Source organism: Coregonus lavaretus, assembly GCF_964263955.1.
Source record: "Coregonus lavaretus genome assembly, contig: HAP1_SCAFFOLD_4048, whole genome shotgun sequence".
NCBI classification, from domain to species: Eukaryota; Metazoa; Chordata; class Actinopteri; order Salmoniformes; family Salmonidae; genus Coregonus; species Coregonus lavaretus.
The window spans coordinates 1-54,641 of NW_028158868.1; the positions used below are offsets into that span (position 1 = coordinate 1).

Consider the following 54,641-nt stretch of genomic DNA (forward strand, 5'->3'; position numbering starts at 1 on the left):
AAGCATTTAAAGTTAATTGGGTTCTCACGCACAAAATGCGTATCATCCAATGAAAAGCGTTGATTTACTTGCATGTGACCGAACGCTAAATTGTAGCTGTTCCCATCAGATAACATGGTACAAGTTAGTCCTATGCTAACTTCAACAGGTTGCACGGATTATATCCTGGCACAAGTTCATCAGCCAATTCAAATCATTGAATTAGTTGGATGTGTTCCAGCACTTTTTCATGGATGTCCAACACCATGTTCTGATTATCAAAGCAACTATCATCAAAGTGTATTTGACTGACTGGTCAAATTGCTCTCTGTGTAAAGTGCCTAGTCGACGTAATTGCCGCAAATGTGGCAAGGGTTTGAATCTCACATTAGTTATTGCCTAATAATCATAACGCATAGGCTATATTACATGGACGTGTACACCTAAATGTAGGGCTACAACAGATTATAGGCTATGCATTATTATAATCATCCACTTCATCAAACACGTTTTGAATCGAGCATCAAGGAACGGCAGTGAAGTTTTTTTTCCTCTACAAAGAAGCTTGCTACGAGGGGTTAAAGTGCACTATCAATTGTGAGTCAACCGCTTTAGCAGTGGTGCCACCAAGAAGTGATGACAATGATCGCCTACATGACTGCTATTTGACAAATCCATAAGGCTATTCTTTATTTTATTTTTTAAAGTATGATAAACTTGCATGTTGTAAGGACCTCATTTATATTTTTACAATAAAAGCACATGGATGTGTGTGAAACTAATAAACAAAAACATGTGATTTTGTCAAATGAGAAAATGTCTAACGTAGTAGTAGCCTTACTTAATTGTAACCCATAAGTATTGATATTGATATAGAAATGGCTGCGTTGGGCCTTTAATGACATCATCAGGTCCTCACAGCCCCGGGAGGTACACATCTGTCATGAGCTGGAGAGAGAGAGAGATTTAGGAGGAGGAGAAAATGAGTGTGAAGTCTCTTTCTCTTGAGAACCCTAATTTCTACCCCACAGTAGGTTAAAGGAATGAATACCCTTAGATGATACTGCTATGTTTTCATATCAGTCCTTCTGTGATCATCTGCCAGATCAGATACCACTTTTCCTTCTCCTTTCTTATCAACAAAAGTGAGAGAACTGTGTAACTCAAGACGCACATAGACACACACACACACACACACACACACACACACACACACACACACACACACATGGAGAGAGACAGGTGGGTCTAATGTAGAGCAGATCCTGTGGTCTGTGGGGGGAACACACTGCCTGGCCACCTGCAGCATGGCCTGCCGCCTCCAGTGGCGCACACTAACTCACCGCCCTGCCTGGCGTATGGTGATGATGTCACAGCTGGCCTGGGGTCAGGTTGTGTGGTGCTGTTGGGAGGCCCGGACCGTGAATGACATCAGCGCTGTAAGTCCGGCCTAAGCAAGCAAGTGAGCGAGGAGCGGAGCAGTGTGTGTGTATTTCCCATCCTGTCTCTGTGCTGGCCATGTCCTCTTCTCCTGGCTTTGTTGTGGGCCCCATTGTTTGGCTTCTGAGGTTTCCCTAGACTCCCTCCGGCCCACACACACACTCGTACACACACACTTGTACACACAAACGCATCTCCCCAAGTGTTTGGTTACAGTGTGATGCACAGGCTAAACATGTACGTTGAGTGTAAGCCCCCAGGCAAGGGAACAGCTCTCAGCTAGAGAATGGCACCATACCACTCATAGGCACCTGTTTGTGTTCCGAGCTCACCTCTACATGGGAAGGGAACCACTAGAATCTCTATTGACCATACATGGGAAATCAATGGAGACCATATCACTCTGTCATATAGGCCTAGTTTTTCATATGAGTGTTTCAGAGAGTGGCCAGTAGAGGTCAGTGTGGAGTAGAGGTGTATGGATGTATGATGGGTGGAAGAGGGGGAACTGCATTTCCTCTGGCCCACAGTTACACCCTTTGTTTTGTTTAATTGAAGATGCAACAGTTAATTGAGCTTGCGTGATATTTCATAGTTACATCATAGACAAGGACTTGATCTCACATTACTGGAATGATAATCACAGCACTCTATCCAACAGCAGGGAGAGGGAGCCTGCCTCCCCACACCATCCCTCTTTCTCTCCTTCGATCTTCCTTCCCCTCTTTCTCTCCCACACACGGGTGGATGCTGGAGTCCCAGTGATCTCTTCCAGATGGTTTACCTCACCGAGCCACTCTGACCCTCCCTCATTCTCTTCCTCTCATTTCACTTTCTGTCTCTCTCCCCTTTTCTCTTCTGTCTCCCACTCTCACTCATCCACACACACTCCCTCTCTTCTCTCCCCTCACTGTCTTAAGGAGATACTTCCTTGGCACAGCAGACTTCCTCGATCTAATCCTTTAAAACAAAGGTTTATTCTGTGGACACTGAGCCTCCTTCCCCCTCCATGTCAGGATTAGAGGCAGTGTGTGTGACTGACTGACTGTGTGTGTGTTTATACAGTTGAAGTCGGAAGTTTACATACACTTAGGTTGGAGTAATTAAAACTTGTTTTTCACCACTCCACAAATGTCTTTTTAAGAAACTATAGATTTGGCAAGTCGGTTAGGACATCTACTTTGTGCATGACACAAGTAATTTTTCCAACAATTGTTTGCAGACAGATTATTTCACTTATAATTCACTGTATCACAATTCCAGTGGGTCAGAAGTTTACATACACTAAGTTGACAGTGTCTTTAAACAGCTTGGAAAATTCCAGAAAATGATGTCATGGTCTTAGAAGCTTCTGATAGGCTAATTGACATTATTTGAGTCAATTGGAGGTGTACCTGGGGATGTATTTCAAGGCCTACCTTCAAACTCAGTGCCTCTTTGCTTGACATCTTGGAAAAATCAAAAGAAATCAGCCAAGACCTCAGAAAAAGAATTGTAGACCTCCACAAGTCTGGTTCATCCTTGGGAGCAATTTCCAAACGCCTGAAGGTACCACGTTAATCTGTACAAACAATAGTACGCAAGTATAAACACCATGGGACCACGCAGCTGTCATACCGCTCAGGAAGGAGACGCGTTCTGTCTCCTAGAGATGAACGTACTTTGGTGCGAAAAGTGCAAATCAATCCCAGAACAACAGCAAAGGACCTTGTGAAGATGCTGGAGGAAACGGGTACAAAAGTATCTATATCCACAGTAAAACGAATCCTATATCGACATAACCTGAAAGGCCGCTCAGCAAGGAAGAAGCCATTGCTCCAAAACGGCCATAAAAAAGCCAGACTACGGTTTGCAACTGCACATGGGGACAAAGATCGTACTTTTTGGAGAAATGTCCTCTGGTCTGATGAAACAAAAATAGAACAGTTTGGCCATAATGACCATCATTATGTTTGGAGGAGAAATGGACAATGACCCCAAGCATACTTCAAAAGTTGTGGCAAAATGGCTTTAGGACAACAAAGTCAAGGTATTGGAGTGCCCATCACAAAGCCCTGACCTCAAGCCTATAGAAGATTTGTGGGCAGAACTGAAAAAGCGTGTGCGAGCAAGGAGGCCTACAAACCTGACTAAGTTACACCAGCTCTGTCAGGAGGAATGGGCCAAAATTCACCCAACTTATTGTGGGAAGCTTGTGGAAGGCTACCCAAAACGTTTGAACCAAGTTAAACAATTTAAAGGCAATGCTACCAAATACTAATTGAGCGTATGTAAACTTCTGACCCACTGGGAATGTGATGAAAGAAGTAAAAGCTGAAATAAGTCATTCTCTCTACTATTATTCTGACATTTCACATTCTTAAAATAAAGTGGTGATCCTAACTGACCTAAACCAGGGAATTTTTACTAGGATTAAATGTCAGGAATTTTGAAAAACTGAGTTTAAATGTATTCGGCTAAGGTGTATGTAAACTTCCGACTTCAACTGTACATGCATAAGTGTGTGTCTTTGCATACTTGCGTGTTTGTGTGTTTTAAAGTGTGTGTCTTCACCTAGTGCTAACTGTGCAGCCTAGGCATCCCTGTGACAGTGTGTGTGTGTGTGTGTGTGTGTGTGTGTCCCAGTGCGTGTCTCTGTGTCAAATCCCAAAATCAAATCAAATACAACAGGTGTAGACTTGACCGTGAAATGCTTACTTATGAGCCCTTTCCCAACAATGCAGAGTTAAAAAGTAAGGAAAACTAGCAACAAAGAAAAGTTTAATAGTAACACAATAAAACAACAACGAGACTATATACAAGGAGTACCGGTACCGAGTGTGTGTGTGTGTGTATGTGTGTGTCTCTCTTTCTCTCTCTGTGTGTGTGACCTCACAGGGCTGGTGTGCAGGCTGAGCTGAGGCTAGCAGGCGTCTTTTCCAGCCCGGCTGATTAGCCATTAGCCGGTGGCTGGCTCACTCTGGCCTCTCTAATTCCCCTCAGTAAGGGAATCCCTGTGCAGCTCTCCCACCCCAGCCCTTCAAAGCAATCACACGGGGGGAAAACCACGACCACACAGGCAGGCACCATCCCAGCCCTCATTTTGGGCTTACTGACCTCAGGCAGCGGAATTATTTTGTCAAACTTCCTCCGGGCTGTCTCATGCTTTCTAACCCGCTGTCATCCTATTTGTAACTGAGACTCGGACGTACACTGAGTGTACAAAACATTACGAACACCTGCTCTTTCCATGACATAGACTGACCAGGTGTAAGCTATGATCCCTTATTGATGTCACTTGTTAAATCCACTTCAATCAGTGTAGATGAAGGGGAGGAGACAGGTTAAAGAAGGATTTTTAAGCCTTGAGACAATTGAGACATGTATTGTGTATGTGTGCCATTCAGAGGGTGAATGGGCAAGACAAAATATTTAAGTGCCTTTGAACGGGGTATGGTAATAGGTGCCAGGCGCACCGGTTTGTGTCAAGAACTGCAACGCTGCTGGGTTTTTCACGCCCTACAGTATCCCATGTGTATCAAGAATAGTCCAGCACCCAAAGGACATCCAGCCAACTTGACACAACTGTGGGAAGCATTGGAGTCAACATGGGCCAGCATCCCTGTGGAACGCTTTCGACACCTTGTAGAGTCCATGCCCTGACAAATTAAGGCTGTTCTGAGGGCAAAAAGGGGGGATGTTAATATTAATATTAGGAAGGTGTTCTTAATGTTTTGTACACTCCGTGTATGTCTGAAGCAGTTCTCTCGTCTCTGGTCCTGTGTGACAACAAACAGATACACAGACAGCAGCAGTGACAGTGTTATCATTTTCTACACTTATGTAACATGTAGAGCTTGTGGTTTTGCATTTGTGGTCTTACCTGTGTTTTCCCATTATTAATGCAATGGCTTAGCAGATGGTTTGCTTCTTCATTTTGAACGTTTTACACTGGTAACTAAAGTAAAGCCTTTTAAATGACCATGGTAAGGATCACAGGTTTCTGGATTACAATCTAATTATGATAAATGTACTATATTACGTATTGGATCACAAAAAAATTAAAATGTTACATTACCATGTAGTTTACCAATACAATGGGTCTGATGGTGATGTGGATATACTCGGAATACATATCCCAAATGAAATAAATGATCTCACTCCAATACATTTTTATAGAAAGTTAGCAAAAATAGATAAAATCTTGCTACCATGGAAAGGTAAATACCTGTCTATTTGTGGAAAAATCACCCTGATTAACTCTTTAGTATTATCCCAGTTTACCTATTTTCTAATGGTCTTGCCTAGCGAACAGTTTTTAAATTATATGAGAAACAAATATTCCATTTTATTTGGAACGGCAAGCCAGACAAAATTAAACGGGCCTATTTATATTGTGACTATGAATTCGGAGGACAGAAATGATTAAATATTAAAGCATTAGACCTATCACTAAAAGCTTCAGTCATACAAAAGTTATACTTAAATCGGAACTGGTTCTCTATCAAATTAGTAAGATTGTCTTACCCCATGTTCAAGAATGGCCTATTTCCCTTTATTCAGATTACAACCTCTCACTTTCAGTTATTTGAAAAGGAAATCATCTCCCACATATCACTATTTATAAAACAAGCCATAGAAAGTTGGTTGCAATTTCAATTTAATCCTCCAGAAACGACAGAACAAATAATGCAACAAATATTGTGGTTAAACTCAAATATACTAATTGATAAAAAACAATAATTCTTTGAAAAAATGTTTTTAAAAGGTATAATCTTCGTAAATGATATCATCGGTAGGACTGGTGGAGTTATGTCACACATGCAGCTAACAAAAACATATGGAAATGTCTGCTCTACCCAAAATTACAACCAAATAATTGCATCATTACCGCAAAAATGGAAGAGGAAAGTGGAAGGGGGAAAAAGTAAGGAACTTGTCTGTCGGCCCTGTATTAAAGAACATAATTGGTTAAAGAAAATTGTGATAAATAAAAAAGTATACCAGTTTCATTTAAGGACCAAAGGATTGACAGCCGTCCCATATTGATTGCAAAATAGTTGGGAAGAGATTTTTTACGTACCGATTCCATGGCATAGTGTTTATGAACTGATACGCAAAACGACGCCGGATTCAAAACTTATAATTTTTCCATTTAAATTATTATACAACATTCTTGCTACCAATAGAATGTTACTTATATGGGGGATACAATCTTCCCAGCTCTGCAGATTTTGCTGCAAGGAGACAGAATCATTAGATCATTTGTTTTGGTACTGTCCATTTGTAGCTTGTTTTTGGACAAAGGTCCAGGAATGGCTGAAGGATTGCAATATTTACCTGGAGCTAACCCTGCAGATAGCACTACTGGGTGATCTGAAAAGTCATAGTCAATCGATCAATAATATAATAATACTTTTAGCAAAAATGTTTATTTTCAATGTACAATCTGTAGAAACAATGAGAATAGAAGGGTTCAGAACTTTTGTGAAACATCACAGTACAGTTGAAAAATATATGGCAAATAGAAATCCAATATGGATGGTGTTAAGAGATAGATGGGAGGTGTTGAATGGAGCTAAAGGAAGGGACTAATAACAACTAACAACAACAAGATAACAAATGTAAAGCATACTGTGTCCATAATAAGTATATAGGTTATAGGTTGAGAGCTTTTGTGAAAGAGTACAGTTAGAAATATATGGCATATAGAAGCAAACCGGATGGGCATCATGAAAATGATCGGAGAGGTTGAGGGTAGAGGAAGTTCAGGAGTAAAAACAAGCAAGGTAGAATTATTGTAAATGTCCATAAGGTGTATATATAGTATGTATAAGTATAGTATGTATAAGCTGGAAGTAGAGGCCTAAGCGTTGTTGTTCACTAGTTTACTCAAATTAGGGAAGGGGTGGTGGGGTTGGAAAGTAATAAAGGGAAATATATATTTAAGAATAATAATAATAATAATAATAATAATAATAATAATAATAATAATAATAATAATAATAATAAACACAAACAAGGATCACAGGTTGAAAATGCTTTGTACCTGTCCTTCGTCTACCTGCCTGTCCCTGTGTTGATCTGACTGTGTCTGTGTGTGTCTCACCCTGCAGGGCGCCCTGAGCAGCGAGCGTGACTACGAGAGCGTGGTGCTGATGAAGATGAGACAGGCAGCAGAGAGACAGAGGCTTATAGAGGAGATGCAGAGAGAGGATGAAGAGGATGCAGCCTAGTACCAGGCCCAGGCCGGGATTCAATCCAAGGTGTGTTGTCTATAAGCCCACAGTGCTTGACATTTAAAGGTAATTTCCATTTGAGTCGACAGCATTGCGAACGTCTGGGGAAATTGCCTTGAAAAGGCGCCTTGTCCGTAGTGCAGTGCACAGCGCTTTAACAAGCCTTTGAATGAATCCTGGCCCCAGTCCAGCTCTGCCCAGCCACAACCCAACTCTACTACACACCTGATGTTTTAGTTTCATAAAGCACATCTCATAGTTTTTAATAAATTATCTGTTGAATAAACATCTCATTTACAGAATTTGTTTTTTCTCGTTGTGTCATTCACTGAATTATTACCAGTATGGCTCTGTTGGTAGAGCATGGTGCTTGCACTGCCAGGATTGTGGGTTCGATTCGCAGGGCCACCCATATGGAAAATGTATGCACGCATGACTGTAAGTCGCTTTGGATAAAAGCGTCTGCTAAATGGCATATATTATATTATATGTTGCCAGCTACTACTGTAATGTAATCTCAACCAGTGTACTTTTTCATCCAAACCACTTCTAAGACGAACAGGGGAACAAGAGAAGTTTATACTATGAAGGGATGTTCTCGTAATGTATTGCAAAAGAACCCAAAGAGATGGGCCATCCAACACTACTAGACCAGATCTAAATGCTGCAATCATGTAATTTTCATCTGTCAGTATCACTCTCTTTTTAACTGTGAAAAGTTTTTTCATTACCATATCTTTGCAGCCAAGAGATTGAGTCATTTCCCTTGAATGCAATTTGAAGTCGTTCATTTTTGTTGTGTCTGTGAAATTAGTTGAGTCTTCCAACAGTCCAAACCACGACAATGTGATCAGAACATGGGAAAGTCATGGCTGTTCCGTGTTTAACCGGCAATTATCCTGGGATTGGAGTGGTAGGACTGTAGGCAGGTTTTATGGGAATTCTTGTGGGCTCACGTGATGAAAAGGGAATATACTCTAGAGGCCCTTTATAGTAGCGGTGGTTATGATGTTTGTTCCTTGGATTTTCTATATCTAAGGCTTTGCACCAATTTACAGAGGCCCCATGTACAGTACTGTTCAACTTCAAGGCTGTAAACTGTACTGTTGTATTTAGTATTCACCCTTATGTTTCCTTTGTCACATCATGTTTAGGGGTTGTGCTATAGTAAATACTATTAAGTGCCTCGAAAGTACCTGAACACTGAAGAGGTCATTGAATGACTGGTTGGCCAACCTAAGGCAGTGAAACCAACTTCAGTCCCTAAAATCAATAACGTGTCATTTCTGTACATCATTGGCATTCATGAACGATATGCTCATACAGTATCATGACCATTGCACTGAGTTGCTCTCTTCCCTGATTGTTGCAGTTCCAATTTCAGATGAGTTTCCCAATAGAGGCTGTTAAATGGAGGAAGAGGTCTCTTGATGTGACAGGCTACTGCTGGGAGCTCTGGTCAGGACATGTCACACTGAGCCAGACTGTAGTCACTCTGATGGGGAAACAGGGTTTTGTAACAGTCTCCTCTCTCTGTCGAACATCCAAAAGCAAAATAGATGTATTTTATTGTCCTTCGGGGGACTATGGTGTAATGGTGTCTCAATTTGTGGGGCTGTGGCGTTTCCTCCTGTCATCGTGTTATTTAGGAGCCGGGCGGTCGGTCCATCCCAGTGATCCATCTTCCCGGCACTCCCGGCCTGCCGCAGCTCTCTTACATAACAACCAGCTGTGGTGTGGCACGGTGTGGTGTGAGCCATCTGGTCCCTACGCTGCTCTGTTCCCCCTCCTCTCCTACTGCAATATACACTCATCAGATGGTTCTGTTTATGCATTTGACGGTCTGCCTTTCATATCCCGCCTTTCATATCCCGGAGAGAAAAAAAGACAAAACATTCAGAGTCCAGAGTCCAAATTACAACAGAGGAAATACAATTACAGTTCCCCTTCCAGAAACACATCCTGACCGTGCCCTGTGCCAGTAGATTGTGCTGCGTGCAAATTAAATGGGAAGACATGGCGTCCCAACAAAGTCCATCCAATCAACAGGAGAAGCCCCCGGCGGCATCTTCACAGCATCCTCTCCTCCTCCTCTTCCTCAGATTCTCTGTCTGTGTGGAAGCTGGCAGCTCCTCAGACGCCAGTGGAACCTGGAACAGCCACAGTCGGGCCCGCATGGAAAAATTAGGCACCCTTTTGATATTTGGGTGTAAATGGTGGCCAAATCACGGCAGAGGCAGCAGGTCTGGTGAAGGCTCAGTGGTCTGGGGTTAGCCTCAGACATGTGCTGGCAGCCCAGGAGCTGCAAATGAGCCTCTAATGAAACCACCCAGCAGCAGCAGAAGGGCTGGCTCACACTGTCTCCACCAGGCCTCGGACAGGCCTCCTGCAGCGCTCGTCACACTCACAGGACCCAACCTGACTCTAACCTCGCCTTGTGTACTGAGCTTTGACTGGCCCACTTTGAGTCTCAGAAACCACCTAAACGCTGCAGACACGCCATATTTCTCCTGGGCCTGAGGCAAGAAGGCACTTTTCTGATGGCTCATTTACAGAGCTTTCTTTTCTTAGGAAAGAGTATCTCATTTATCCAACAAATGTAATGCTAACCATAGTATACTGACAGATGGCAGACAGGGAGATCAGACTTCAAACCTGTCCTTTTAGTATACTGTACCTCCTCGAGAGTTGAGACGTACCTCGGAACAAATCAGATACAAATGACATCAAATAATAGTCACCTTTATTATAATTTCCTCACATGCATCTCATTAATTTATATCACCAATGACAAGAAAACTACATCAATAGCTCTAATCTAATGGAATAGATTGTGTGCCCTGTTGGAGTCAGGATAAATGAATGTTTGTATGCTGGTAAAAGTAAAAGGTAAATATTTGCTTGGCCTAAAGGCAAAGTAAAATAAACTTTGAAACTGATTCATCTCACACTTGACATTCAGATTCAGTTACAGATAGTTACAAGTTGCAATGACATGAACTATACTCTACACTCAGGGAAAATTAATCTTGGACATTTGAGCTGAAATTCTTTCTGGAATGTACTTTTCTTGAGATTGTCCTCTATTTCTCAGAAGTCTGTAAACCCATTGGTATGATAGATTATGAACAAGCCACTACTCACATATCTATTTGGTATCTGCTCCAAAACATTGGAGTGAGTTTGAACGGGAGTACAAATGATTTTTGACAAGTAGCGCCATTATACAAATGCACTAATTTTAAGGTCTTGAGAATAGCTCCTTATCTAAAATTCTGTACTTTGCTCCCCTAGAAGGTAGAAAGGACCATTACATTACTGAGAGAACAGTAGCAGAATTAATGTATAGAATCCTCCGCCTTGATTTGTAATGTAATATGTATAGTATAGGTTTTGTCTCTGTGGCCCCTCATTGGACGGAGGACACTACCATCACTACCTTGTGCCCGTGGCCCAGGAGGGGACACTCTTAGTGTGTTGAACCCCAGTCAGGTAACTCAGTCTGTCTCCTTGTGCATGCACCACACCAGCGTCTGTCCCACGCCCGTCATCGTCACCACACGGAAGCCAATCTTCTCCAGCTTGTCCAACACCAACCGCGGAGAGTCGTCCACATGGTACTCCGAGCTGCAAGAGGCACAAAGCTTTGTTTTTCACAAATGTAAAACTCATTGTTAACTCTGTCTGGAGTGCTAACACGCAGGAGGACTCAGCTCAATGAGCCAGGATTGTGTTTTTGTGATTATTCCCTCAACACCTTGGTTCATTTCCCAAAAGCACTTGTGGCAGATCTGCAACGACAACACTTCCCTGTTCTGTGTTCCATCAGCTCTGCTGGTCTCTTCTCAAACTACAGAACAGCAGTCTCCCTTCTGCTCTGGTACAATTTTACTTTCACACCATTGTTCCATGGCTCTGTGATTGACTCAAATGTTTGTCATGATCTTGGGCTATGAAAGTAAGAGCCATTTCCTGACAGTAAGGATGGAGTCACCAGTGACATACTGAACACTCACAAATTGTTCCCCAGCATGGTGGTTTTCCTGGCGCCCAGGTAGTTCATTATGACTGGGTCAGAGTATTCATCTCCTACCATGGTTGGCCCAGTCTCCTGAAAAAGAACACTACATTATTGCCACTATGTCTCTTTTTTACAGCATTCAGTGTGGCAGACATACTAAAGAGAGATGTCCTTGTTGGCCTGAGGATCACTTTCTATCCTAGCTCACCTGCATCAGCCTCAATACATTTTCATATTTCGTTCATTAATTAGATATTTGTGACCATGGCCGTAACTACATATGAGGACACCGAGGTCCAGACCTCTGTAATTTCCCCCCCCAAAAAATAAGAATACAAAAATATTTTGTAAACGATAAAGAAAATAAATTACGGGTCAACAATTAAATATTGCTCCCAATGTTAATAAAAGCGCAGAATGCTTATATTCATTATCTGACTAAGTTCTAATCGCGCCAGCCTCTGCGAACGAGTGGAATCATGAACAGTGGGTAGTTCGTTATGTTCGCCTGCGTCTTCCGGATTTGCCTTCTGGATTTGCCTTTTTGGGAGCACATTCACCACTCTCAAACGGTTAACTCCGCCCTCTCGCGGCACAAACTACCCCAGCTCTGAGGCGGCTCAAGTAGGCAACTAGAGACGATGCTGACAGTGTGTTTGCGAGATGCTGGACAAAAGGCCATTTTAAAACCGTCCTGCCGACTGCGGTGCCTACAGACATCCCAGCAAACAAAACAAAAAACGACTCTCGGAGAATGAGTGCACAACTGTCAGTCAGGTGGCTATCTGCCGGCAGAGACTTCTGTTGCCGTAACGTTGAAAGACTCCGGCCAGCTAGAAGGATGAAGTAAGAAGCTAACGTTAAACGGAGTCTACCTCAGCAGGAGCAAAAAATACGCTACTATGTTCTCATAATAACTTTGCTTTACAGAGAGTAGGCTATGGAGACTGTAAGTCGCTTTGGATAAACGTCTGCTAAATGGCATATATTATGCTATTATATTATTACAGTGATGTGGCGCTCAGTGGTGAGGCTGAGGCAGGCTGCAATGCATGCAGGAGAAGGCAGAGGAGACAGAGAGAGATGTTAGTATGTGGCTCCCCATGTGGGGTCCCCTGAGAAAATCTGTAAAAAAAAAGATGTTTGAACATCTCCATGGCCTATCTTCCCTATAGGCCTACATTAAAATGCAAACAATACAATTCTAAAAATGTCATACGTTTTTGGTGTGAATAATGTATCATATTTCCCCCCTTTCAGAGGTATAACATTATAATTGTATAGCTAAAATCGATTGAGGTGAATTAACTTAAGGCAGCCAAGGTGATAATGGCTGGGGTAATTTTTGCTTGCTTTTGCTGTTCTCCAAATAGCATTTTTAACAGTTTTTTTTCCAACTCAAACCCTGTTAAGGCCCTGTCTGCGACAGCCGAAAGTCTGACACTATAGTGGTTTTCTAACAGCAAGGTTCATACTTGGCAGTGTCAACATAGCTGCTATTGTTTATACAAGTTTTTCATCATAAATGTAGAAATAAACTTTTCTATACCCCCATACCACACACTCACAAACTGAAAACAATGAATTGGTTATAGAGAGGTCTTAAATATCACTTTCCTTTGTATCCCCCTGTAGCTTTAGAATTGTGCAAAGAGTGTTGACAAATAGTGCCTCCCACAATGCAGGTGATGGCTGCAAGGTGCAGTTGGTGAGAAGCAGTCCCGTGTAGCTCAGTTGGTAGAGCATGGCGCTTGCAACGCCAGGGTTGTGGGTCACCAACATTTCTGTTCCCGCTATACACGTCTGGCTCCCAAGGGGGACCAGAATGAAAGAAAAAAAATGAAAATGTATGCACTCACTACTGTAAGTCGCTCTGGATAAGAGCGTCTGCTAAATTACGTAAAATTTCAAATGTAAAGCAAGTGCAGCGACTTTATCAAAAACGAAATGACCTTTGATCAAATTATTTTTATAAAGTTCATGCTGTCGACGACGTGTAGTCGCTAGTAGGACAATTTTGAAAACCTGCAATACACTTTGAAAGGCGTGACTTAACAAGAGTGATCCACTCCAACTACTTGACGAGTGATCCACTCGAAAGGGCCCACAGACACAGGGCATTCTCATGCCGTTGCCTCTTTAAAAACTTGCAAGAAATACAAAACACTGATGCATTCTGTCCATGTCTTTCTTATAATAAACTTGTGCAAATTAATTACATTTCAATACATGTTTGAATATTGTTGAATACAGTTTTAATGTCTGGATTCTCCGCATCGCAGATTTTATAGGGCCCAAATGCATGGCAGGCCATCCACAATCTCAAAAACAATGGACCCAATATGCACATAAATAGGCCTATATATCTGACTGAACAGTGAACATGTGTTTTTCATTTGGGGCACAGTATTTAAAAAAACACCATAAACCAGAAGCGACCTGCTATGCCCTGTAGTTTGTAGGCTATTTGTTTTGCTTCCACGTTTGTAAATGTTACAATGTTGCATAACAGGACATAGGTTGACATGTGATAAGCGACAAATGTCCAAATCGGCTACATTGTTGCAGAGCCATAGCCTGCCATTACAAAACATTTCGAGTCTAACATTGCGTGCGTCAACTACAAGCATGCATACTGTATGACATGACGAGGAGAGGAATACTAACCAGCCGGATCTGAGTACTAACGAGCACATAGGGCATCGTGGATCTCAACCTTTTAACGGGTAGTCACCCGGGAATGGATGATTAGACGGTTACTTCAGAGACGCGACAGTCCCCTTTCCAAGTTGCGCTCGCACTGACAGCGAATGCGGAAACCCCCATCGCAACGGACCAATCACAGCTCTCACTCGCAGCAGCTGTCAACAAAGCTGGTGTATGCACAGTGTGCGCGCTTGTCCAAAATTGAAGCGAAATAAAGTGTTAAAGCTATTCATTTAGACACGCAATGAAACCTATTTTACATGACAAACTGGATTGAATGTGAACATGCTTTATATTAAAAGCATATCTGATGTCATATTTAAGGCTTTTTGTTAGACCTATTAAATCAGGGGCAATCATAAATGTAGCAGCACTATTTATTTAAAGATATAGGTTTGTTTACATTTCATGGAGATGTTATCAGGGAAGTGAACTCTGGTCATCTTGCAATCAGAATGGCATGTTCATGTTTTTTCTCAGTTCGTTATGTGGCTTTGAAACGGTACATTATGTCCACTGTGGTTTCAGCCAAAACATGGATGTGTAGCAATCTTAGAGGTTTCATATATGAAGAGCTTCTTTAGGCAACAAGTAAGTTGGCTCGCATAACTAAAATAAAAACCTTGTCTGTCAAATTTCTAAGCGGTTGACCGAGTTCTTTTGTTTTTCTGATGTGTCTCCTGATTTTTTTGCTTTGTGATATTGGGAAACATGAACTTTCACCTTTCCATAGTCAAACTCATTACCTTTATCTATAGCCTACTCCAAAGATATATTTAGCTCCTTTCAGTATCCTCACTGTATTGATGAATGATGACAGTATTTACAGGTCCTAAATATTAGTCTATTATATTGTCTTTTTAGTTTTTATACATCAACGTGCTACTATACAATCCTAATCAACATGTTACTACACAGCCTACACTGTGATTTTGTCTGCATGCAGTACTCAACCATATTTTTACTGTCTAGAACTCTAATTTCCTTTTCTGAGATTTATTATTTTTTCTTTCAGAGCAGCAAAATCTCATTTGGATTAGTCTTGTAAGGCTGTGGGGGAAATGAAAGACAACCTATAGCCAAACAACAATGGATTGATAAAATATGCAATATGAATGTAATGTCCTTTTGATGTCAAAGAGGACTTGACAGACAATTGGTTTGGCTTTGCATGTCATGCTCAGTAGGGCTGGTAATTTATAGTGTGGTCACAGCTTGATATTGCTCTGATGGGAAGAGATTAAAGGGTGTGAACCAGATTTAAATGGGGTTTTGGCTGTTGTTATTGTGAAAAACAAATTAGAAAGATGTGACATGTTGTTTTGCGATTTTATACATTTCTTGGAACTCAATTTTAACAGCATGTGTCACGTATGATATATCACTGACAAATTATAACCGTGCTGTTAAATAATATGACTGCCTCAAACTTAATTGATGTCTTTATCAAATAATGTTTTCTACACTGTATTACACAGTGCATACTAACCCTAACCCAAGCTGATAACTACAGGCTACTCATTCCCATTGACACAGGTGGGAGGTTTGGTGAGAAGATTGCCACCTGCTGGCTTTGTAGACCAATGCCACCAGTAAGCTTATTCTTACCCACTCATCTGCGCAAGTGGTAGAGTTGATTTAATCACGCAGCAATGTACACACAACTATTCAGAAATGTATAGAATAGAATAATAGAATGAATGAGTTTGCAATGAAAGAACATTCAAGATGATACATGTTTCTGTGAAAGTTTCAAATTAGTAATAGTGTTAATAAGGAAAGGTGGTTTCCCAGAAAGTTTATTTTTCGTCTTTTTATCGCCCCCTGAAGAGCAGAGGAGACTTGATTCGCGAAGGAAAACAGGAAACCTGTTGGGCTGTCGCTGTTGTAGTCCAAAAACAAATGAAAGACTCATCCTGCCAAAAAAAACACTCTCTTAGAATGTGTTCCTGGGGCCCTCTGAACATCCTGTGGTTCTCTGAGGGACTTCCTGATCTAGCTCTTCTGCTGTGCATTATTAGAGCCCTGGGTCACCTTTACTGTGACCTGGAGGGACAGCAGGGCTCATCCTTAGAGCAGCCTACCCAGCCATAGGAAGCAGTTTACTGCTTTGACTAGGGTCTCTCCTTCACCTTCTCACCACTGAGAAGCAGTGATGAGTGAATATATATGATTTACTGTCTGAAGAGTACTTCCCCACAGACAGCAGTAAGAAGAGAACACATACTGCCACATGATGGGGAAATGTGAGGCTGCCCTTGGCCCCACAGTGCTTCAGCAATAGGGAATTTCATTTATCAAAACAGCAGTAGCTCAGTCCATCTTTATGAATACCATAAACTCACACACACATTCTCACTCACTCACTCACTCACACACACTCAATTATGTTTCTTTGCTGAATGCAGAGGAAACCCATATTTCACAACTTTTTGGCTTGCTACGTCCTGCCACCTACAGTGCCAGTTTCTAAATGTGTGTCTACTCTATGGTTGCAAAAGACACATTTATGTTTCCTGCCACAAAAATCTAAAATACACATGCTTGTCCTTTGCAGAAGTGTGATTTATACATAAGACATTGCAATGACAATCGGTCGATAGTCGGCCGCCTGACGTTTCTAGTGTGCGGTTTTTATTCGTTTTTGGATAATGGCATTGTATTTATCTTTACACTGTTATTGCTATGTAAAACGATTGTAATAAATGCTTATTAGAATGCTCTTTCAAATTCCTGCTTTGCCTTGAACCATATGACACCACCAAATGGAAAGTCACAAGGATTGGATATAGGAAGCACTTTCTATAGTTTCCTAACCTACCCTTAGTATGGACCGAACCCAAATTAATGATTCTACATCTGCATTGCTTGCTGTTTGGGGTTTTAGGCTGGGTTTATGTATAGCACTTTGTGATGTCTGCTCATGTAAAAAGGGCTTTATAAATACATTTTATTTTATTTGTTGTTTCTTTCAGAAGCTATCACTGTTCATTGTTCACCAGTCTATGAGACATGGAGGAATAGTACTATTTTGGATGAGTTTAACAGTTCTCTTTATTTGATTGGCTTCACCCTGACATCTCACAAGATGTACCTTTGGACAGAGGGAGAACTTTTCACATGATACTTATGAGGCCCCAGTATCCCACTGAGCAATGCATGAAGCAAATGGCTGAGGGATTTATTTGCTGTGTGGATCAGTGCGTGGGGACCAGAGATGAAGGTATCATACTAGACCTAGCTGCAAAAGGGATCTGTTTAAATCATGGAAGTATTTTGTGGGCTGGATGAATTATATGAGACAGCTAAGGACATGGAAGATGTACACTAAGTGCTTACAGAAAGAGAAATCAAATAGTCAGCAATAAGCATCCAGCTGCAAGATAAGAGATTCAGTTCTGAGAGAACATAAGCAGGCAAACCTCCAGTTGCATAGGGATAGATCATGGTGTAGCCAAAGCTACAGTCTTTCCTTAAACTCCACATGACATTAGCGTCAGCTCGATTCAGTGTTTGTCATAATTCATAACTAAAAGCAAGTTTATTGTAGCTGGAATAGAAATGAACTGTTACTTGATGGCATGGGAAAATCAATTTATTGAGACATGCATCTGCTTGCTTCGCAAAGCCTCAGAGAGTGAGTGTCCAACAGCTTTAAATCGAACCACACTGAAGTGGAGAGATGAGAAAGAGAAAAGAGTGGTGAACTCTATACTTTACAGTGACAGCATTGCATTGGGTCTTTAATAAAAGCAGACCAATAACCAATGTATGTGTGTATCAGTGTGTGTGCCTGTGTATGTGGTTCCCCTCAGGCCTGCGCCACAATCCCTGTGCTGTCCGGTGGTTCCTCCTACCTGGCATGTGGAGCGGCTCTGAGAGGAGATTCATCCTTGACCTAATTTCTGCTCAGTAATTTTCCTAATTATGCTCAACAGCTTACATAAAGTAGCCCTCTGCCATAAATATTACCCAGCAGCCATAGTAACACCCTTGGGGACCTCATGGGTCTATTCCTGTCTCCTACAGACCACTGTGCTCGCTCTCCTGTGGCTGTACAATGTATCTGACCTGGTTTTGGTGTACTATCCATAGACTGAGATTTGTTTTACACTGGACGACGAAATAATGACATCCTCCTTCATTGCAATACTGTTATGGTATTGGGAATAATGGCTGGCCTATAGCTTTCTGGAAAACGGGCAGTTTATAGTATAATTCTCCTCCTTCAGTATCTGTTTCCTCAGTATTCTGGGCCTGTGTCTGACCTCGGGTCTGGTCTGCATTCAGCAAGATTCATTATCAACAGTCTGCTGGCCCGAGGTGGTTCTGGAAGCTTCTGAGAGCACAGAGCACTGCTCTGATCCTCTTTGTTATTTAAACACAACAGTCCTGGCTGCCACTTCCTACTAATTCATTTTTCTTTTTCATCTCCCCTCAAAAGTACAGAATGAGGGAGTTGTTTCGCAGAAGGCAATCATAAAACAGAAAGAAAACATTTTAAAACAAGACAGATTTTGACATAATAGTTTGAAAGAGGGGGGAAATGAAACAAAAACTAGGTAAAGTAATTATATACAAGTAAACATTTCCTTTTTCTTTATTGCCTTAAAAATGCAGGAAAAATTCAGTTAACCTCTACGGGATCGGTGTCCCGTATACGGGACGGTTAAGCTAATGTGCGCTAACCTGATTAGCATGACTGTTGTAAGTAACAGCAAACTTTCCAGGACATAGACATGTCTTATATGGGCAGAAAGCTTAACTTCTTGTTAATCTAACTGCACTGTCCAATTTACAGTAGCTATTAGAGTGAAAAAATACCATGCTCTTGTTTGAGGATAGTGCACAACAACAAAACACTTATCACGGCAACTGGTTTGATACATTCACCTCTGAAGGTAAATAACGTACTTACATTCAGTAATCTTGCTCTGATTTGTCATCCTGAGGGTCCCAGAGATAAAATGTAGCATAGTTTTGTTTGATAAAATCCATTTTTATATTCAAATGTAAGAACTGGGTTCTACAGTTTGAACCCTTGCTGTCTCTGGCTCCACACCCACCCCGCCCGGCGATCTAGATGTGTGAAAGTTAGTGTATGAGCTAATGATCCATCATGTATGACATTCCTGGGAGTGTGTAAACTTACATTCTGTATTAAATCAAATCAAATTGTATTTGCCACATGCACCGAATAGAACAGGTGTAAACCTTACAGTGAAATGCTTACTTACAAGCCCTTAACCAACAATGCAGTTTGTGATGAAAAAATTAAAAAACTGTTAAGTAAAAACAAAATATTTGCAAATAATTAAAGAGCAGCAGTAAAATAAAATCACAGAGGGAGGCTATATACAGGGGGTACCGGTACAGAGTCAATGTGCAGGGGCACAGGTTAGTCAAGGTAATTGAGGTAATATGTACATGTGGGTAGAGTTAAAGTGACTATGCAAAGATAATAATCAGAGTAGCAGCAGCGTAAAAGAGGGGGTGGGGTGGTGGGGGGGGGCAAAGCAAATAATCCGGGTAGCCATGATTAGCTGTTCAGGAGTCTTATGGCTTGGGGTAGAAGCTGTTAAGAAGCCTTTTGGACCTAGACATGGCCTTCCTCTGACACTGCCTGGTATAGAGGTCCTGGATGGCAGAAAGTTTGGCCCCAGTGATGTACTGGGCCGTACGCACTACCCTCTGTAGTGCCTTGCGGTCGGAGGCCGAGCAGTTGTCATACCAGGCGGTGATGCAACCAGTCAGGATGCTCTCGATGGTGCAGCTGTAGAACTTTTTGAGGATCTGAGGACCCATGCCAAATCTTTTCAGTCTCCTGAGGGGGAATAGACTTTGTCGTGACCTCTTCACAACTGTCTTGGTGTGTTTTTGGACTATGATAGTTTGTTGGTGATGTGGACACCAAGGAACTTGAAGCTCTCAACCTGTTCCACTACAGCCCCGTCGATGAGAATGGGGGCGTGTTCAGTCCTCTTTTTTTTCCTGTAGTCCACAATCATCTCCTTTGTCTTGATCACGTTGAGGGAGAGGTTGTTATCCTGGCACCACACGGCCAGGTCTCTGACCTCCTCCCTATAGGCTGTCTCATCGTTGTCGGTGATCAGGCCTAACACTGTTGTGTCGTCGGCAAACTTAATGATGGTGTTGGAGTCGTGCCTGGTCATGCAGTCATGGGTGAACATGGAGTACAGGAGGGGACTGAGCGCGCATCCCTGAGAGGCCCCCGTGTTGAGGATCTGAGTGGCAGATGTGTTGTTACCTACCCTTACCACCTGGGGGCGGCCCGTCAGGAAGTCCAGGATCCAGTTGCAGAGGGAGGTGTTTAGTCCCAGGGTCCTTAGCTTAGTGATGAGCTTAGCATATCATTTTTGTATGTTCTCAATAGTTATGTACTTGAAAATGTATCAATTGACCAATTATGACATTTGGGCAGACTTGATACAAAATAGTCCAGGATTGCAATGTTTCAAAGGATCAATCTGCAACTTTGCACACACACTGCTAAATTGCGCCTAAACTCCATTATTATATTGTGGCCTTTCTCTTGCATTTCAAAGATGATGGAACAAAAAATAATTAGGAAACGCATGTTTTTTTGTTTGTATTACAGTGAGGGAAAAAAGTATTTGATCCCCTGCTGATTTTGTACGTTTGCCCACTGACAAAGAAATTATCAGTCTATAATTTTAATGGTAGGTTTATTTGAACAGTGAGAGACAGAATAACAACAAAAAAATCCAGAAAAACGCATGTCAAAATTCTTAGAAATTCATTTGCATTTTAATGAGGGAAATAAGTATTTGACCCCCTCTCAATCAGAAAGATTTCTGGTTCCCAGGTGTCTTTTATACAGGTAACGAGCTTAAAGGGAGTGCTCCTAATCTCAGCTTGTTACTTTTATAAAAGACACCTGTCCACAGAAGCAATCAATCAATCAGATTCCAAACTCTCCACCATGGCCAAGACCAAAGAGCTCTCCAAGGATGTCAGGGACAAGATTGTAGACCTACACAAGGCTGGAATGGGCTACAAGACCATCGCCAAGCAGCTTGGTGAGAAGGTGACAACAGTTGGTGCGATTATTCGCAAATGGAAGAAACACAAAAGACTGTCAATCTCCCTCGGCCTGGGGCTCCATGCAAGATCTCACCTCGTGGAGTTGCAATGATCATGAGAACAGTGAGGAATCAGCCCAGAACTACACGGGAGGATCTTGTCAATGATCTCAAGGCAGCTGTGACCATAGTCACCAAGAAAACAATTGGTAACACACTACGCCGTGAAGGACTGAAATCCTGCAGCGCCCGCAAGGTCCCCCTGCTCAAGAAAGCACATATATAGGGCCGTCTGAAGTTTGCCAATGAACATCTGAATGATTCAGAGGAGAACTGGGTGAAAGTGTTGTGGTCAGATGAGACCAAAATGGAGCTCTTTGGCATCAACTCAACTCGCCGTGTTTGGAGGAGGAGGAATGCTGCCTATGACCCAAGATCACCATCCCCACGTCAAACATGGAGGTGGAAACATTATGCTTTGGGGGTGTTTTTCTGCTAAGGGGACAGGACAACTTCACCGCATCAAAGGGACGATGGACGGGGCCATGTACCGTCAAATCTTGGGTGAGAACCTCCTTCCCTCAGCCAGGGCATTGAAAATGGGTCGTGGATGGGTATTCCAGCATGACAATGACCCAAACGGCCAAGGCCAAGGCAACAAAGAAGTGGCTCAAGAAGAAGCACATTAAGGTCCTGGAGTGGCCTAGCCATAGAAAATCTGTGGAGGGAGCTGAAGGTTTGAGTTGCCAAACGTCAGCCTCGAAACCTTAATGACTTGGAGAAGATCTGCAAAGAGGAGTGGGACAAAATCCCTCCTGAGATGTGTGCAAACCTGGTGGCCAACTACAAGAAACGTCTGACCTCTGTGATTGCCAACAAGGGTTTTGCCACCAAGTACTAAGTCATGTTTTGCAGAGGGGTCAAATACTTATTTCCCTCATTAAAATGCAAATCAATTTAAAACATTTTTGACATGCGTTTTTCTGGATTGTTTTGTTGTTATTCTGTCTCTCACTGTTCAAATAAACCTACCATTAAAATTATAGACTGATCATGTCTTTGTCAGTGGGCAAACATACAAAATCAGCAGGGGATCAAATACTTTTTTACCAGATCTAATGTGTTATGTTCTCCTACATTAATTTCACATTTCCACAAACTTCAAAGTGTTTCCTTTCAAATGGTATCAAGAATATGCATATCCTTGCTTCAGGTCCTGAGCTACAGGCAGTTAGATTTGGGTATGTCATTTTAGGCGAAAATTTAAAAAAAGGGTCCAATCCTTAAGAGGTTAAAGGCTTTATGAGGAGCAGTTGGTTTCATTGAAGGCTAGGAAGTGGACTATACAGTATGTCCTCCACATCTGTGAGGATTGAGGATTGTGAATGGGTTTTAGTATAGGGCAATTCCATGGTTACGGAATTATGTTGAGACTTTTCACTTTCAAATATATACCAAACAAAAAACATTCATTTCGAAGTTTAACAAACTATATGCACAAGGACTAATTTTAACAATTTCCACTGAACATTTTACAAAAACACATTTACAGGAAGAACTATACAGATACAATGTTTGGTAACAGAATTAAACTGAGGGAGATTTTACCATTTTACCAGGAGATTTTTCCAGAAAATGTGTTTTTTAATTTACTGTGTAAATTGTTCAAATTACTCATTGTGCATAGAGTTGTATAGTTTGTTAAACTTTGAAATCAATGTTCTTTGTTTGGCATACATTTAAAAATGAAAAATCAGAGTCTTGGTGTAATTCCCTCACCGTGGAGTTGCCCTATAATACATTTAACAAGCTGATTAGACTGTATTATCTCTTCAACGCCTCAGCATACACAAAAGGAGATAAAAAACAAGTGCCACAAGTGGTTGAAGTCTTTATTCCAAGTTATTTAGCCACCACAGGATATTGGCAAAAGAGCATCTCAGAGAAAGCCTTTGATTCAGGAAATACCTGGGAGCACATGATCGTTTGACAAGTGTGTGTGGATAGTGGGAAACGTCCAGGTCTCTGAGCCCCTTGGTGAAGTTCTGACCTTACAGTGGGGAAAAAAAGTATTTAGTCAGCCACCAATTGTGCAAGTTCTCCCACTTAAAAAGATGAGAGAGGCCTGTAATTTTCATCATAGCTACACGTCAACTATGACAGACAAATTGAGAAAAAAAATCCAGAAAATCACATTGTAGGATTTTTTATGAATTTATTTGCAAATTATGGTGGAAAATAAGTATTTGGTCACCTACAAACAAGCAAGATTTCTGGCTCTCACAGACCTGTAACTACTTCTTTAAGAGGCTCCTCTGTCCTCCACTCGTTACCTGTATTAATGGCACCTGTTTGAACTTGTTATCAGTATAAAAGACACCTGTCCACAACCTCAAACAGTCACACTCCAAACTCCACTATGGCCAAGACCAAAGAGCTGTCAAAGGACACCAGAAACAAAATTGTAGACCTGCACCAGGCTGGGAAGACTGAATCTGCAATAGGTAAGCAGCTTGGTTTGAAGAAATCAACTGTGGGAGCAATTATTAGGAAATGGAAGACAAACAAGACCACTGATAATCTCCCTCGATCTGGGGCTCCACGCAAGATCTCACCCCGTGGGGTCAAAATGATCACAAGAACGGTGAGCAAAAATCCCAGAACCACACGGGGGGACCTAGTGAATGACCTGCAGAGAGCTGGGACAAAAGTAACAAAGCCTACCATCAGTAACACACTACGCCGCCAGGGACTCAAATCCTGCAGTGCAAGACGTGTCCCCCTGCTTAAGCCAGTACATGTCCAGGCCCGTCTGAAGTTTTCTAGAGTGCATTTGGATGATCCAGAAGAGGATTGGGAGAATGTCATATGGTCAGATGAAACCAAAATAGAACTTTTTGGTAAAAACTCAACTCGTCGTGTTTGGAGGACAAAGAATGCTGAGTTGCATCCAAAGAACACCATACCTACTGTGAAGCATGGGGGTGGAAACATCATGCTTTGGGGCTGTTTTTCTGCAAAGGGACCAGGACGACTGATCCGTGTAAAGGAAAGAATGAATGGGGCCATGTATCGTGAGATTTTGAGTGAAAACCTCCTTCCATCAGCAAGGGCATTGAAGATGAAACGTGGCTGGGTCTTTCAGCATGACAATGATCCCAAACACACCGCCCGGGCAACGAAGGAGTGGCTTCGTAAGAAGCATTTCAAGGTCCTGGAGTCTCCAGATCTCAACCCCATAGAACATCTTTGGAGGGAGTTGAAAGTCCGTGTTGCCCAGCGACAGCCCCAAAACATCACTGCTCTAGAGGAGATCTGCATGGAGGAATGGGCCAAAATACCAGCAACAGAGTGTGAAAACCTTGTGAAGACTTACAGAAAACGTTTGACCTGTGTCATTGCCAACAAAGGGTATACAGTGGGGAAAAAAAGTATTTAGTCAGCCACCAATTTTGCAAGTTCTCCCACTTAAAAAGATGAGAGAGGCCTGTAATTTTCATCATTGGTACACATCAACTATGACAGACAAATTGAGAAAAATTTTCTCCAGAAAATCACATTGTCGGATTTTTTATGAATTTATTTGCAAATTATGGTGGAAAATAAGTATTTGGCCACCTACAAACAAGCAAGATTTCTGGCTCTCACAGACCTGTAACTTCTTCTTTAAGAGGCTCCTCTGTCCTCCACTCGTTACCTGTATTAATGGCACCTGTTTGAACTTGTTATCAGTATAAAAGACACCTGTCCACAACCTCAAACAGTCACACTCCAAACTCCACTATGGACAAGACCAAAGAGCTGTCAAAGGACACCAGAAACAAAATTGTAGACCTGCACCAGGCTGGGAAGTTTGAATTTGCAATAGGTAAGCAGCTTGGTTTGAAGAAATCAACTGTGGGAGCAATTATTAGGAAATGGAAGACATACAAGACCACTGATAATCTCCCTCGATCTGGGGCTCCACGCAAGATCTCACCCCGTGGGGTCAAAATGATCACAAGAATGGTGAGCAAAAATCCCAGAACCACACGGGGGGACCTAGTGAATGACCTGCAGAGAGCTGGGACCAAAGTAACAAAGCCTACCATCAGTAACACACTACGCCGCCAGGGACTCAAATCCTGCAGTGCCAGACGTGTCCCCCTGCTTAAGCCAGTACATGTCCAGGCCCGTCTGAAGTTTGCTAGAGTGCATTTGGATGATCCAGAAGAGGATTGGGAGAATGTCATATGGTCAGATGAAACCAAAATAGAACTTTTTGGTAAAAACTCAACTCGTCGTGTTTGGAGGACAAAGAATGCTGAGTTGCATCCAAAGAACACCATACCTACTGTGAAGCATGGGGGTGGAAACATCATGCTTTGGGGCTGTTTTTCTGCAAAGGGACCAGGACGACTGATCCGTGTAAAGGAAAGAATGAATGGGGCCATGTATCGTGAGATTTTGAGTGAAAACCTCCTTCCATCAGCAAGGGCATTGAAGATGAAACGTGGCTGGGTCTTTCAGCATGACAATGATCCCAAACACACCGCCCGGGCAACGAAGGAGTGGCTTCGTAAGAAGCATTTCAAGGTCCTGGAGTCTTCAGATCTCAACCCCATAGAAAATCTTTGGAGGGAGTTGAAAGTCCGTGTTGCCCAGCGATAGCCCCAAAACATCACTGCTCTAGAGGAGATCTGCATGGAGGAATGGGCCAAAATACCAGCAACAGTGTGTGAAAACCTTGTGAAGACTTACAGAAAACGTTTGACCTGTGTCATTGCCAACAAAGGGTATATAACAAAGTATTGAGAAACTTTTGTTATTGACCAAATACTTATTTTCCACCATAATTTGCAAATAAATTCATTAAAAATCCTACAATGTGATTTTCTGGATTTTTTTTTCTCATTTTGTCTGTCATAGTTGACGTGCACCTATGATGAAAATTACAGGCCTCTCTCATCTTTTTAAGTGGGAGAACTTACACAATTGGTGGCTGACTAAATACTTTTTTTCCCCACTGTATAACAAAGTATTGAGAAACTTTTGTTATTGACCAAATACTTATTTTCCACCATAATTTGCAAATAAATTCATTAAAAATCCTACAATGTGATTTCCTGGATTTTTTTTCCTCATTTTGTCTGTCATAGTTGACGTGCACCTATGATGAAAATTACAGGCCTCTCTCATCTTTTTAAGTGGGAGAACTTGCACAATTGGTGGCTGACTAAATACTTTTTTCCCCCACTGTATAGCGCTCTAGTTTAGCTTCTCCTCCATCAAGGAGCAGATGAGACAGAGGGACAGAGGATGAAGCAGGAAAACCTGGACCCATGCATAATGCCATGAGTGCTGATTCCCATAAAGCACTGGGGTTGACATCATGTTTTTTATTATGGTGCAGCATGCAGTTGTTGTTTATGAACAAGCCTGCAGAGTTCATCTGTTCAGTGTATCGTCTCTGGATATGAAATGGACACTCTTAAAAAACAACAACAATCTGCAGAAAACCCCAAAGGGACAGCTTGATTTTGTTAAATATATAACAACAACAAGACAGCAAAATAGTTGTCCAGACACACAGCCTTCCACAGCACAGGATGCAGGGAGAGGTACCCTGTTTTACAGTGAAAATATGGCTGGCTGGCCACCATGTCCAACACTTCAAGTTATGTGAGGTGTTTTTGCATTACACCATTTTGGACAACAGCTGGAGCAGCTTCGCTCCAACAGAGCGTGAGAAGAGGAACAGTAGTTTGAACAGAGGACAGAATCAAGAGGGGATACAGGCAAATGTTATTTGTCACATACACGTGTTTAGCAGATGTTATTGCGGGTGTAGCGAAATGCTTGTGCTTCTAGCTCCGACAGTGCAGTAATATCTAACAAGTAATATCTAACAATTTCACAACATATACCCAATACACACAAATCTAGTAAGGAAGGTTATTTAAGATTATATACATATAATCAGGTCTGGTCTGGTGATGTCACCCGACCAAATGTTGTCATACTCTAGTTACTAATGTCTGTGATAAAGTCTTGCTTCCCCTTGTGAGAGCCATGGAAGTGTTTGTGATTTATTAAGACTGATAAACCAAGAACTGATTTGCCAGCTACAGAGGCTGACATAAAATGGTTATTCTCAATATAGCCTGCCTTTATTTTCCTTTAATAAATCATTGCAATCTGGAGCCCATTGAAATAAATGGCCTCTGGTTCATCTCCACTTAACAAAGACACCACTCAGTCTAAGAGTGACCAAATGGAAAAACAGTGGTGGTTGGTGAACACAGATAGCTGTGGCCCTGCACTGTGTGACACATCAGATCACAGAGAGAAGCCCTGTTTATACCTGGTTCTAACATGCATCCTCTGTCCTGTTCCTGTCCCCATTTTTGTAGACAATTCAAAGACGCATTGTGATCTGATCGCCTCTGGAAGTAGTCAGACACGCATTGTGTCTGGATGACTTACATTTTAGGCATTTAGCAGACACTCTTATCCTGAGCAACTTACAGTTAGTGCATACATTTTTTTTTCATACTGGCCCCCCATGGGAATCGAACCCACAACCCTGGCGTTGCAAGTGCCATGCTCTACCAACTGAGCTACACGGGACTTACAAGTGTAGATGGAGCTAGACAGTGAAACCATTTAAATCATCATTATCCCACCCTGTAAAATCAGTGACAAATGGCACCATTCACTTATGCCATCAATATGTGTCTTCAAATAAATAGATAAATATTATTTGGAAAATATAGCAGTGAAATAATTTACTTAAAGGGAGGGATCATTAAATCTGGTCACAATGCGGACACAGTGGGCGGATAAGAGACACGTTTTAATACCATGTGTAAACACATTGCGGTAAATGTGGGCACAATCAGAATGTGGACAAGATCAGGACAATATTAGCGGCAGGTATAAACAGGGCTAGAGAGAGAGGCTCACAACAGTAGACTGTATTATGAGGTGAAAAAAAGGCTTGAAGGGTTGCAGCCTTACTGTAGCTTCAACTCTCCATTTAGAGGCATAGAGGATAAGATGAGAGTTAATTGTCTGACAATGATGTCATTGGACTACTGGCTTTGATGAAGTCCATATGTCTGGGGGGTTCCGATGGAGTAAGTTCTCTCTGGTACCTTTCAAATGAGGAACAATATGTTCTACCCCTTCTATGGAGAAAGCCCAAAGAACGTGACCACAGCACTGCTGGAGAGTACTGACCATTACCATGACCTCTGACCTCTCAGCATGATACATGTCTTTATGAGATTAGGCTAGAATGTGCAGGAGGTACTGTAAATAGCTATAACTCCTGAATGGGATTTATTGTAGAATTTCAGAGACATGTGAGATGTTTAGATTGCACTACTACAGTGTGTAGAAAAGAGGTTCCATTCTGCATTGCACAATACAGTATAGGCTGGGATCTGTCAACAATTCTGATTCATTACGTTTTTGTGGTAGGTAGATATGATTTATTGTTTCAATTTTATTGTTGTGAAAACACTTCTGCGAACTGACCATTAACACGTTGGAATACTCTGGAAGTACATAACTCATGAGTTAGTACTGTAACTCATTTCACTTCCAGGAAAATGTGTATTTCCTATGTGGTTTCTATGTCGTTTTACAAGTTGATTCATGCTGTTGAGGCCAGAGTCACATTCCTCACTGTGTTGGGAGGGCTGCACTGTCCCAACTGGTCCAAGACCAATACTTCACAGACACTTATCTAGCTCATAATTTGCTGCCATTTTACAAGTTCTAAGTGAGGTGCAAGGTCATGGAAAACACACACACAAACACACACACACACACACATACACGTATTGTAATACGTGTGTAGGGACTGGGGAGGTTGAGTAACGAGGGCCACAATACATTGCCTCCATTTCTTGTCTCTGCCTTTCCTCCTCTTTCATCCTCTTCTCTCCTCGGAGGTATCACCTTCCATCTCGCTCATAGGAGAGAAACCACATGCATAAAACTCCTCTTGTTGCGTCAGACAGCAATGCATTCCATTGTGTCATCATTCAAATGCTGGTTGTCGTTGCTCCATTTCAAGTATTCACACTCCCTCTCAACCTTTATAACAGGAACCAAAGGGCGATTAAATAACTCCACCAAGCCTAGAGCCAGAGATTATTTTTCTGACCATGTGGTCTGGTCTATCTGCTATCCTGACCAGCAACAACTGTGGGCCCACGTTTTAAGGCTATAGGGCCTGAAGTTGTTCCTGATCAGATCATATGGTGAGGTAAAACTCCTGTCCCTGCTGAGTATTCCAGGAAAGAGGAGTTTGGAGAGAGCTGTTATGTAGTTGACTCAACGCCATAGCGGGCCCCCTCCTCTCCATTCCTTATTTTTTTACATTTTAGTCATTTAGCAGACGCTCTTATCCAGAGCAACTTACAGTTAGTGAGTGCATACATTATTATTCTTCATACCCCCCGTGGGAATCGAACCCACAACACTGGCGTTGCAAACGCCATGCTCTACCAACTGAACTACATCCCTGCCGGCCATTCCCTCCCCTGGACGAATTGTGCACCGCCCCATGGGTCTCCCGGTCGTGGCCGGCTACGACAGAGCCTGGACTCGAACCAGGATCTCTAGTGGCACAGCTAGCACTGCGATGCAGTGCCTTAGACCACTGCGCCACTCATCCCTCGCTTCCTCCATCCACTCATCACAGAACACATGCACCAGCCTGGGGTGAGCGGCTGCTTCTGATTCTGAGTAATGGCCATCCAAACTGGGCCACAGCCTAATGAATAATTTCCTCCAACATACTGTGAGAAAATTACTTTCAGAGTTTGGGGTAGGGGATTGATTCAGTGTGGAGCGCTCTCATCTTTTCGCCTCTCCTCTCCTCTCCTCTCCTTGCCTTGCCTTCTGTGAGGATGAGCCAATCCGCCAATCATGTGGTGAGATGCAGTACAGAGCCAGCAAAGCAGAGAAGGTCGTATAATGTATTTTCTTGTGCTGTGTTATTCCTTTGATGCCACAAACTTGTTAAATATGATACTCAAGAACCAAATGAGCATGTGAGTGTGGAAATCAGATGTGAATGTAATTATTATTTTTTCTCTAATGGTGTGCCCCCCTCTTTTACACGCCTGGGGCTACAGAGGATCACTCAGCCCAGGTTACCCTCCTTACCCCCCCAACAAACACACATGCACCCTCCACACACACACCTCCCCCCACCCTCCACACACACAGCAGCAGCCTGCTCTCTGTCATCTCCCCCTGGGCTCCTCGACCTCCCTGCTTCTCAAGCTGTGTGACTTGGCAGCTCTCTCTCTCTCTCCACAGCACAGTACACAGCACCCGGGAGGTCACTGTGTGTGTGTGTGTGTGTGTGAGAGAGAAAGAAAGAAAGAAAGAAAGAAAGAAAGAAAGAAAGAAAGAAAGAAAGAAAGAAAGAAAGAAAGAAAGAAAGAAAGAAAGAAAGAGATGGAGTAAAGGAGAACGAGAAAGAAAGAGGGGGAGAGAGATATGGTGGGGTTACACACTACAGCACAGCTCCATGACACAGGTGGCCTTATACTGTATATTAGTGTGTAACTAGACTCTAACTCCCAGCACTGGGGGAATATTCCTGAACACTCTGAGTCCCTCCTCAGATTCTCATTGATGCTGTAATTGTCCCTGTTCCCCTGTTGTCCATGTTAACTCCCCTCCACAGCCATGTATGGCTTCCCCACACACAGTCCCCTCACAGGGGCCTTGTCCTCTGCTCCTCTGGGCTGTTTGGCTTGGCAGCCTGCCCTGATCTGTGCAGACTCATGTCCCAGTCATCACGGTACATTTTTAGGACTATTTTCATGCATGTTGTATGTTGATGCCCTGGAACCCCTCATTTACAATCCCCAGCCCACTCTTCTAACTCAGTCTCAATGTGGTCCATGGCAGGCAGCTGGGCCTAAGGATGAGGCAATAGTGAAACTGAATCCCACAACAAGAGCTTTGCTTAATCCTGCTGTCCTGTTGCTTACCCCAGCCTGGACCTGGACCCCACTGCTCCAATCGGAGAGTCAGTGTCATGGTCCACCAGGAAAATGGGCCTGTAATGGGCCTGCAGTTATCGCTCTTCTCCGCACGTGAACAAAAAACCAACAGATGACTTAACCCTATCAAGTCACAAACACAGATGAATGTATCTGTTTTAGTAGAAAAAATACAATATTTTCCTCTACATTTGTTTGACTTTATCAAAATAATAGTATTTTTGACTAAAAGCTTTAAAGCAAGTATAGGGCTATATTCAAGGCTTTTTGGAATCCAATCCAAACACAAGAGCAGACCAGCAAAATCTCCTGGAATTTGCAATGCAATTGTTGGCTTAACTGCCAGCTACTCAAGAGCACTGCATAATTCTTCTGCTTTTCGAGCATTCCTACATTACCAATATGAAGATCTGCCAACGTCGAGTGTGCTTTAAGTTTTTTTTTCTTTTCCCCCTGCAAGTGAGTTTTCCTCCAATGCCCTATGCCACAATAACTTGCCTAGTCAATTAGTGGTTTTGGCAGCGAACCTTCCTTGTATTCAGTCTGGCCACCTCCAATAATACATGTCCTCAGCACACATGGATTCCCATCAATAACAGGGCCATTTCCTCAATCTGTGTGCACCATTTCCCATGGGGACTGGCACAGCTGACAGATAGCTCTCCTTATTCCAACTTTGTTGTAAACAAGGGTCTGTATGTTGCCCAATCCCAGCCCTGCCTAGTGCCGAGGGTATACCATTTCTGGACGCAGACACATCTGAGGATTGTTCTCTCTCTCTCTCTCTCTCTCTCTCTCTCTCTCTCTCTCTCTCTCTCTCTGACATGTTGAACCCAGCTCATTCTCTGGCCAACACACATGCAGTTATCATAAATCTCTGTGTTTTTCTTTGATTGATTGTCCTCTTTCCCATATTCCACTACTTTTCACTCTCAGATCTCTCTTTATACAGGAATCAGTCCTTGTGAAGAGCATTTCTCATGTCATCCAGTTGGAAATGTCTCCAGAACTAACAGAGAGGAGGCCATCAGTCTAGATAATGAGATGGTAGAGCACCTTCCACTCTGAATGAGCCTTTGTTTCTAGAATGTTTGGATTGGTCACCGTTATGGATTATGTAACTGTCTCCCGTATTCCCTAAACTGGGCCCTAAACTGCCATCTACTCATGTCTCTTCTCCTCTTGGCCTCCTCCTCTTCTCTCTCTTGTAGGGGCCCAAAACTGTACTTTGGTCGTTCCACCAATTTGGTGCCTTTTGAGAAGTGTAACTTGGTTCCAAAAAACATTTGATTTCACCTAATTACATTTTTTTGTCATTAAGAGCACAGGTTCAGCTTCATAAAAAACATCTCAAGAGGTTAAAAAATATATACTATAGTGCCTATTAAGTTCCAAATAAAGTAACAGGGTTGACCGTAACAGGGTTGACGATTTCATCTTAAATCAACTATAAATCCTCTTTTGAGGACAGAGGACTGGAAGCTTATTGTGTGCAAGTCCCCTGTAGCTCAGTTGGAAGAGCATGGCGCTTGCAACGTCAGGGTTGTGGGTTCGTTTCCCACGGGGGGCCAGTATGAAAATGTATGCACTCATTCTGGATAAGAGCGTCTGCTAAATTACTAAAATGTAAATGCAACAGGCAGTGGCAATTAAAGCTTCACAAAAAGAATTTAAATTGTAAAAAAATGTCTAGCCTGTCTATCTATGGGTAATAGGGTTGAGGTGTTTGGCTTGGCCCACTTGGTTTTACACCACAAAACATCAGAAAATGGCCAAAAAGAGTAGAACCAGCTCACCTGCTTTTACTATGATTTGAATACTAGATGTTCAATGTTTCTTTCGAAAAAAAAAATATTTTAAAAGGAATAGTTTCACCATATTAAAATGAGAGTTTAGTTCATGTAACAGGGTTAACCTTAAAATGAAGGACAGATGTAAATGAATCACTAATCACATGAAATAAATAATAATCTTCAGAAATGACTTTGTCAAAGCATCAAAATAACTACAGGTTAAGTAGGTTAAAATCTTCCTAGAAGTCAGAGGGTGCAGGGAGCGACATGTCAAAATGCTGAATTTTGGGACTTTAACAAGTCTTTATTCATAGAAAAAAATCTGATTTATCGAATTCTCCATGTGGTCTATATTAAAAGGCACTTCCAGTGGTGGAAAAAGTACTCAATTGTCATACTTGAGTAAAAGTAAAGACACCTTAATAGAAAATGACTCAAGTAAAAGTGAATGTCACCCAGTAAAATACTACTTGAGTAAATGTCTAAAAGTATTTGGTTTTAAATATACTTAAGTATCAAAAGCAAATGTAATTGCTAAAATATACTTAAGTATCAAAGGTAAAAGTAAAAGTATAAATAATTTCTTATTCCTTATATCAAGCCAACCAGACGGCACAATTTTCTTGTTTTTTTTTAAATTTATGGACAGCCAAGGGCACACTCCAACACTCAGACATCATTTACAAATAAATAATTTGTCTTTAGTGAGTCCGCCAGACCAGAGGCAGTGGGGCTGACCAGGGATGTTCTCTTGATAAGTGTGTGAATTGGACCATTTCCTTGTGCTGCTAAGCATTCAAAATGTAACCAGTACTTTTGGGTGTCAGGGAAAATGTATGGAGTAAAAAGTACATTATTTTCTTTAGGAATGTAGTAAAATAAAAGTTGTCCAAAATATAAATAGTAAAGTAAAGTACAGATACTCAAAAAAACTATTTAAGTAGTACTTTAAAGTATTTTTACTTAAGTACTTTACACCACTGGGCACTTCATTTAACACAACAGGCTTTTAAAATTCAGTATGGGTGCACAATTATACTTAAAATATCAAAGGCAAAAGGCATACTTTTCATTGAACGACCTACCTGTCGTTATTACCATATATCTCCTCTTCTTCCCTCCTACCTCTCTCCTTCTCTTGTTTCTCGCTATATCTCTCTCCCTCTATCTCCCTCTCTCCCTCTCTATCTCTCTCCTCTCTCTGTGGCCAGGGACAGCAGCTGGCTGCACTTTGTTAAGCGACCGTGAGTGTGGACGGGTGACATCACTGGGGGAGATATCTTTGAACAAGATCTACAGGCGAAACATTACGGGCTTAATGCCCACATTACTATGGACATGGGATCATGATGCAATCAGGGTCACTCAGAGGCCTTTTGGCTCTTTTATCTACCTCTTATTTTCCATTATCCTCAGTTATTATCTAATCCCCCTAACTATGTTCCCTGCAGTCCAGATCTTGGAGTTCTACCGCAATTCTGGACATGGAGCAACAATCGGGGTGTTGGGTGACTTTTTGTGTGTGTGCATGCACACAAGTGCGTGTACGCTTCGTGAATGTGTGTGAATAGGTTGGTGCACGGCTCCAATGCAACTTTTACTCTCTAAATTACTATAATCTTTATTATCTTTGGCTCAGAGCCATTAGGATGTTTTCCATTGGCATGTTTTCCCCTCATTTTGTTTACATTTAGAAACTTCACTTCTAATTGACAAAGATTGGGATAGGAACACTCTCCTCCTGTACACCCTGTTCACCCACGACTGCATGGCCACGCACGACTCCAGCAAGTTTGCTGACGACACGACGGTGGTAGGCCTGATCACCGGCAACAATGAGACAGCCTACAGGGAGAAGGTCAGTGATATGGCAGTGTGGTGCCGGGACAACAACCTCTCCCTCAACGTCTGTAAGACCGAGGAGCTGATCATGGACTACAGGAAAGGGGGATACATGACCCCATCCACATCGACAGGGAGAAAGTGGAGTGGGTCGAGAGCTGTCCAAATCACTAAGGACTTCAAATGGTCCACTCACATGCGCACAGTCGTGAAGAAGGCGCAATAGCGCCTCTTCCCCCTCAGGAAGTTGAAAAGGTTTGGCATGGGCCCTCAAATCCTCAAAAAGTTCTACAGCTGCACCATTGAGAGCATCTTGACTGGCTGCATCATCGTTAAAGACTCCAGCCACCCAAGCCATAGACTGTTCCCTCTGCTTCCACATGGCAAGCGGTACCGGTGCATCAAGTCTTACACCAACAGGCTCCTGAACAGTTTCTGTCCCCAAGCCATAAGACTGATAAATAGATAACAGAATGGCTACACGGACCATCTGAGATTTATTTTATTTTATTTTTGCACTGTCTCTATGCACTCTCACAAAACTCTACACACTGACACTCCAACACACACATAACATGCACACACATTTAATACTGACGCTACACACACACACACACTCACATACAATCATAATTGACGCTGCTGCTACTCTGTTTATCGTATATTCTGATGCCTAGTCACCTTACCCCTATACATATCTAACCCTACCACTCCAGTGTCCCAGCACATTGTAAATATGGTACAGGAACTGACCCTGTATATAGCTTCTTACTTTCTCGTGTTGTTCTTATTTATTATTTTTATTTATTGTGTGTTTTTGTTCTACCTTATGTTATTTTTAGTGCTACATTGATCACTGCATTTTTGGGTTTGGAGCTTGCAAGAAAGGCATTTCACTGTACTTGTGTATGTGACATTAAAAACGTGAAACTGTGGCCTCCCGAGTAGCGCAGCGGTCTAAGGCACTGCATCGCAGTGTTGCGGCGTCACTACAGCCTGGAGTTCGATCCCAACCGGCCGTGATCGGTAGTCCCATAGGGCGGCGCACAATTGGCCCAGCGTCGTCCGAGTTAGGGGAGGGTTTGGCCATTGGGGCTTTACTTGGCTCATCACGCTCTAGCGACTCCTTGTGGGGGGCCGGCGCCTACAGGCTGACTTCGGTCGTCAGTTGAACGGTGTTTCCTTCGACACATTGGTGCAGCTGGCTTCTAGGTTAAGAAGCGCGACTTGGCGTTTCATGTTTCGGCGGACTCATGACTCAAACTTCGCCTCTCCCAAGCCCATTGGGGAGTTGCAGCAATGAGACAAGATTGTAGTCACGAAGTTGGGGAGAAAAAAGTGGGTAAATAAATAATTATGAATAAATTAGAAACTGTAGACATCTTGATCTCACTCCAGATACAAGTGTTTTGGATAACTGTAGATTGGATACATAACATATCGCCAGTACCCACCAAGAGCTAGATGGTTCCATTTTCTTATATAGTCACAGAGATTCCTCTTTGTTAAAGTATCCTCCACATGCTATATGTATTACTGTGCGAATGACCTTAAAACCCAGGTACAGTTTGCCTTCTGTGAAACCACTGCATATATTCCCCAGTCCTTCACATCCATATTGACCACTCAAGGTCAGTTTTACCACACGTTAACCTTGCCAGATCAGGCATGGCGCAAAGTACGAAAGCTGATGACTGGTCATATACAGTTCCTTCAGAAAGTATTCATACCCCTTGACTTATTCCACATTTTATTGTGTTACAGCCTGAATTCAAAATGGAGTACAGTAAATATATGTTTTTCTCTCTCATGCATCTACACACAATACCCATTAATGACAAAGTGAAAACATGTTTTTAGAAATGTTGGCACATTTATTGAAAATTAAATACAAAAAGTTCTCATTTACATACAGTACCAGTCAAAAGTTTGGACACACCTACTCATTCGAGGGTTTTTCTTTATTTTTACTATTTTCTACATTGTAGAATAATAGTGAAGACATCAAAACTATGAAATAACACATATGGAATCATGTAGTAACCAAAAAAGGGTTAAACAAATCAAAATATATTTTATATTTGATATTCTTCAAAGTAGCCACCCTTTGCCTTGATGACAGCTTTGAACACTCTTGGCATTCTCTCAACCTGCTTAACCTGGAATGCTTTTCCAACAGTCTTGAAGGAGTTCCCACATATGCTGAGCAATTGTTGGTTGCTTTTCCTTCACTCTGCGGTCCATCTCATACCAAACCATCTCAACTGTGTTAAGGTCGGGTTATTGTGGAGACCAGGTCATCTGACGCAGCACTCCACCACTCTCCTTCTTGGTCAAATAGCCCTTACACAGCCTGGAGGTGTGTTGAGTCATTGTCCTGTTAAAAAACAAATGATAGTCCCACTAAGCGCAAACCAGATGGGATGGCGTATCGCTGTAGAATGCTGTGGTAGCCATGCTGGTTAAGTGTGCCTTGAATTCTAAGTAAATCACAGACAGTGTCACCAGCAAAGCACCCCCACACCATCACACCTCCTCCTCCATGCTTCATGGTGGGAACCACACATGCGGAGATCATCCGTTCACCCACATCGCGTCTCACAAAGACACGGCGGTTGGAACCAAAAATCTCAAATTTGGACTCATCAGACCAAAGGACAGATTTCCACCGGTCTAATGTCCATTGCTCGTGTTTCTTGGCTCAAGCAAGTCTCTTTTTCCCTTTATTCAGATTACAACCTCTCACTTTCAGTTATTTGAAAAGGAAATAATCTCCCAAATATCACAATTTCTAAAACAAGCCATAGAAAGTTGGTTGCAATTTCAATTTAATCCTCCAGAAACGACAGAACAAATAATGCAACAAATATTGTGGTTAAACTCAAATATACTAATTGACAAAACACCTTTTTTATTTGACAAAATGTTTAAAAAAGGTATAATCTTCGTAAATGATATCATCGGTAGGACTGGTGGAGTTATGTCGCACATGCAGCTAACAAAAACATATGGAAATGTCTGCACTACCCAAAATTACAACCAAATAATTGCAGCCTTACCGCAAAAATGGAAGAGGAAAGTGGAAGAGATAGAAAGTAAGGAACTTGTCTGTCGGCCTTGCATTAAAGAACATAATTGGTTAAAGAAAACTGTGATAAATAAAAAAGTATACCAGTTTAATTTAAGGACCAAAGGATTGACAGCCGTCCCATATAGATTGCAAAATAGTTGGGAAGAGATTTTTGACGTACCGATCCCATGGCATAGTGTTTATGAACTATGATACGCAAAACGACACCGGATTCAAAACTTAGAATCTTTCAATTTAGATTATTATATAAAATTCTTGCTACCAATAGAATGTTATTTATATGGGGGATACAATCTTCCCAGCTCTGCAGATTTTGCTGCCAAGCGATAGAATCATTAGATCATTTGTTTTGGTACTGTCCATTTGTAGCTTGTTTTTGGACACAGGTCCAGGAATGGCTAAAGGATTGCAATATTTACCCGGAGCTAACCTTGCAGATAGCATTACTGGGTGATCTGAAAAGTCATGGTCAATCGATCAATAATATAATAATACTTTTAGCAAAAAAAAATATTTTCAATTTACAATCTGTAGAAACAATGAGAATAGAAAGGTTCAGAACTTTTGTAAAACATCACAGTACAGTTGAAAAATATATGGCAAATAGAAATCCTATATGGATGGTGTTAAGAGATAGATGGGTGGTGTTGAATAGAGTTGAAGGATGGGACTAATAACAACTAACAACGACTAATAACAAGATAACTAATAATGTAAGCATACTGTGTCCATAATAAGTATAGGTTGTAGGTTGGGAGCTTTTGTGAAAGAGCACAGTTAGAAATACAGTGGGGAAAAAAAGTATTTAGTCAGCCACCAATTGTGCAAGTTCTCCCACTTAAAAAGATGAGAGAGGCCTGTAATTTAAATCATAGGTACACGTCAACTATGACAGACAAAATGAGAATTTTTTTTCCAGAAAATCACATTGTAGGATTTTTAATGAATTTATTTGCAAATTATGGTGGAAAATAAGTATTTGGTCACCTGCAAACAAGCAAGATTTCTGGCTCTCACAGACCTGTAACTTCTTCTTTAAGAGGCTCCTCTGTCCTCCACTCGTTACCTGTATTAATGGCACCTGTTTGAACTTGTTATCAGTATAAAAGACACCTGCCCACAACCTCAAACAGTCATTTGGATGATCCAGAAGAGGATTGGGAGAATGTCATATGGTCAGATGAAACCAAAATATAACTTTTTGGTAAAAACTCAACTCGTCGTGTTTGGAGGACAAAGAATGCTGAGTTGCATCCAAAGAAAACCATACCTACTGTGAAGCATGGGGGTGGAAACATCATGCTTTGGGGCTGTTTTTCTGCAAAGGGACCAGGACGACTGATCCGTGTAAAGGAAAGAATGAATGGGGCCATGTATCGTGAGATTTTGAGTGAAAACCTCCTTCCATCAGCAAGGGCATTGAAGATGAAACGTGGCTGGGTCTTTCAGCATGACAATGATCCCAAACACACCGCCCGGGCAACGAAGGAGTGGCTTCGTAAGAAGCATTTCAAGGTCCTGGAGTGGCCTAGCCAGTCTCCAGATCTCAACCCCATAAAAAATCTTTGGAGGGAGTTGAAAGTCTGTGTTGCCCAGCGACAGCCCCAAAACATCACTGCTCTAGAGGAGATCTGCATGGAGGAATGGGCCAAAATACCAGCAACAGTGTGTGAAAACCTTGTGAAGACTTACAGAAAACGTTTGACCTGTGTCATTGCCAACAAAGGGTATATAAAAAAGTATTGAGAAACTTTTGTTATTGACCAAATACTTATTTTCCACCATAATTTGCAAATAAATTAATTAAATATCCTACAATGTGATTTTCTGGATTTTTTTTCTCATTTTGTCTGTCACAGTTGACGTGTACCTATGATGAAAATTACAGGCCTCTCTCATCTTTTTAAGTGGGAGAACTTGCACAATTGGTGGCTGACTAAATACTTTTTTCCCCCACTGTATATGGCATATAGAAGCAAACCGGATGGACATCATGAAAATGATCGGAAAGATTGAGAGTAGAAGAAGTTCAGGAGAAAAAACAAACAAAATACAATTATTGTAAAATTGACTGTGTCCATAAAATGTACAGTGGGGAAAAAAGTATTTAGTCAGCCACCAATTGTGCAATTTCTCCCACTTAAAAAGATGAGAGAGGCCTGTAATTTTCATCATAGGTACACGTCAACTATGACAGACAAAATTGAGAAAAAAAATTCTCCAGAAAATCACATTGTAGGATTTTTTATGAATTTATTTGCAAATTATGGTGGAAAATAAGTATTTGGTCACCTACAAACAAGCAAGATTTCTGGCTCTCACAGACCTGTAACTTCTTCTTTAAGAGGCTCCTCTGTCCTCCACTCGTTACCTGTATTAATGGCACCTGTTTGAACTTGTTATCAGTATAAAAGACACCTGTCCACAACCTCAAACAGTCACACTCCAAACTCCACTATGGACAAGACCAAAGAGCTGTCAAAGGACACCAGAAACAAAATTGTAGACCTGCACCAGGCTGGGAAGACTGAATCTGCAATAGGTAAGCAGCTTGGTTTGAAGAAATCAACTGTGGGAGCAATTATTAGGAAATGGAAGACATACAAGACCACTGATAATCTCCCTCGATCTGGGGCTCCACGCAAGATCTCACCCCGTGGGGTCAAAATGATCACAAGAACGGTGAGCAAAAATCCTAGAACCACACGGGGGGACCTAGTGAATGACCTGCAGAGAGCTGGGACCAAAGTAACAAAGCCTACCATCAGTAACACACTACGCCGCAAGGGACTCAAATCCTGCAGTGCAAGATGTGTCCCCCTGCTTAAGCCAGTACATGTCCAGGCCCGTCTGAAGTTTGCTAGAGTGCATTTGGATGATCCAGAAGAGGATTGGGAGAATGTCATATGGTCAGATGAAACCAAAATATAACTTTTTGGTAAAAACTCAACTCGTCGTGTTTGGAGGACAAAGAATGCTGAGTTGCATTCAAAGAACACCATACCTACTGTGAAGCATGGGGGTGGAAACATAATCTTTGGGGCTGTTTTTCTGCAAAGGGACCAGGACGACTGATCCGTGTAAAGGAAAGAATGAATGGGGCCATGTATCGTGAGATTTTGAGTGAAAACCTCCTTCCATCAGCAAGGGCATTGAAGATGAAACGTGGCTGGGTCTTTCAGCATGACAATGATCCCAAACTCACCGCCCGGGCAACGAAGGAGTGGCTTCGTAAGAAGCATTTCAAGGTCCTGGAGTGGCCTAGCCAGTCTCCAGATCTCAACCCCATAGAAAATCTTTGGAGGGAGTTGAAAGTCTGTGTTGCCCAGCGACAGCCCCAAAACATCACTGCTCTAGAGGAGATCTGCATGGTGGAATGGGCGAAAATACCAGCAACAGTGTGTGAAAACCTTGTGAAGACTTACAGAAAACGTTTGACCTGTGTCATTGCCAACAAAGGGTATATAACAAAGTATTGAGAAACTTTTGTTATTGACCAAATACTTATTTTCCACCATAATCTGCAAATAAATTCATAAAAAATCCTACAATGTGATTTTCTGGATTTTTTTTTCTCATTTTGTCTGTCATAGTTGACGTGTACCTATGATGAAAATTTGCAGGCCTCTCTCATCTTTTTAAGTGGGAGAACTTGCACAATTGGTGGCTGACTAAATACTTTTTTCCCCCACTGTATATAGTAAGTATAAGCTGGAAGTAGAGGCCTAAGCATTGCTGTTCACTAGTTTACTCCAATTAGGGAAAGGGTGGTGGGGTTGGAAAGTAATAAAGGGGAATATATATATTTTTTAAAGGATATGTATGTGTATGTATGTATGTAAGTGTATGTATGTATATGTGTATGTATATACAGTGAGGGAAAAAAGTATTTGATCCCCTGCTGATTTTGTACGTTTGCCCACTGACAAAGAAATGATCAGTCTATAATTGTAATGGTAGGTTTATTTGAACAGTGAGAGACAGAATAACAACAGCAAAAATCCAGAAAAGCACGTCAAAAATTTTATAAATTGATTTGCATTTTAATGAGGGAAATAAGTATTTGACCCCCTCTCAATCAGAAAGATTTCTGGCTCCCAAGTGTCTTTTATACAGGTAACGAGCTGAGATTAGGAGCACACTCTTAAAGGGAGTGCTCCTAATCTCAGTTTGTTACCTGTATAAAAGACACCTGTCCACAGAAGCAATCAATCAATCAGATTCCAAACTCTCCACCATGGCCTTGACCAAAGAGCTCTCCAAGGATGTCAGGGACAAGATTGTAGACCTGCACAAGGCTGGAATGGGCTACAAGACCATCGCCAAGCAGCTTGGTGATAAGGTGACAACAGTTGGTGTGATTATTCGCAAATGGAAGAAACACAAAAGAACTGTCAATCTCCCTCGGCCTGGGGCTCCATGCAAGATCTCACCTCGTGGAGTTGCAATGATCATGAGAACAGTGAGGAATCAGCCCAGATCTACACGGGAGGATCTTGTCAATGATCTCAAGGCAGTTGGGACCATAGTCACCAAGAAAACAATTGGTAACACACTACGCCGTGAAGGACTGAAATTCTACATCGCCCACAAGGTCCCCCTGCCTTTAAGAGTGTGCTCCTAATCTCAGCTCGTTACCTGTATTAAAGACACTTGGGAGCCAGAAATCTTTCTGATTGAGAGGGGGTCAAATACTTATTTCCATCATTAAAATGCAAATCAATTTATACAATTTTTGACATGTGCTTTTCTGGATTTTTGCTGTTGTTATTCTGTCTCTCACTGTTCAAATAAACCTACCATTACAATTATAGACTGATCATTTCTTTGTCAGTGGGCAAACGTACAAAATCAGCAGGGGATCAAATACTTTTTTCCCTCACTGTATATACATACACATATACATACATACACTTACATACATACATACACATACATATCCTTTAAAAAAAATATATATTCCCCTTTATTACTTTCCAACCCCACCACCCTTTCCCTAATTGGAGTAAACTAGTGAACAGCAATGCTTAGGCCTCTACTTCCAGCTTATACTTACTATATACAGTGGGGGAAAAAAGTATTTAGTCAGCCACCAATTTTGCAAGTTCTCCCACTTAAAAAGATGAGAGAGGCCTGTAATTTTCATCATAGGTACACGTCAACTATGACAGACAAAATGAGAAAAAAAAATCCAGAAAATCACATTGTAGGATTTTTAATGAATTTATTTGCAGATTATGGTGGAAAATAAGTATTTGGTCAATAACAAAAGTTTCTCAATACTTTGTTATACAGTGGGGAAAAAATGTATTTAGTCAGCCACCAATTGTGCAAGTTCTCCCACTTAAAAAGATGAGAGAGGCCTGTAATTTTCATCATAGGTACACGTCAACTATGACAGACAAATTGAGAAAAAAATATCCAGAAAATCACATTGTAGGATTTTTAATGAATTTATTTGCAAATTATGGTGGAAAATAAGTATTTGGTCACCTACAAACAAGCAAGATTTCTGGCTCTCACAGACCTGTAACTTCTTCTTTAAGAGGCTCCTCTGTCCTCCACTCGTTACCTGTATTAATGGCACCTGTTTGAACTTGTTATCAGTATAAAAGACACCTGTCCACAACCTCAAACAGTCACACTCCAAACTCCACTATGGCCAAGACCAAAGAGCTGTCAAAGGACACCAGAAACAAAATTGTAGACCTGCACCAGGCTGGGAAGACTGAATCTGCAATAGGTAAGCAGCTTGGTTTGAAGAAATCAACTGTGGGAGCAATTATTAGGAAATGGAAGACATACAAGACCACTGATAATCTCCCTCGATCTGGGGCTCCACGCAAGATCTCACCCCGTGGGGTCAAAATGATCACAAGAATGGTGAGCAAAAATCCCAGAACCACACGGGGGGACCTAGTGAATGACCTGCAGAGAGCTGGGACCAAAGTAACAAAGCCTACCATCAGTAACACACTACGCCACCAGGGACTCAAATCCTGCTGTGCGAGACGTGTCCCCCTGCTTAAGCCAGTACATGTCCAGGCCCGTCTGAAGTTTGCTAGAGTGCATTTGGATGATCCAGAAGAGGATTGGGAGAATGTCATATGGTCAGATGAAACCAAAATAGAACTTTTTGGTAAAAACTCAACTCGTCATGTTTGGAGGACAAAGAATGCTGAGTTGCATCCAAAGAACACCATACCTACTGTGATGCATGGGGGTGGAAACATCATGCTTTGGGGCTGTTTTTCTGCAAAGGGACCAGGACGACTGATCCGTGTAAAGGAAAGAATGAATGGGGCCATGTATCGTGAGATTTTGAGTGAAAACCTCCTTCCATCAGCAAGGGCATTGAAGATGAAACGTGGCTGGGTCTTTCAGCATGACAATGATCCCAAATACACCGCCCGGGCAACGAAGGAGTGGCTTCGTAAGAAGCATTTCAAGGTCCTGGAGTGGCCTAGCCAGTCTCCAGATCTCAACCCCATAGAACATATTTGGAGGGAGTTGAAAGTCCGTGTTGCCCAGCGACAGCCCCAAAACATCACTGCTCTAGATTAGATCTGCATGGAGGAATGGGCCAAAATACCAGCAACAGTGTGTGAAAACCTTGTGAAGACTTACAGAAAACGTTTGACCTGTGTCATTGCCAACAAAGGGTATATAACAAAGTATTGAGAAACTTTTGTTATTGACCAAATACTTATTTTCCACCATAATTTGCAAATAAATTCATAAAAAATCCTATAATGTGATTTCCTGGATTTTTTTCCCTCATTTTGTCTGTCATAGTTGACGTGTACCTATGACGAAAATTACAGGCCTCTCTCATCTTTTTAAGTGGGAACACTTGCACAGTTGGTGGCTGACTAAATACTTTTTTTCCCCACTGTATACCCTTTGTTGGCAATGACACAGGTCAAACGTTTTCTGTAAGTCTTCACAAGGTTTTCACACACTGTTGCTGGTATTTTGGCCCATTCCTCCATGCAGATCTCCTCTAGAGCAGTGATGTTTTGGGGCTGTCGCTGGGCAACACGGACTTTCAACTCCCTCCAAAGATTTTCTATGGGGTTGAGATCTGGAGATTGGCTAGGCCACTCCAGGACCTTGAAATGCTTCTTACGAAGCCACTCCTTCGTTGTCCGGGCGGTTTGTTTGGGATCATTGTCATGCTGAAAGACCCAGCCACGTTTCATCTTCAATGCCCTTGCTGATGGAAGGAGGTTTTCACTCAAAATCTCACGATACATGACCCCATTCATTCTTTCCTTTACACGGATCAGTCGTCCTGGTCCCTTTGCAGAAAAACAGCCCCAAAGCATGATGTTTCCACCCCCATGCTTCACAGTAGGTATCGTGTTCTTTGGATGCAACTCAGCATTCTTTGTCCTCCAAACACGACGAGTTGAGTTTTTATCAAAAAGTTCTATTTTGGTTTCATCTGACCATATGACATTCTCCCAATCCTCTTCTGGATCATCCAAATGCACTCTAGCACACTTCAGACGGGCCTGGACATGTACTGGCTTAAGCAGGGGGACACGTCTGGCACTGCAGGATTTGAGTCCCTGGCGGCGTAGTGTGTTACTGATGGTAGGCTTTGTTACTTTGGTCCCAGCTCTCTGCAGGTCATTCACTAGGTCCCCCCGTGTGGTTCTGGGATTTTTGCTCACCGTTCTTGTGATCATTTTGACCCCACGGGGTGAGATCTTGCGTGGAGCCCCAGATCGAGGGAGATTATCAGTGGTCTTGTATGTCTTCCATTTCCTAATAATTGCTCCCACAGTTGATTTCTTCAAACCAAGCTGCTTACCTATTGCAGATTCAGTCTTCCCAGCCTGGTACAGGTCTACAATTTCGTTTCTGGTGTCCTTTGACAGCTCTTTGGTCTTGGCCATAGTGGAGTTTGGAGTGTGACTGTTTGAGGTTGTGGACAGGTGTCTTTTATACTGATAACAAGTTCAAACAGGTGCCATTAATACAGGTAACAAGTGGAGGACAGAGGAGCCTCTTAAAGAAGAAGTTACAGGTCTGTGAGAGCCAGAAATCTTGCTTGTAGGTGACCAAATACTTATTTTCCACCATAATTTGCAAATAAATTCATTAAAATCCTACAATGTGATTTTCTGGATATTTTTTTCTCAATTTGTCTGTCATAGTTGACGTCAGTGGCGGCTCCTGAAAAAATTCTCAGGGGGGGCAATTTTTCTGATGATTTAGGTGACCTACACACATTTTAAAAAAGATATGTCCAGCAACAACATGAAGACAGGGGCAGCATATAAGTCAATACCAGAAGCATTTATTGACTGATCTCAAAAGTGTTGGCTTACCAGGGTTGGTGGAGCCCTCAGTTTCATCTTTGCCTCGCAAAGCTAACTCAAACACTCCGCAAAACTTCACACACTGGATTAGCCGGCTGAGGATGTGGCGGTTCTTGCTAATGTCGTAGTAAATATATTTGTTATAGTGAATATGGAATATGATATGTTGAGTAAAATGTTGTGCTAAGATCTATTTAGGTCAGGAGCTGGTTATAAGTTCTGTTCCTATCCAATAACAATGGACAAAAGGGTCCTATCTTGTCAGCCTTGTCAGCAGGTGGCCAAGGACAACACCCACGCCATAGGCCTCTCAGTTCTTCCAACTCACGAGTTCTTGCTCTGAGGACACACACACACACACACACAAACACACACACACACACATCATCACTGTTAAACACACACACACACACACACACACACACACACACACACACACACACACACACACACACACATCATCACTGTTAAACACACACACACACACACACACACACACAAAAATCCCCTCTCTTAGGCTGAACATTTGAAGACAGAGAACCCGACTCAGAGCCAATGCAACAGTGACAGTAGCCTGGAGGGGACCTCGCCCAACTCATCAGGACCAATCAGAAGATCAGAACTACTAGATTCAACCTACTTCATTTATTGCATAAAATGTCTGCACACAATGTTTCGGGGCTCTCTTCAGATAATAATAATAATAATAATAATATGCCATTTAGCAGACGCTTTTATCCAAAGCGACTTACAGTCATGCGTGCATACATTTTTGTGTATGGGTGGTCCCGGGGATCGAACCCACTACCTTGGCGTTACAAGCGCCGTGCTCTACCAGCTGAGCTACAGAAAGTGGATACTCATGGATGCGCATCGCAATTGTAAAATGTCAACACAATTGGAGACACCACGTCATTTTTGGAGACATGTTATTGACAGTAAACTATTGTAGATGCGACTGCTAACTAAATAAAACATTTTAGCTGGCTAGCTAATCATCTTAGCTAAATGTGGGGCAAACAATTCAGTTATTTACCGTTAATTTGAGGGATTGGGGTGAAAGAAATCGAGTTACATAGTGATACTTTACGATATACTGTATTGACAATATCGCAATATTTTAGCGCTAGTTGGCTGTACCTGCACCAAAACACCATTATTGTTCCTTCATAGCTGGTTCTCAATCTTTTCACATTGGGAGCCAATTTGTTTTCAGCACTTTTATTTCCATGACTGATCAAAACTCGTTCTCATGGCTTTCTGATCCCTCTGCAACAGACATATGGTGCGCAATAAAATCACAGTATCGAATCGCAATACGTATAGAATCATGAGACTCGCAATGCATATATCTTATCGTGAGGTTCCTGGCAATTCCCAGCCCAAGTTCATTTGCCACAACAAATCTCTTCGCTAGCAAACGCGATGTCTTCTCCAAAACGGCAATGTGTCTCCAGCAATGTTTACTTTTTTGACGTTCTATGGCATCTCCACTTTCCAAGCATATATGACCACATGTAATATTTTGGTAAGTGATGCAAATAGTGAACTATGTAGGGCCAGGATGTAAAATATATGTAGCTGCAGCAATTTCTCTTATCTGATATGGTAAGTAATGGGGCTTAATGTATAGCTCCCTAAGAGTTTGACGAACGGGTCCGTGCACGCGATTCCAGATATCTTTACCTCTGAATAAACTGCCTTTATTATACCATATCCACCCTGTCCAAAGTCTCTACTTGGTCTCAGTTCTCCAGTAAACTTGTGATTATCAACACTAACCTCATCGTTGTGGCGGCGGACAGCTAGCCTGTATCCCTCATCCAGTTGAGTGGCAATGTCTTTTTTCGTTCGTACCAATTTTTGGAAAATCCTCGGGTGTAGGACTTTCCGCCTTTAGTAGAAACCTGTTGAATTATTAAATTTGGTCTGGGAGGTCCTAATTGTTTCGTTGCCAATTTATCTTCATTTGTTCGCCGACAAAAAGGAACTTCTTTCAAAGACACAATCGAGTTGTTACGTTCATGGTTACGTTACGTATGACGAAAGCGCGTAAGTGCAAGCCCTCAGACACCCATAGAGATTGTATTGAAAGCTCTGAAATTTGAAAAAAATAGATTTTACATGGGAGTCTATGACAGACTTCTGGGCGATTTTCAACCTGACTGAAATCGCCCCAAAAGGGGGGGTGGCCATTTGAAGCAATTGGACATTTAGTGGCAGTGTGGCACTGTGGCAGATCAGACGTCTAGATTACAACACTGATAACTACTGTTGCCGTGATATAATTGATTAGAAAAAAAATCCCTTCCTTTTCCCGTTTGGCAGTGCGTCGCCCATATCGCCCTATTGAACAGGCCGCCCCTGGTTGACGTGTACCTATGATGAAAATGACAGGCCTCTCTCATCTTTTTAAGTGGGAGAACTTGCACAATTGGTGGCTGACTAAATACTTTTTTTCCCCACTGTATGTGTTATTTCATCGTTTTGAGGTTCTTCACTATTATTCTACAATAGATAAAATAGTAAAAATAAAGAAAAACCCTGGAATGAGTAGGTGTGTCCAAACTTTTGACTGGTACTGTATGTCTCATCACAATTCTATCTTGGAGATCTAGGGACAGTTCCTTGGACTTCCTGGTATAGTTTATGCTCTGTCATGCACTGTCAGCTGTGGGACCTTATATAGACAGGTGTGTTTCTTTCTAAATTATGTCCTATTGTGTGTAGATGGGTGAGAAAAAAAATCAATTTAATCAATTTTGAATTCAGGCTGTAACACAAAATGTGGAATAAGTCAAGGGGTATGAATACCGATGGCACTGTGTCATCCAATGTTATATTACATACTTAAACACACCCTTAGAGTGTTGCAGAAGGAAGGTGTGATGTCAACTTAAGGCCATGCCAAACCAAAAAGTGCTGTGGGATATGAGCTATAGGGCTCCATCCATGTTTGGGAATGCTGCTCTTCTGCGTCGGAGAGCGTCGGGATGCGGAGCGGAGAGCCGGCAGTGTTTTCTGAGCTGGTTCAGTCAGGAGGGGGATGCAGCTAGAGCTCTCTGCACTCTGCGATCGGCATGTTCTCCTTTAATGGGTCAGGTTTTGCATGAAAGCCACCAAGCCTCTCTAAACTGACATTACTGCTGGCATGCACTTACACACACACACACACACACACACACACACACACACACACACACACACACACACACACACACACACACACACACACACACACATCCTTGAACATCCACACATTCACTAGCTTACATGCAAGCAAATCCTCTAAACCAGATCGTAGCATGCACACAATGTACAGTATGCTTTGTGTGCAAACACCCTATTCCAAGCATCCTCCTCATTTGCAGTGACCTGCAGGCACATAGAGACAGTGAAGTGGTGAACCATGGTTTTGAGAGACTAGGAGGTGAACTGTCTGTATACAACCAAACATCATGTCCAGAAGCTGTCAACTGCTCTAAGGTGGGGCCTTTTCCAAGGATACAACTTCAATTGCCAGATTTGTAAGTGGATTTTGCCCTTTTTAATAGGAAAGTTACTCAGTCGATATAAAAGTCTATAAAGTTTACAGCCTTTAAAAAGCCAAACATGATGTTGAAGTAATGATACAGCAGGATTTGTGGTTGAGCTCATGGTTAGAGTCTTGGTAGCCTGGTCGAGAACCAGGCTTCCCTAATCGGAAAGGAGGCATGGCAACAATGTGATTTCGAGGTATGGATGCGCGAGACTAGAGTCTTGGTAATGCTGATAAACTGCTCTGGTAGCAGGATGTCAGATACCAAACAGTGGCAGTCATTCCTTTGAAACCGCCATATGTTATTATGAAAGCATGCCACAAGGGTGTGTTGGTCTGTGTGTGTTTTTCAAGTTTTTATTGTCACATGCACAAGTACAAAGCTCCGGGCAGCTGAGCGGAAATGGAAGAAAACTAAACTCCCTGCCGACCTGGCATCTTTTCACTCCCTCCTCTCTACATTTTCTTCATCTGTTTCTGCTGCTAAGGCCACTTTCTACCACTCTAAATTCCAAGCATCTGCCTCTAACCCTAGGAAGCTCTTTGCCACATTCTCCTCACTGCTGAATCCCCCCCCCCCCCTCCCTCTCTGTGGATGACTTTGTCAACCACTTTGAAAAGAAGGTTGACGACATCCGATCCTCGTTTGTTAAGTCTAATGACACTGCTGGTCCTGCTCACACTGCCCTACCCTATGCTTTGACTTCTTTCTCCCCTCTCTCTCCAGATAAAATCTTGCGACTAGTGACTGCAGGCCGCCCAACAACCTGCCCGCTTGACCCCATCCCCTCCTCTCTTCTCCAGACCATCTCCGGTGACCTTCTCCCCTACCTCACCTCGCTGATCAACTCATCCTTGACCGCTGGCCATGTCCCTTCCGTCTTCAAGAGAGCGAGAGTTGCACCCCTTCTCAAAAAACCAACACTCGATCCCACTGATGTCAACAACTACAGACCAGTATCCCTTCTTTCTTTTCTTTCCAAAACTATTGAGCGTGCCGTCTTTAGCCAACTCTCTTGCTATCTCTCTCAGAATTACCTTCTTGATCCAAACCAGTCAGGTTTCAGGACTGGTCATTCAACTGAGACTGCTCTTCTCTGTGTCACGGAGGCTCTCCGCACTGCTAAAGCTAACTCTCTCTCCTCTGCTCTTGTCCTTCTAGACCTGTCTGCTGCCTTTGATACAGTGAACCATCAGATCCTCCTCTCCACCCTCTCCGAGCTGGGCATCTCCGGCGCGGCTCACTCCTGGATTGCGTCCTACCTGACCGGTCGCTCCTACCAAGTGGCGTGGCGAGAAGCTGTCTCCGCACCACGTGCTCTCACCACTGGTGTCCCCCAGGGCTCAGTTCTAGGCCCTCTCCTTTTCTCCCTATACACCAAGTCACTTGGCTCTGTCATATCCTCACATGGCCTCTCCTATCATTGCTACGCTGACGATACACAACTAATCTTCTCCTTTCCCCCTTCTGATAACCAGGTGGCGAATCGCATCTCTGCATGTCTGGCCGACATATCAGTATGGATGACGGATCACCACCTCAAGCTGAACCCTGGCAAGACGGAGCTGCTCTTCCTCCCGGGGAAGGACTGCCCGTTCCATGATCTCGCCATCACGGTTGACAACTCCGTTGTGTCCTCCTCCCAGAGTGCGAAGAGCCTTGGCGTGACCCTGGACAACACCCTGTCGTTCTCCGCTAACATCAAGGCGGTGACCCGATCCTGCAGGTTCATGCTCTACAACATTCGGAGAGTACGACCCTGCCTTACACAGGAAGCGGCACAGGTCCTAATCCAGGCACTTGTCATCTCCCGTCTGGATTACTGCAACTCGCTGTTGGCTGGGCTCCCTGCCTGTGCCATTAAACCCCTACAACTCATCCAGAATGCCGCAGCCCGTCTGGTGTTCAACCTTCCCAAGTTCTCTCACGTCACCCCCCTCCTCCGCACACTCCACTGGCTTCCAGTTGAAGCTCGCATCCGTTACAAGACCATGGTGCTTGCCTATGGAGCAGTGAGGGGAACGGCACCTCCGTACCTTCAGGCTCTGATCAGTCCCTACACCCAGGCGAGGGCATTGCGTTCATCCACCTCTGGCCTGCTGGCTCCCCTTCCTCTGCGGAAGCATAGTTCCCGCTCAGCCCAGTCAAAGCTGTTCGCTGCTCTGGCACCCCAATGGTGGAACAAGCTCCCTCACGACGCCAGGACAGCGGAGTCACTCACCACCTTCCGGAGACATTTGAAACCCCACCTCTTTAAGGAACACCTGGGATAGGATAAAGTAATCCTTCTACCCCTCCCCCCCCCCAAAAAAAAAAAAAAAAGTATAATTGTAAAGTGGTTATCCCACTGGCTATAGGGTGAATGCACCAATTTGTAGTCGCTCTGGATAAGAGCGTCTGCTAAATGACGTAAATGTGCCCTTGAGCAAGGCACTTAACCCTAATTGCTCCTGTAAGTCGCTCTGGATAAGAGCGTCTGCTAAATGACTAAAATGTAAATGTAAAATGTACAGTGAAATGTGTGTGTGCGTGTGTGTGTGTGTGTGTTATGCTGGTAGATTTCAAGAGCTCTCGAACTGGTCCTCACTATTTTCAAACCTGTGGCTGAGCAAGGATACTCCAGAGCCCATGTAATTCCCAATTTCCAACAAAAGAACAGTAAATGCAACAAGTGGATTGCTCCAGTGTGTACATAGTAACCTATCTCGGTGTGTACACATTTCCTCTAAAACTGGCAGCCCACTATCCACATTTCCTTGGGTAAAGTAAATCTCTGCCTGAGAGAAAAAAAGGACAAAACAGAGTGTAGCTGTTGGCAGCAGCCCCTGGCAGCTCTCAGACCACTGTGATTCAGGCTGGCTTCAGTAGTGGAGGAGAGAGCGAGAGGGAGGGGGGCTGGCTGGGTTTATTTATACTGGCGTAGGGGAGAAGCGCTACCTTGGAGGTGGTGGGCTACGGAGGCCTATACATCTTACCTCCTGGCAGCCAGTTTAGCGGGGGATGGGGGGTGCAGCGCTGTGTAGGGGGAGACCGTGGAGGGGGGTGTGGTGGGGTGGCTGTGGGGTATGACGAGGGGAAAGGCGCCTACTCTGCTGGGGAGTCAGCCAAAGTGCAGGCCTCCCTTAATGGGTTCTCCACTGCTATGTGATCCCAGCTCGGAGAATTGGAGCAGACACCCTGACTCCTGTCTTCCCTGCTCTCTCTCTGTAGCAATGGGCTGGACTGTGTGTGTGAGAGGGGTGGTAGTCATCCTTGGCTTCTGGTGCCTCTGACGTGAGGAAAGGTGCTGGTGACCAAACCACAGCAACCTGTGGTTCTACAGTGTGATTGGAGTCACACACTTAGTGTAACATACACACAGTACAGTACAGGGAGGGACGGCTTCTTGATAACTGGAGCAGCATCTTCTCAGTGAGATTACAGGCCTGTGAGTCACTTTAGGCTGGATTTGCACCTGAGCCAGCAACATCCTGATAAAGGGCCAGCACAGTCAGTATTTGGTTAATGCTCAGTATCTCTCTCTTTAACTCGGTCAGAGGAAAGTACTGTAGTCTTTGTGCCATTGTGCTTGTCTGAGAAAGAACAGCGGCACAGACCCACATTGTTCATGCTATTTCTGGAAGCGGAAACATGGTAAAATAGTTTTGTCATAAATTCCCCTTAAATATGGTTTCCACTCCAGGCTGATAAGGTTCTGGACCCCTCCTCTGAATGGGCTGCTGGGTATTGGGTTTCCCGCTGTCATCAGATCCCTTAATTTGTTTTCCTAAACTATCCATTTTTTATTTTTTATTGCGCATCCAGTGGAGTAATGAAGGGAAAATCATAATTAATCCTCCATCACGTTATTGGGAGTCTAAATCAAGTCATTTTAGTGTAAAATGGTCAGGATCAAATATAGTTTTTTATGATTTGTATGGGGTTTCGTGGGGGAACTGGGTGTAATTTGCACGCACCAGTAATTGTATTTGAAGGATGTGCTGCAGCACCACATGAGAGGGGCCACAGTCAGTCAGGTTCAGACAGAGGTAGTAGACTGAACTGCAGAGATGTTGTTAACCCGTTCTCTGCCTGTCTGTCCTGAGTGATTATGTAATATAGTAAAAGTGCTGAAGATGAGTAATGTTGTTTCCATTAGATTTTCATGTTGTGATTTGAGATGTTGCTGCTCTTCAGCCATCAAAATGTTGATTTGATTTTGCGTCACACACACACACACGCACGCGCTCAAGTGCACAGGCATGCAAGCACGCACCTTATAGCAGGGAGGGCTGCGTGATCAGTTGCATCCACCTGTTTGTTGTCATCAGATGCATTGCATAGCTTTGCAGAATTGTTTTTGCTTTGAGTGTGCTTACAGTAACAAGGCTCACATGAGGGCCCTGCCAAAATATCCTGACATTTCCCCATCAGCAAACCTGAGTGCATGGCTTTATGTGAGTCTACCGTACACACTATGTTATGCAATAGATTCAATTATTCCCTGTAAAAAAGGCATTTTGCCAATGTATCACAGTATGACCAGTTACTGAGTCAGATCAGCGTTCACTTCCCACTCCTTCTCTGTATTACACAGTAACTCCTACAGTATTATCAGGGAGAGGA

At 42.6% G+C, this 54,641-nt stretch overlaps 1 protein-coding gene across 2 annotated transcripts; it reads right to left on the reverse strand.

Annotated features, from left to right (window-relative positions):
- Nucleotides 1-10,363: 10,363 nt before the first annotated feature.
- LOC311123519 (GTP cyclohydrolase 1 feedback regulatory protein-like) lies at nt 10,364-14,460 on the reverse strand. 2 transcript variants are annotated; one of them, XM_084197769.1, is made up of 3 exons: nt 14,326-14,460; nt 11,654-11,748; nt 10,364-11,264 (listed from the first exon to the last, which is right to left on the reverse strand). In XM_084197769.1, the coding sequence occupies exons 1-3, from the start codon at nt 14,359-14,361 to the stop codon at nt 11,135-11,137; spliced, it is 261 nt and encodes an 86-aa protein (XP_084053895.1). In that variant the 5' UTR covers nt 14,362-14,460; the 3' UTR covers nt 10,364-11,134. The 2 variants fall into 2 exon arrangements, with proteins under 2 accessions (XP_084053895.1, XP_084053896.1); XM_084197770.1 differs by lacking the exon at nt 14,326-14,460 and adding an exon at nt 11,867-12,155.
- Between the last annotated feature and the right edge of the window lie 40,181 nt (nt 14,461-54,641).

Excerpts from the sequence above, each read along its gene's own strand:
- LOC311123519 (XM_084197769.1), bottom strand. The coding sequence starts at position 14,361 with ATGCCCTATGTGCTCGTTAGTACTCAGATCCGGCTG. Across the intron at positions 11,749-14,325 it reads TTAGTACTCAGATCCGGCTG|GAGACTGGGCCAACCATGGT; the intron begins GTTAGTATTCCT and ends GTTCTTTTTCAG. Across the intron at positions 11,265-11,653 it reads ACCATGCTGGGGAACAATTT|CTCGGAGTACCATGTGGACG; the intron begins GTGAGTGTTCAG and ends TGCCTCTTGCAG.